This window comes from Pezoporus flaviventris, unplaced genomic scaffold (genome assembly GCF_033815535.1).
Source record: "Pezoporus flaviventris isolate CSIRO_AGI_PZ_B2104156 unplaced genomic scaffold, CSIRO_AGI_Pfla_v1 ptg000002l, whole genome shotgun sequence".
NCBI classification, from domain to species: Eukaryota; Metazoa; Chordata; class Aves; order Psittaciformes; family Psittacidae; genus Pezoporus; species Pezoporus flaviventris.
The window spans coordinates 37,857,661-37,929,749 of NW_026892550.1; the positions used below are offsets into that span (position 1 = coordinate 37,857,661).

The 72,089-nt window shown below is 37.6% G+C and overlaps 1 long non-coding RNA gene across 1 annotated transcript; it reads right to left on the reverse strand.

The window, feature by feature from the left end:
* Window positions 1-15,833: 15,833 nt before the first annotated feature.
* Window positions 15,834-45,133, reverse strand: LOC133275369 (uncharacterized). Its single transcript, XR_009745485.1, has 4 exons — window positions 44,953-45,133; window positions 17,905-18,030; window positions 16,878-17,045; window positions 15,834-16,251 (listed from the first exon to the last, which is right to left on the reverse strand). It is a non-coding gene; the product is annotated as an uncharacterized LOC133275369 (long non-coding RNA).
* Window positions 45,134-72,089: the final 26,956 nt, after the last annotated feature.

A 72,089-nucleotide genomic window follows, 5' to 3' on the forward strand; every position in this document is an offset into this window, starting at 1 on the left:
TCTGAGCTGTGAAATTGTTTTGAAGAAGCGATTCCAGCTCACTTAATAAAATAGTTCAAATAGAAGTTGGCACGTGGGGGGGGGGGAAACTTCTGTAAAACTTCTCTTTCCCAGATTTCTCGAGGAATTCTTGTCAGTTTCCTTGTCTTAAGCAGGGTTTATAATAAACTAGGGAAAGTGATGGCATTTTATTTTTCACAAGCTTTTCCTATTTTTTCTGAACTTTACAGTGGCTTTTGTTTCATATTTGGCAATGATACAATATTACCTCCCCTAAAAAATTAACAGATATGTTCCTTATATATGTAGGATGGTAGCCTTAGGGTACAACAGAAGGTATCTGGACTTAAGGTCCTTCTCTTCTTCGCAGGTAAAAGAGCTGTTGTGAATGCAAAGAGAGAGAGAGTCTTCTTTTTGAAAGAGTTTTGTTTTTCTCGAATCTGTATATCTATTGTGTTCATATTTTCACATACATTAAGGCAAGATCCTAAACATCAAAGTAGCAGTGATCACATTCACATGAAGGCAGAGGAAGCAACAGCAATTCAAAGCCACCGGTGGCTTGAAAGGATGTAAAAGTCTGCAAGATGAATGCAGGGGCATGGTGCTGCAGGTTGGCACTTCTGGACAGAACCAAGTTCACTTGTGGAAAATGACAGTGATATGCAAACCTCTGGGTGCTCAGTCTGCTTTTGCAGTAACAAAGAGAAGTGTGAGTTAATGCAAATCTGTTCTGCAAGACCTAATGGAAACAATTGCAGTTGCATGTTTTTGTCTTCTGGAGAATATTATGGATGATTACCAGTCTTAGGAGAGTGAAGGTCATAGTCACCAGTTCCATAGACTGTCCCAAGACTTCTTATTCTGCCTCAAATCAGCTGAGGACATTCTGGTCCTTTATTTAAACTTGCACAAGAGGACAAATTTTAGAGCTGCAGTGAGGCCTGTGCTGCCTGAGGTATTGCCTTTAAAAGTTTCAGTATTGTGGGTATATGGTTATTCCCAGGTTTAGTCTGTGTTTTACAAGTGAGCGTTTTACATAACCTTTGTGACCAGGAATAGAAGCATGATGACTTCAATGTCAGGAAGATTCTAGAGTGAATTTAGTATGAGTTAACCCCCATGAGTGGTTTTGGAGTAGGATTGGCCCTGTACTCTAGAAAGCACGGAGTTGTTTCAAGTCTACCATTTACTAGCACAGACTGATTGTCTACTGGGTTTGTACCTCTTGAAGTATTCTTTTTTTCAGTGTAAACACAATCTTTATAGTATGACTTAAAAGCAGTGGCACCATATGTTTTTCATGTTTATCTTCTTAATTTCTAGATTTGGCCCTTGGCTTTATCGCAACATGAACACTGGCTAGTGACTAGAGGGCGATAACACTATATGGTGAAAGCAGATTACACCAAGGTTTGAGCATTTCGATGCTCTGCAGTTCTGAAACGTCACAGAGCCACGAAGCGTGACTATATATTCTTCTTAGGTAGTGTTGCATTTGAGGTTTAAATTTCAATTATAAACCCATGAATGAAAGATAAATTATATCTGACACTAAGTTACTGTTGAAGATGATGGTACCTTCCTTTGAAAACCTAAAGTCAGTTTTCCTGTATAGTTTCATTTGATGGCTATTTTAATTAGTTTCTTAAAGTTAATTCCAAAGAATGCCCTACCATCACTTTCAAGATATGAAACTAATAATTCCTAATCCTGATTATTGCTGTTTGATAGTCACAGAATCAGCTAGGTTGTAAAAGACCTTGAAGATGATTAAGTCCAACCTAATCAACCTGTAAACTTAGCATTTAGTCCCACATGAGGCAGGAGATGAAAAACAAATGTCAGAATTTCCCACCTACTCACTGATGATGAAGTATATTCAAATTATGAAGATAATTTGAATTAGTATTTAGAAGAAATATCACATGCTTTGGTGTTCTAGGGGTATTTTGACTGAGAGGAAATAGTAATTTTTGGTTTGGAAACGCTAACAGTTGTTTCTGGCCTGAGGAAAAAATTAGCCTCTCTGTCCCTGAGAAGAGTAGCTGATTAGATCTCAGATAAAAAATGCAGTGTGTGTTTAGTAATCTTCTGGAAAAGAAAACATATTGGATTCTAAATGTCTGTGTAAAATAACATATACTAGTTTGTATAAAGTAAACCCTTCTGTTTCTTGTAAGTGCAGGCAGCTGTGAGTGTGGGTTTAATTCCCTTCTACCTCCAGGCTGTAACCCCTGAAAATACTGTTATGTGCAAAGCTTTCATGAACAAACCGAATATAAAATGATATCCTGCATAATTAAATGAAAATTTGAAACAGAACAGCAGTTGTTTAATGGAGGTCTGCTATATTTAAAATATAATCAACCTAATTGTTTATTTAATTTTATTTTTTTTGGTTTCCCAGAAATCAGATTTCCTTAGAAACAGTCTTTGAATATTGTCCATGCAAACGTTAATGTCTGCTTCTGCTCTGGTACCTGGAGTTCCTGAAGAATAGTTGTTAGCAACACCACAGCTCAAGGTCATCAGCAGAATGGAAACAGTAGCTGGAAACCAAGAACCAAACCGTGATGACTCATGGTCTTAAAGGCTCAGCACAGGGGTGGTACTGTTAATCAGTTTGTTGGCCATATTTCATTCAAGAAATGAAGTGTTTTTCAGGCTACCAATCAGAATTTTAAGTGCACAATGTACTTTTATGTTTAGTCTGCTTTCTTGCTAGGCCAAAACACAGCTGAGCAAAAAATGTTGAACTATATTGTAATATAATACTTAAATCCAAAGAAAAGACCTGGAGTTATAGTCATGAGTGTTCAACCTTAATTCCTTTTAGCTAATCAAAGTAGCATGGGCAAATCCAGTGATGAAGGTATTCTGCAAACATCTGTGGGACATTGGCTATTGTTCCTATACAACTGCAATATTGAATTCAGAAACTTATATTGAGACTTGTTGTTGATTGAATGGCTGCTGATGCCAATGATGTACATGAGTTTACTAGGCTAATTTGTATGATTTACATAAGATCTACTCAGTGTATTGAGGGGAGTGCTGCATTATTAATATGGAACTTAAAAAATATAATTGAAAAGAAACAGCTGATGTTTCATTCATTAAGGCTATACATTTTAAAAGAAAGCCAACATTTAAAGTGACCATTTAATCACTGTCATGTATCACTAAAAGAACCCTCTATTATGTGTGCTCAAACAAATGAGCTCTAAATGAGAATTTTCCTAAGTAGAGCAGAAGAAGGTATTAAGACCTCAGTTGGCTGATATGCAATTTCTTAAAAATATTGTACTGTTCCTCATAGTGATGTTAAGATATAGCTGCAATTTTCAGCACTCTAGGCATGTTATTTTGTGGTAGCTCCTTTTTGTCATCTATGAAGAATTGTACCTCTAAGATGATATGGTACATGAGCTCCAGCTATTACTAGGGGAGTGTTAAATGGAGATAATCTGCTGAATGTAGTAAACTACCCTCCTGAATGGAAAAGTGAAACAAAAAAAAAAAAGGGTGGATACAAAAAAGTGAACAATCAAAGAAGGAAGAACTACACAGTCCCAAACCACTAATTTTCAACCTTCTAAATACCCTCTAGTGTGTACAAGAAGTAGTTTTGAAGAAAAGGTGACAAAGTTACAGTAATAAAGGGTAAGAACCAGTCATCTAGAAAACCATAACCTTTTAATCTTTTCTGTGGTGACACCTCTGTCAATACAAGAGCAAAGTGGTAGCATGGTGACAGAAGGAAGAAGTTTGAAATCTTTTCTGAATGGCAAAAATGCATGCATTCCTAATGCCCGGTCTTCACTGCTGCATTTTTAGAAGACTTAAAAGTCAGGCCTCTAATCCTTGCTCATGTAATTCTCTGCAGGGAATTTGTGGAGTACTTTTTTCTGTAAAGGACAGCATTTTCAAGGAAGAGAGTCATCAACTTTCCTCTTTATCTGGGTCACTGAGGAATTGTCTGCTGCCTTGTATCGTGTCTGCATTGCTCCATGCCCTTTGGGAATGTTGAGAAAAGGAGCTGTATTCCCATTCCGCTGTTATGGTATTTTATTCCTACCTTTTTGAAGGGGCTTTAAAAATAAATCCTGAAAATGATGTCAGCAAGACTTGTGGTTACTAAAACTTTGGACTTTCTTCCCTGCCTGAAAGAGACCATGCTGAGTGGGTAGATTGGTTTGTTTTTCAAAGACAGTGAATGAAGATAAAGGTAATCTCATCTCTGAATATTTTTATAGATATTTAGTATTACTGGTACTTAATTTTTTTTTTATCACAGGGAGATTTATTAGCAGTTTCTTGTTGCCAGGACAACAGAAGTAGTCTGTGAAATACAGTTTGGGAGGCTGGTTACCCTTTGTCTTTTTAGTTTCATGTAAGAGAGAATGAAATGCGTATCCACTTGGAACATGCATTATTCTAACTACACAGGACTTTTATCTTATACACTGAATTACTAAAGCTCTTGGCCTGTATGATTTCTTTTAAACTGGAAACTTAAATTGTGTGCATTCTGGTTACTAGTTCGTAGTAGGATCAGTTTCTAGGAGATAAATATTTTGCCTATCTCAAAAGACAATTTTGAAAGTTGTCACCTACTCTCCTTATTCTATTATGTTATGTTTGTTGGAAATAGCTTTTTCACTCCCTGATGATTGCTTGTCACATAAACTATAGCAGGAGATTTGGATGAAAATGGTAGAGTGAGAAAAGCTGCATTTAAATAGGTTTTTGTACCATTCTGTAAAACTAGCCTACCACCTCTTCCTGATTTATAGTAAGGCTGGTTCAGTATAAACTGATTTGAAGAAGTTTTGAAAGTCTCCGAATTTTAAGTTTTTTCTGATGAATGTGTACGTGATGTGTTTCGAGCTGTAATCCAGCTCCCATTGAAGTCTATGGCAATGCTGCCATCAATTCCTATGGTGCAGAAGTGGACTTATAATGAGCTATTTAACATTTCACTTATCTAAATTGTCACAGCTTGAAAGATGTAATAAAAGACTGGTGGGGTTTTGGAGTGACTGAAGGGCCTGTAAATGTAATCAAAGAGACCAAATTGTGTGTGAGAAGCTGTTTCATCTCAATCTCTTTCATCTATGGAAACCTGATAGAATTTGTTTACTAGACTCTGGCATACAAAAATGCATAGTCAAATGCAGTGTTTAGAACAAGTCCTCAGCGCAAAACCTGACAGATGGGTAGTTTTACAGTTAAGCAGCTTTAATTCCGTAGTTTTAAGTTCTTTACGTTCTGTAACAAAACTTGCGATGAGAAAGTATTGTTTGTAACCCATACTTAACGTTTTCTTATCTGTGCAATAAGAACTTGTATCTTTCTTGGAGAGTATCTGAAAATACATACTTTAATATTTGTGGAGTGTTTTAATACAGTGATAAATAAGATAAAACATGAAAGCTACGTATGTTATCTGGTGTGTTTAATGTAAAAATGTGTTTCCTATCTCTAATCTTAATGTGTTATTCAGAATTACAAAGAATTACATAAGAACTGGTCTCAGATGGAAGAGGTTGATTTATTTATTTAATTTCCCCAGGAGTTTCAGCTTCAGAAATTCGATTTGACTAAATACATCTCAAGAGATACTAGTTCAGAAGAACAAATAATCAGATTTTCTTATTAACTCCCCCAACTCCTCCTCTCACCCCCCCAAAAACCAATCCAGCCCCCTCCCCGAAACAACAAACCAACCTGACAAAATATGAAACAAACTGTATTGGTTACTCTAAGTACATTTGCCAGTACAGTAAATGAAGTATGCAACAAGTGTGGCTTTTGAAAAGACTTACTTACAGAGGCCTTAATAATAAAATTCCCAATATGTATATTGTATACATTACCACAGACTCTCAGCAAGTGACCTGCAGAAAGGTGGGAGGAGTTGCAGTGTATGTGATACAGAACTCATCTTGGAATTGCCAGAAGTTGTAAGCAAAAAAGTAGCTGTGAGTTCCCTTGAATTTTGGGGTTCTGAAAACCAGTTCAGAACCAGTACAATAATAATAATAATCAAAGCTTGACTGGATCACAGCATGTCTCTTCAGCCCCAGTGAATTTAACTGTGGAAGACTTACAGTTTTATAGGCTGGCACTGCTACAGAATGTCATTGTTTTATTATTAATAATGAATGAGAAGCCAAAGAATGAATCATCCAGAATATTACTCAGCATTGTCAGGCTTTGCCATATCTTCGTTTCTGTTATTTAGTGTGGATGTGTTGAGCCCAGTTGCCGGTGTTGAGTGAAAACATCTGTCGTGTTTGTAAAATAATGGATAACTCATCCCTCTCCCCATTTTCTTTTTCTTTGTCCTGAGATATCAGCCTGCTTTTCTGGTATCTGAAACATCTGAGAGGATGTTTCCCTTTACTTAGACATTGTGTTGCACAGTTATTCTAGCACCATTTCTCTTGCAGATAGGCTACCTCTCCTCCCACCATCTCAGTCACTGGTAAATTAAAATCTTGTTTGACAGAATTTGATTCTTAAACTAGAATTGGCTTGTGTAGAAAATATTTGCTAGGAAGACTCTGCCATGGAAAAACTAAAATTTTAACAGTGCCAGTATGGTTGTCATTTTTTCTTTAGCGTTGATGATTTAGTTGCAAAATGAACAGGCACAGGGAATAAGATGTTTTTTAAATACAAATCGTACATTTCTGCCTGTTGTAATAGGTACTGAATAAGATCTGTTTCTTCACCTTATCATGTGGCATAAGTTCTTAAATTCCTGTATCCAAGCAAACTGAAAAAGAGGAAAATTTTCCTGAATGCCAAATCTTGCCATTTTCCAGCAGCCCTAATAAAGGCTAATTTTAGTTACAGTGGAGAAAACTTCTGAAAAATCCTGAATGCAGTTTTCTATTACTTGGTTTCTTCATATGTGAAAGAACAGCCAATGCTTTTGGAGACGATTTGGATTAAACTATTTATTAGATTGATGTAGGAAATCACCTAGAAAAGCAGTAACTTCATCTTTTAAGTGTTCATGAAGCTACACAGGGAAGTAATTAATAAGATAAATGACTGATAAATTGTAAGATCATAGGAGAGTGTAAATTAGAATCTGATAACATACTGTATGAGAGGTAATGGAAGGAAACTATTCTTAATCAGGTTGAAAAGTTTGAACATTGTAGTGATTTATGTACGAAACTGATAGAAGGCAAGCAAGAGGAACCATGGGTTTTAAATGTAGCACAGTAAGCTGATGGAAAATTGACATTGATTCCTTAAAGGGCTGGAATCCCTAAGGTTGTCCTTAAGGTAATGCTTTCCTGATTTCTTGCCACTGGGTGAAATGAATGCCAAGAACCCAAACGACCAAACCCCAAAAGGGGGAGACTGTTGACATCATCAATGTATTCTGACCTTGTGTTCTTAATGGCACTATCCAGATGCATCTGGGCATAGAGTATGACTCGCAAAGTTTCTTACAAGTAGTCTTTTTTTACAGTTGGAGTTATACAGCAGTTCTTAGTATGGTGGGTGAAATTTAGTCTGAATTGGAGTGACTGCAATGCTGTTTTAACAGGAATGGCTGGGCTGAAGCCTGAGCAGTTGGGTTTAACCTTAAGGTTTGGAAAACTCATATATATACTCCTATGGACACTTTATTTTGGATAATAACAAAGCCACGAATGACTAAGAAAAATGGTTCTAGATATCTCTGGAAGAAAAAAAAATGCTGAGTTTTGTATTTGCTTATGTGCCTGTGTTGAAGTAGGCAAATGCAACACTGAAAACATAATGAGTTAAATTACACTTCTTTGCAATGTTCAAATTCATACATGCATGTAAATTTACATATGTACGCTTGAATGATTCTCCCAGCCCCTGGACACTTGTATGTGCATTTATACACATATTTCCCAGCTCCTGGTTGCATGGTAATGCTACTCAAAATATCTGCTAATATATCATCAATCTTAGAGATGTAGCCTGTCACTGACTCTCATGAGTTACTGAATTTGTTTTACCAGACCAAAATCATGTGAGTGTTCTGCTGAGAGAAAAATCAAGTGCATCTTAAAACTTGCATTTCCAGTTGCTAATCAAAACTGTAGTCTTTCTAAATCCCCTTGAAGTGAATACATTTTTTATTTTCCCACAGACTTACTTTGGGTCTGACCTGTAACGATTCTACAGCATGGCGTGATAGACCAGTGTGTGCAAACAGGGGGAAGGAAGGTGATATACCCTTCCTCTGACTAATGGAATGTTGACCTTTGGAAATAATATGTAATGTTAATAAGCTGGTGCAAGACAACAAGTGGTAAAAAAGAAATAAATATTTATTGTTTTTGCAGAGTAAAAGTATGCTCAGTGTCACTTCATAAGTTTGCAAGTGAGCTGTATTTTGTGCTAATGCTGTTTAAAAAAAACCCAAAGCAACAAGCATATTGTCATGGTGTGAGAAAATTGATTCGTTACAGCAGTTTCCAGTTTAAGACATGCTTTCCCAAGCTGAGGCTTGCGGTATTTGCAGGCTGACTTCTAGCCATCCTGCTTTTAAGAATGATTTGACTTTTAAATTTTGTCTAATGACTAATACTTAAATGTACTGTATCCTTTTGATTTTTAATAAGAAATGATCGCTGCTGTTGAGCTACATATAGTAGTATCAGTAAACCTGATTACATAAAAAGAAGCTGAAAACCTAATCTTGCAAAAATTTTAAGTGCACATGCATTGGTATATTGTGTGTATATATATGTTTTATACATGATATATATAACTGTTCATATGTGTTATATTTTAATGCTGTCAGTATTTTCCTACTGTTTATTTTTGTATACAACAAAGTTTGTCCCTAGTTTTCAACAACTATGCTAACTAAAACTGGTTACCTATTAAAAGTGATCTTAAAAATTTGAAGTCATATTTCCTTGTAATAAATGTTCCACATTTGATATAGTGGGGTGGAAGGAAATGTATGTCTCTAGAAGTTTGGTGGGGTTTTTTATTTGCCTTTTTTTTTGTTTGTTTGTGGTTGTGTGTTTCTGGCTGATCAATTGCTACTTTGGAATAAAAGAAAACCCCAAAACCCCAGTTTTTATTTTTGAACATGATATTATACGACATGGCGTGAAATATCCCTTTGGCCAATTTGAGCCAGCTATCCTGGCTCTGTCCCCTCCTAACTTCTTGCCTGCCAAGTACCCCTAGCATACTTGCTGACAGGAGCTGAATAAGGAACCGAGAAGGCCTTGAGTTGTGCAAGCATTGCTCAGCAATAGCAGTAAGCAGTAGCTTACCAATGCTGGTTTAGTAACACATATGAAACACAGTACCACTTTGGCTCCTATGAAGAAAATTAACTCCATCCCAGTCAGACCCAGTAGAGCTTTCTCCTATCTGTACCCACCATGGACATGTATGCTGGTGATTTCTTCTTAGCAGCATTTCCTTAATAATTATTTCCTCTTGAATTGTTTTCCTATTCACAGATTTGGTTTGGATGATGTCTTTACCACTGAAAGATTTTGTCTTGTATAAAATTAGTTCAGAGATAGACTGACCAGAATAATGGTCCATCTGAATGTATATAGAAAAAAAAAAGCTTTAACACACTTATTGGTGTTTTCATTAACTCTGCATGCTTCCGGTCTTTGCTGTCTTCATTGACCTTGACACCCTTCTTGGTTGTCTGCACTGAAGCCTTGTTTTGTTTTGTTTTGTTTTCCTTAGTTTGATGTAGTACATTTAAATTCAAGTAGTATGACTCAGTAATTCATATTACTTTGTTTATTATGCATTACCTTGTGTCTGTCAAATCTGTATTTCATCTCCTGTCTTTTCCTTCTTGCCTACATTTTCATATAGAACTCATTACTTGTTGAAAGTGGATGCATAAATGATACGAAAACAGATGACATAACTTTGTTTTTTAAATGTGAGAATATTCACCCTATTTGGAGAATAATTAGCAAACTAATTAAGGCCTCTTCTACTTTGGTAGACTAATAGCGTAATGAATTTCTGTAGATTCTATTGTATGGCTTCCTTGGGCAACTTGTAGGTCATACAGTGCCTGTATTTTATATTCTTGTAAGCACACATTAAAATAAGCCAATTTTATACTGAGAACAGTGTTTCTTAGAAAGTCTTTACCTGCATTTTTTAAACATAATTGTCCTATGTAGAACTGGTGGAGTGATGACATAAAAATCTGTTTGCAGATAGGTCCTGGTTGTCTGTGTATGGCTGCTGTCATAGGTGTCTGGGTAATTGTATTGAAAAAGCAGTACGTTGGCTTCCCCTCTGTCAGGCAGACTCTGACTTGGTCTTGCCTGGGTTGGGAACTGAAGGGCAATGCTGCAGCTTTATGCTAGGAAGCTAGGAATTGGAATAAAACCTGGGCTTTTGCTCAAGAATGTGGGAGACATGGTATATCCAGAACATAGAAAAGTCTGAATTTATTGATACGCTGTATGTATGGGAGTTTTCCACTGCTGATTGTTGCTTACAGAGCCTGCTGAATTACAATCCCAGATTTAGTTAAACAGTAGCTAGAAGAATTGTGAAAGTATTATGAATTTGTATTTGCCCATCCTTTAAATGCCTTTATTTAGGATAGTGCCTTAATGCACCTATGCAGAACCAATCAATGTAGTAAAAGACTTCAACTTTACCTTTGAAAGCTCCTCCTTCTGAAGGCTTTGCTGTATGCTTGTAAGGTGTGCTCTACATATGCAATAGCCTATTAAAGTTTCTGTGATTGGGCTTTCTCCTGCAATTCTGCTTAGGCTGATAAAAGTCCATAGTTGTTTCAGTGCTGGTATACTACAGCTATCTGTATATTTGAAAAATCTTGACATTGATTTTTCCGTAGGTTCATCATTTGTCTGGAGGAAAAGCATTCCACTTTTACTGCAATTGCTCATAGCATCCCTCCCCAATAAATTGTTTTCCTTTCTTCACCTACATTTGCTTATTACTGATATATCAGCTCCTGATTAAGGAAAAAATTCTGTATATCCCAGCTAAAATTTAAGCCTGTACTGAAAGCCAGAAGATCTTGAAGCGTGTGTTTAGAGCTAACTCTGAACTTTCCTGATTCAGCAAGTTCTTAAATAATATTCTTATGTTACTGGTCAGAGTCACTTTCTTTTTATATAAGCACTCCGTCATTTTCAGTTACAAAGTTTGCTGATACAAAAGGACTATATATGAACAACTCTGCTTTTGGTGCTTTTGATATTCCAGATTTTCTGCTGTAGCATATTGTGCTCTGTCATAGCAGCAGCCTCTAAAAAACAACACACATCTCTAATTGCAGTATTTTCTGTTTTCAGTTATTCACAGTATCTTCATCCCCAAATCTCTCTCTGCTTTTGATCTGTAACTGTCACACAAAGGTGAAATAAGCACTTACAATTAAGCAGCAGTCACTATTACGAAACACTCTCGATTTTAAATTGCCTGAGTGCAGAGTAATGTATGACAACAATTTTGTGCTGATGTTGGAAAGGAAGATCCTGTTGGCTTCCACAGCATTTTCTTGGACGTAAATTCAGCTATTATGAGGATATAGAGAGACCTGGGATGGTTTATGTTTGCATTGCTTTCCATTTTGGTGATTTACAGCATACTAACCTCATGCATACATTAGGGAAGTGATGTTCCATTTCTAGTTTAAAAAAAATGCCAGGGATTATGTAAAATGGAGGGACTGAGATAAGATGGTCACAAAGTCAGTGGAAGATGTTCTGTTGTATGGGGAGTGGGTATGGTTAGTGGCTGGATGGTGCTAATTAGCAAGACTGAATTTGTTGTGTGGTTAAGACATTGCTATTTCAAGACTGTTTAGCAGATCAGGGCTTCCTTTCTCACCTTCAGTGGGATAGAAGTGGTCATGTGCAGCTGTGGCCAAGTTGTACAAGGTGGGAACATCACGCTTCCATGGCCAGAGATAATGCAGAGCATGGCAAAAGTCCCTTTAATGTTGTTTCTCACATGCTGCTCCAAGCCCTGTATTGCTGGGAAAATTCACACCTGAGATGCTGCAGACCAGATGTGGCCCATAAAGTATTTTCTGTAGTATTACAGATAGATTTTCTGTCAAGCCTCCCACATGTAGAAGACAGTATATTGATACAAATACTATTGTGAATTTAATTGTAAATGATGTAGCAGGCTTGCTTCTCACAGTTATTCACTCTGATGACCCCTGGCTATCACTACAACTTCTGGAGGAAAAAACCACCACTAGAATCCTGTGAATGACACCTCTGAAGATCACAGAATAAAAAAGCAGATGATTTCTGAAACATAAAACAGAGTTTGATGCAGAATATTGTCTGAGGCCTTTTTCAGACTGCCTATAAACCCAACTGGAATGCACGTCTGTTTAACTGATGTGGTTGAAGTTGTCTCTTAACATTAGTCACTGACAGTCTGTACTGATTGTAGGGTGTGTTCAGAGTGCATATTTTTGCACATGCATAATATTGTTTCCCTCATATACGAGAAAATGGAACAGCAATTTAAGCTATTATTTAGCAATAAGTGTGCTAGAAAGATGAATGCAAACCAATTACAAATACCATTCTTAGGTTGGTTCTTGTTTGAAGGCTTTGCCAGCTCTGTAATTACTCACAGACTAATCAATTATACAAATTTTCTTTCCACAAATAGAGCAAACTGCTAACCTGATTTCCTGATTATTGTCCTTTTACGTTTTTGTAAAGCTTTTAGATTAATTAATTCCTAGATGAGCATAATTTTACAAGCACAGAGGATGCTTTCTGGAAAGCAGTCATTAATCATTGTAATGTATAACCTCAATAATATCTTGTGTCTAAAAATTATGCTTTTCTATTAATAATTTAACATTAACTTGCGCTATGCCCTCCATTTAAGAAGTTACCCTTCTTCCTTGCTTGTTTGTAAAAGGCAAGTAATATACTTACAAACTTCCTTCAAAAGCTGTTGAAAATCAGAAATAGATGATGGAAAGTTAAAGGTATCATCTCTGATTATTTAGCTGTGGGTGAGATAGTGGTAGAATGAAAATGTTCTTCCTTTGTCAGCGTCAGTACCTATGGATCATGTTGTGCGGGTCACCAGACTCCAATTTTTAGTGACAGATCACTTGTATTAGTGGTTTTTGCACGTCTCCCAGGTCTTCAAATGAGTTTGACATTCTAACCCATTTCAGTCATCAGCCTGCAAACCTGTTATTTAGCTTTCATGTAATGGATGCAAATACTGGATTGTTCTGGAAATAAAAGGAATACATAAGTTTTTATTAAACTTACATAGAGGTATGGGTATGTATGTATGACTCTGTATTGTCCGTCTGTCTTGTCTTGGTAGGTAATCTACTTGGAGGTTATTTCTGACTGTGTGTGACCTTGAGAGTCTCTTGAGATATCTTCTCTCAGCTCCCTTAATTTTTAATAGAGATACTGATACCTGGCTGCCTTACATTATGTATAAGTTGCATCTTCCTTTGCAATGTATTTTAAGACTTCTGGGTGAATAAGTTTAATTGAAGAGAAAAACAAGTAACCTACTTTCCATCCTGCTTTGAATCCTCTGGACTTCAGATAAAGCTAAAATATAATAGAGTAATACAGAACTAGAAGCACAGACGGCTAGCTTGTGCTATACAGCCAGATATGTTGTGTTAGCTTTAAAGTCACCAAAGAATCTTGCATGTGTTCCCAGCTGTAGAGAGAATAGAGAATTTTTCTGTCATTTAAATTTTATTTTTTTTTAAATTTATTAAAGAATTTGGGTTCTCAAAAATAATTGGAAAAAGCTTTATTTCAACAAAGTGAGATTTTTGCAAAAGAAAAATCTAAGAAGTTTTTGTGAAATATCTCCATGTGGCATGTCTTGGTATTCATTCAAAGTGAATGTGTGGAATTTTGATCGCTTTATTCTGCAAAGGCTGAGCTATTTAACTGGAGTGAGAGAAGCTTGCATTTGAGCTCTGCAGCCTTGATCATTGTGCCAAGATGTTCCCTGTAGTCAAATGTACCTCTAGATTAGGTACAGTGGAAATGGTTGATTTCTGAAAGGTTTTAATGGAAAACAGTTGATGTCTGCAGAAAAAAGTAGCTTTTTTAAGTTTGTATTGCACACCTTGGTAATTAAGAGGTTCCATAAATGAAAGCTTGCTACCTGAAACATATTTTATTCTCATAAAACATCCAGGTGTCTCAAAAGTGGTATTAGTTGTGAATATTCTTGTTATCTTTGATGGAAGAAGCTCCCCTCAGTAGATTTCCTCTCATATGAAACTTAGCAACCTTGAACTCACACACATATTACTGTTTGACCTTTCAAGAGGAGAATATTATGATGTTTGAACACAAGGTGTTTCATGAAAGTGACATCAAGAAGCATGAAGCATTACTGCCATTAAAATGAGGCAATATGATGTCACTTTCAGAACTGGGATTTTAGGTTTTGAATGAGCTCTCTTAGTATTTCACTAGAATAGTTAAATTTTGTTTAATAGATTAAAGAAAAATGTTTACTATGGACACAAACTCAGTTCATCTCGCATTTTTATTGTAATGCACTTGTGAACATGTAACTAAACTGAGAAGACCAATTCAAGTGTTTAAAACAATAAAAACAGCTACCCAGACTTTTTGATCAAGTGACAGAACTATCTTCATGCTAGTGAACAAACTTGTTTCAGAAAAGTGAAAATACCTAACATGATGATTAATCTGGGTAGGATAAGAAAAGATATCTTGAGTGCTTGCAACTTCAGGGTAGAAACTACTCTGCAGTACTATTGGGTGGATGCTGGTGTGAGAAAGAAAACAAGCTTTGTTTGTTTGTATTTATTACTGTCCTAATGTGATGGTATTATATTGCACTCCTGAAATTAGGCTTTTTTTTTTTTTTTTTCCCCCAATGATTGAAAAATCCTCAATGGAATTAATTTAGAGCTGTTCTTTTAGGCAGCAAATTTGTTAGGACAGAAGAAAACTGACTGAAGTTTATGCAAGGGGCTCTTCCTGAACTAGGCCTTACATGTGTGCCACAGTGGTCTGTGCTATGTAATCCCTCCTTAGGTTCACTAATACAGATTCAGTACTAATCAGCCTTAATTCTAAACCGTACTTTAATCTTTACAGCTTTATAAAAATATGCATGAGACTTGTGAATGTTTTCCAAGCTACAGTGAGTCTGAATCATGGAGATCTACATGCTCTACTTTGCTTCTTGATCCAGATTGTTGCACGTAATAAAATAATACCTATTCTATTTTACAGATTATGTTTTCACTGAAGTATGTAGTCAGGGAATAGCTCCAGAGAGTTGCAAGTATTTTTGGCTTTTCAGCATTTTGGCTCCTTTTTTGCTTTGAAGATACCAGGTCGTTTTGGAGGAGGCAGTAAAGGGGAGTGAAAGAGAAATAAGTTACCAGAGAAACCATAGACTTAAAACCAACCTGCTGCTTCCCTCTTTTATTATGTTTTTCTTGCAAAATACAGTATTTGGGAAGCTGTACGAGTAGAAACATAAAGTATGAATCCTCTCTCCCTGTCAATTCATTCTTACAATTCTCTTGGCTTGTAGTAGTCTTTCCTCTTAGTTAATAGTATTTATGTTGCTAATAGCACAGGTTGCCATTTTATCATGGTCATGGCTATACTCCCTTATTTCTGCAATGTAGATATTCATTCTTTTTAGAATTAGTTATTGTTTGGGTGGATTTATTGTTCATGTCAATGTGCTTACATATAGGTTTCTGGACTGTACAGCATTGGTGTTATGTAATGTAACTTTCGTTGTCATATTTGACGGGACTTTCATTGTTTATGTTATTTCATAGGTTAGGCAGGGCTAAAATATTATGGAGGCAGTTAAAAGAAAGATGTGCTATTCAATCACTTTAGTAAGTGGAAGAAGAAAAGATTTGGTACAATGCTTCTAAACTGAAACTAAACCTTTAAGAAAGCTGAAAAAAAGAGAGGATGTGCATGTGATGTTAGAGGAGATGCATTTATGAAAGTGATTGGTACAGTCTTTACCAGTAAGCATTCTTTTCTTTTATCCCTTTGAGACAGTAAAAAAAGGAGGTCTACTTTTCCAGTTCTCTGGAGGCGAATTTGCTTCCTGAATTTACTGGAGCTGCAGTTGCTGGATACTTCCAAGGCACTCAGGTAGTTATCGCAGTATCCCTGTATGCTTGTGCTGTGCTTCACTTCTGCTTTCCCCTGCATCTGCTCCTTGTTGCTGTGAACAAGAGGTTGCAGGGTTAGATAGGCCTTTCAGTAAGGCAGTCCTTAGGAAGTAATTTCAAACTGCTTTGAGGCTCAGTGTTTTTTAAAATTAAGTTAGGTGCTTGGCTGACTGAAGGGAGACAAAAGCACCTCAACTTGGAAGTCTTGTGTTGAGGATTTTCAAAACTTCTTGTGATTAATGGCTTTTAAATATAATTCAGGAAGCCTTAGCATGAAAAGGCAATGTGAAATAGAAACAAAAGATTTTTAATTAATTAGAAATGCTTTTGGAACTGGCAGATAACTTTCCCCTGGGGGCCTCTAAAATATGCATAAACTGCTAGTGTTCACAGAATAAAATCTCACAACAAATCAACGAGTTGTCTCTTTAGACTCAGTGCAGCACAAAAGAGAGCTCTGAAGGAGTCAGCTTGCTGCCAAAGTAATTTTCCAACACTCTTTCCTCATGTCTTTTCATTTCATTAGTTCACTAGCTTACAAACATAATTTGTTCTTTCTATGTTTTCTTGCTATGAAAAGGGATAAAAGACTGGAAGCATTGTGGTAAATTCCTGAGGGCTCTCGTTTCAAGAATGAGTTTGGGGTTTTTTTCTCTGTCTGAAAACACATCTCCCTCACCTGACTCCTGTGATAAAAGCTTTCCACTTCTGTGCTGTCCTCAGCATTTATTGGGGAATCTGTTGTGGACCTGCATTTCTTGAAATCCCAGCATTGCGGTTTACAGATTTAACCCATGCTCTGGGTGAGGAGTGACTCAAAACTTCATGCAGTTCAGGCTAATCTGAACTGTACATTTAAAGAAAGAAAGCAAAGACTTATCCCCCACATCTACAGTAGGTAACCTATAAAGAATATTGCTTAAAACCACAGAAGCAAAATAACCCAAAACCCAAAAAAGCCCTAACCACGTATTCAGGATAAATCAGAAAAGTCTGCTGCTCTGGGTGCTTTGTGACAGAGCTGCAGGTAGGGTTTCTTTATATTGCATACCATATGTTACATCTGTGAAAAATAACATATGGATAGGCCTGTGACCTTTCACAGACTGAAAGCAACAGTGGCTTGGTATTTTTTGAGAAGCTGGTGCTGTCAGATGAAGAGCAACATGAAGAGCAAGTGGTGCTATAGAGCATGTTGGTTTCCTACCCATCCCTGCACCAGTCATTCAAAAATGTAGTGGTATTGTACTGTCATCTGGTGTGTTCATTGCTGCTTTATGTTGGGAGTACATTTATAATGTTCTGAAAGGGTTAATGTATATTAGTTAAGCATAAGTAATTTGAGCAGTAATAACAGTGTTGTGGCATTTCTCCTGGGCTACATGTATTGCTGAGAAACCCAGGCAGAATGCCAGGCTAATGTAGCTATGCAGATCTTCTGAAATTTGGATCTTTCTGCAGGATTGCACTTTGTTCTGCAATGAAACCTTTTTACAGATTAAATAATTGTGTTTCTGGGTTTACAATATGCACACAGAGGAGTCATCTGATAACTACAAGAAACAAATAGGACTAATTTTATACTGAATAAGCATCTAAGGCATATCAATTTTATCTCATGTTCTATCATGATATTTGGATTGTCCTTTTACAAAAATACCTCTGGTTGCAAACAACCTATTGACATAATAGATTATGCTACAAACTGTTGTGTTTGAACTTTCAAAGATTAAGGCTTCATTTAACTTCTATAAGCTGTTTACAAATGCTGCTTCAAAATAAGGTGTGGGAAAACATGACAAGTTGTTCTGTCTGTTGGTTCTGTCCGCTTTCTGTCTGTCATAGAATCATAGAATAGTTAGGGTTGGAAAGGACCTTAAGATCATCAAGTTCCAACCCCCCTGCCATGGGCAGGGACACCTCACACTAAACAATATCACCCAAGGCCTTGTCCAAAGAAAAGTACAAGTGAATTCAAATGAGTATATAATATCTGTATTTATTGTATTAGTGTTTATAATTTATAATTTAGATTTTTATATATTATGTAAAAGGAAGGCACATGCTTAAGGCCACATTCAGGGTTAAAACATGCTGATTTATGACTAAACTATAGTTTGTTTCTTCATACACTTTTAATGAGGTAAAAAACCCAAAATATGTTCACAAGTACTCTTTCAGGAATAGATACATACTAGTAGGTCTCCAACTAAATATGTTGCATTATGGCTGTAAATACTATACTTTGCATGAAATAAATCTTTGTAAGAGTTTTATTAATTTTTTTTTTAAAAGGGATTTCTACTTAAAACCAAGCAGCTCATGTACATCAGACGAGCTTATTATCTCTAGTACTTAGCTGTGAATACTTGGCATGCAGACTTTAGCATCATCAGGTGGAAAAGACTGGAATTTGTTCAATAGGATGACATTTATTTAGAAACTATATGATGGCTGCCTCTGTGGGGTTACAGGAAGAAAATGATGGTTGTACGATCAATGTAGAAGCAGAAAGTTGTGGGGAAGTTCAGCAAATAACAGTTGAATGCTTTGGATGGAGCACAAAATCGGGTGACAGTTCTGAAGGATGAAAATACTTGGCAGGAGGAAAGATGCTTTCATTGGATCAGCAGTCTGGGAGATAATGATCGGCAAAAAATGTGTACAACCTCTGACTTTGGCATGAGGAAAACAGTTTGTTTCTCCCCCTCCCCCTTTTTTTTCTGAAGAGGAGAATGAAAAATGTGATAATCTCTTTCTCTCTGCTTCTTTGTTGTGCAAGTTATGACATTTGACAAAAGGCAAATTACTATCAGTATTTTTGTGTACAAATTCAACATCTACTTACTTGCCAAATGTATGGATGTTTTTGGAAATGCTCACCTTTTTGGTTTTGACAAATGCTTTTGCTGCAGTGATTCGTGCCAGAAGATGCTTCCCCAAACAATAAGCCCTTTAAAAAATTGTCTTAAAGAAATACTTTGGAAAACATAAGGTCATGCAATGAATCCCTGTGTACCATAACCAGACCACTCTTTCTGTTAAGAAAATACGATTTTATTTCATTAGTGTTAAAATGTAAAATGTCAAAACTTAAGAGATAACCTTTTTAACTGAAGTTCTCCTGGATTATAGTCTTTTCAAATTCATTTGCTATCAGTTTATTGAAAGCAAGTATGAAAATAATTTATTACTACCTTTTAAGGTTCTTTTTTCTGAGCTAAATTTTCTGACATAAGTAATTTATTAGATTAATGTCAAAATTTGCAGTTTCACTTCACCCAAGGGGTGTTTCTTTATCTGGGCATTGTTACTTTTGCCTTTCTTCATCAATGATACACAGCTGTGTGTGTCATCATGCCTATCATACTCTGAACTGGAAACATAATTCCTTCCTAATAATGCACCTGCTATGAAGCACATCCTTAATGATGACATATTCATTTTTCAGAAGATGGTCCTAAAAGTTATGCAAAGTTTATAGAAAGTTTGCAGGCTGGATTGCCCTCATCACTGCTTGATTGAAAATGGTGTCTGATAACTCTTCACGCACGAACTCATCTGTGTACCCCTCTACAGAATCAGCATCCTTTTGATTGAAGATCTGGCTGTGTATCAACTATGCAATTCAAAAGAGTAGGAAGGAGCATGCTTTTCTTGTTGCAGATCTTGATTATACCATTAAAAATCAAACTATTGCTCTTCCCCTTGTTTTTCTAGAGAGTAGAATTCAGATTGAGTAGATCCAGATCTTGTGAATTCAGACAGTTTTTTATAATAAAGCGCAGGCTGTTCAAATGTACCTTGGTGGAAATAAAGACGAACTGAGTATACCATATAGGCACATGTGATATACTGTAACTAAGATACATTTTTTCCATTTATGCTCTAGTGCTGTAACTGCACTAATGGAACATTGTCATTAAAGAAATACAAATTGGATTGTCAGCTAAATTTGGTTCACTGGTACAATTCTCAAAATTTAAATTTTCTTATTTTTTTTTTTTTTCCTGCTTTTCCAGATGGTTTCTTGAGAGAACAGTTCTGGTTTAGGAAATGAACTCCACATGCTTCAGAGCATTCAGACTCTCCTTCTCCCCCCCTGCCCCCCAAGTTGCTTTGAAAGTGAAATTTTCACTGAGGTGCAAAAGTCACCTAAATCCCCCTGACAAATAGACAAATACACCTCATGCTCTGGTTAGCATGGAGAAATTCACAAAGCATGCCACTGAAATAAGTTAAAGCTTTATAGCTGACTAAAAGGATTCAGGATAAGACCTTCAAGTGTAATAAGTTCATAAAGGCCTGTAAAGTAAAGATGAAGTGTTTAAGCTGATCTTTTAGCAGCTGGGATAATGAAGGATTAGCAAATACTTTTGAACATGCCTGAAAGCTGATTGGACTTTTATCATTCTAGTCTATGATCATTTGATTTACAATAATGTAATATACCATCACGGCAACTTTTCTGCTGATGCCAAGTACAAAACAACTCTTGGAGAACAAAAAGGGATATAAATGGTATCTGACTTTTTTTGCAAGTCTACAGGAACTTCCAGACATTTTCTAGGGCAGATCTAATACAGTTGGATAAGGGCTAAGCAGTCATTTAGTTTTCTATAACTGCTTGTGTACCTGGTACAAGATTATCGTACACTTTCAGAAGCTTGTTCAAGACCAAGTTGGACGAGGCCTTTGGTGATATGATTTAGCGTAAGGTGTCCCTGCCCATGGCAGGGGGGTTGGAACTAGATGATCTTAAGGTCCTTTCCAACCCTAACTATTCTATGATTCTATTTAGGGTGTTTCTATTCAATGCAGTGTTATTCCAGTATATCATCTGAGGACAAATAGCCCTACTATTTCATAATCTGCTCTACATCTGTTAAGAAATCTTTTGACAGTTAAGATCACGGCTGTTCAACATCATCAGGTTTTCTGTCAGGGTAGATCAGGCTGTGTAATCGGCCATAAAGTCACCATTGTAAACTTCTTACAACTCCAGTGACTTCTGCATTAATATTCCCAAACTGCAGTCATAGTCCTTAGTCTCTGTTTATGGGTCACAGCGATGGAAATACCCTGTTACTGGAATGCTCTGGTTTCCCTTTAAGGTGATTCTCTTTGAGGTAGTCACTCATTCCTTTGAGGTAGTTCTGATGCATGATTTTTGTATGCCCAGAAAATTGAGCCACACTTACTGAAATGAGAAAAAGTACATTTAATAAACCAACTTTGAATTTTAAATGCTGTTCTTACTAAACCAAATCATCTTACCACTCCTGATTTTTCTCTTCAGCATGTTGGATTCAGAATACTTAATCCTATAGGGTAGACAGTCCTTTTTTCTTTGGTTCCTTTCTAAAGGTGATCAAAGGAGCATCATTGCTACTGATTATCTTAATATTAAACAGCTGTTTGATTAGTAGTTTTTTCTCTTTTTTTAGAAAAATATTTCAACCTCTATCCGTAAAGTGTAATTTCGTTGTTATTTTTAATTACAACCCTCCTTCTTTCTTAAAATAAATAGGACTCAGTGTTGCTTACTGTGCAACTGACATCATGTAAAGTAACAAGGGCTCCTTTTGAAATTTTGTTTTAGAGATTCACTCTTCAAAGGATTATTTTTTTTTTTCTAGTTTCAAGCCCAGCCTTATTTATAATTAATTCATAGCCATATGGTCATCACCTTTGCCTTTTTCTTTAAAGAGCTCTTCTAAGAATTTGGTGGTTTACTACCATCGCTAACCAGAAATAAATACCAGCCCTTCCACCTCCATCCTGGCAGTTGTTGATTCATGTTAATGGAATGTAGATAACTGGACCCGTACCAGGGCATGTTTGGGAAGATACCTCAGTAATATAGCAACATCAATACTTGTTTATCTGTACCAGAAATGTGAATGATTTTTAATAAATGCCTCATTTATAGTGTATGATCTTTCTCCTTCTGCTTCTCAAACCCATCGTTTTCCATCAAATAATATAGATATGAAACCCTTTCACTTTGCACTGTTGAATTGTTTTCCATTTCTGTCTCTAATTTCCGTCTTGTCCATTCCCATAATTTATTTCAGTCATCTGTTCATTGATGCTCTCTCTCTGTTCAGATTTTTAATTAATACTGGGCAATAAGGTTAAACAAAAAATCTGCTTCTACACACTATGGGAGAAGACAGCAGATGGACAGGAAAAAGAAATACATTTCAAAGAGGACATCTCTTCCACTACTTGTCCCCTGTAGATTCATATGGAAGAAGCAGACTTCACTGATGGAGCTGATAAAGCGTTACCCAGTTTGCTGATGAGACAAGGTGAAGTGAAAGCTCTGCTGCATTCACCATTATCATGATGAATAAATAAATTTTATTAATGATTATTTGTAGTATTTAAATTAGTATTTATTTAGTATTTAAGTTATTTTACAAGCTGAAGAAAACTGTATAAGCACATGCTGAAATAATTCTTCCTTTACACTAGAACCTTAGTCTTTCAGTGTTTCATGCATTTTACTAGCTTTAGATTAATCCCATTGAAGTTACCCATGTGCTTAAGTTTGCTTTTGACCTGTAACTAGCAAACAGTTATGTTTCTGAAGTCTTAGATATTCTTGTGGGATAAAACCTTGCTGGCACTTCCTTGGATTCCAAGGAAGTCTGAAAGCCCCAAGAAGCCTTGCCCATGCCTCTTCATGCATGCTGAACTATATCATCTTGTCCTTTTAACCTCCTGTTCCTCAGAGAGAGAAAGAGGAAGTGTAGCATGTCCCCTGCAGTGCAACAACTCAGCTCTGCTGAAGGCTGATAAGAGGAAATACTCTCTCCTCTAAGAATCTAGAGTTGCAATAAGACAGCAGTAACAGAAACCATTGTCTTAATCTGGCTTTTGGCAAAATAGTTTATTTTAATGTTGCATACTCAGTATGTATGACTGTAGTGAGAGATACTGTTTATCTCAAGATATGTGTATTCAGCTTTCCTACCACATTTCTGAGAGTCTGAATATAAAAATAATGTTGGTTTTGGTTTTTTTTTCTTTTTATTTACTTGCTGTTGGTAGATAAAATAGCAGAGGTTGGTAAGAATGCATAAATTAAAGCACATGAGCACACAATGCAATGGGTGGAAGGAAGTTACTATGGAAACTTCAACTTGAAGTATTTGTTAATGTTAATATTCCATGCTTATTCTTGCATTAACAAGTGTGTAATGAAATAATTGTTTGAAATACAAGGTAAGAAAAGTGTCTTTAAAACCAGGGAGTTATTACCAAATAGCAGTAATAATAATAAGCAAACCATACGGTTTTACCACATAAGCCATCTACATCACTGTCTTTGTGTATCATTGGCCCAAACCCACAGAAAATTTGTGATAATTCGTTATTTTTCTGACAAAGATGGGATGTGAGCTTAATATAGATGAAAATATCAACAAAGATACTAGGTATCCAGTTTTCTGAGCTGTTAGAAGTATAAGATACAAAATGGGTGACAGAAGACAGACATTATTTATTTTAAAGAAATCAGCATGCCCCCTAAAATCGATGGCAAGACAGGTTATGCTAATGTAGCCTTCCTGCTACAGTGCCAGATGGTAAAAGCAGTGTACTAAGCTCAGTGCTGTGATTTTAACAAGCACAGAGAGACTCACAGTCAATCAAGAGTCAGCAAATGACCTGATGTGCTACTGAAAGAACATTCATAATTTTGTATTGTTTCACAGTAAATGCAAATTACAATTGTTCAGATCTCAACCCTTCAAGAATGTCTTCTTTGTGCCCATTCTTCTATCAGAGCAGTGAATCAGAAACAGTTACTATTTCTGAGTCATTTCTTGGGATTCTGCGCGAGAGCACTTGAATATTTCAGTAGAGAAAAAAGTAAAGGAGAAATATTTGCTGGTAGTTAGAAAAATGCACTGGAGTTCAAGAAATTTGCTTCTTATTCCTAGTCTGCTTCTGTCTGACTTGCAGCTTGCAACTGTTTGGTGCCCCCAATACATGGAGGGATGTCTCTTCCTCTTTTTAATTTGCAGGCCATGCATTAGGTACAGGGCCAGTGTTAACAGAGTTGCTGGATCAGGGAGTCAGCCAGACATCCACACTGGCTTTTGATCACTGGTCTGTAAAGCAATACATCCAAGGAATAGATGAAGATCGTGATTAAAAGAATATAATTCAGATTTTGGTGTGTAGGTTAGGAGATGCTAAATGGGGAGGTGTAACAAGCTGTGGAGCAGAATGCTCTGACAGCAAAAGGATAGATCTTTGCACTTAAAGGGAGATGGAGATTAGCTGTCAGGAAAGCAATAATACCAGAGTTTAAAGGAGGAATCAAAAGTGAGAAGAACAAACAGTACTTTACAAAGATCCTTGACAGTAAAACTGATAAGAAGCTGTCAACAGAAACAAAAAAAATTGCAAATATTCCTAGTCATCAGGTTAATGCATGTACTTTTTGCCAAGCTCAGCACTGCAGGGAAAGGTGTGCTCAGCATTCAGCTACACTTGGGGTAAAACTGGACAAATGAATGTGCATGTTAACAAGATGGGATGCGTTTTTAAGCACACAGAAATTTGAGGCACTGAAAAAATTAGTAGTGTTTTTCTCAAGGAAACATGCAAATGAAAATAGAGCAGTGATAAGTATTTTATATTTGTTGATTTAATTATTTGTTTGTTAGAATCTCATATTTTATAATTGGTGTTATATATGGTCTCTTTGTGCTGTTGAGCAGAGTGAGTATCTTTTGTCCACTAAGAGCGTTTTATATCTGTCTCTTTAGTTATGTTTAAGCTGTGTATTTCTTTAAGAAATATGAAGTACATTTGTAGAACTTAAAAACATACTGCTTTGAGAAAAATCCCTCTATAGTACGAGAAAAGTAATACAATCCCAAATCCTGGGGAGAGGCAACCAAACAAAGAGTTTATGATACCCCATGTTAATTGTTCCAAAATATGATATCTGTATAACTTGTAATACTTGAGTTACTTTGAGTCTTATAACTGTAACAAAAAAATTTCTCATTCTTTATTCATCATGAATATATTTCCAAACTGTATTAGACAGAAGGGAAAAACTGAGTCACAGTAGAGCAGAAATATTTACGCTGGCCACATTGTCAACAGGGGTAACCATAAAATAAAAGTAATGATTGTGCAGTTTTGCTTGTGTGTTCTGAAGTGCAATAATTGGGTCGTTCTTCTGCTATGCATCTCTGGTGTTTGCCTGTATTTCAAAGCAGCAATTACTTAGCCAAATAGCCATTTGGGATCATTTTCAAAAGTCACAGTAATATTACTGCCGAATTTGGAGGAAAAGAAAACATTCTTTGCATCAAAAATTACCATGTGTTTAAATAGTCAAAACATTAGAATGATCCAGGATGGAGCAGCTTGATCAAGTAATATGGTGGCAAATGGATAGTACTATTTTATCTTTGCTGGACTACCTCTTCAGTGGTTTTGCAGAAGCTGGTGAGTTTTTTTTAATAATATGCTTTGATATCTAGTGTTTATAAAATGATTATGACTATATAATATTCTGCTCAGAAGAACAAATAATCTCCAATGGAATTGATTCTGCTAAGCAGAAATTGCAGGTGTTACTTTGCATTACAATAGAATCAGTGAAGACATCCTCTCCATTATGTCTGTCCATAATGCTACTGCAATTACTATCAGCATCATTACTAGAGTTCTTTAAATTATGTGATTAGTAGTTATGGAGGCTATTAAAATAACTATTGATTCTATTGATTATTCTTAAAAGATTTAAACGTAAGTGCAGCAGATGTAATTGCAGTTTTGTTTTATCTGGTGTTTCCTGTTCCTCTTTCTTTTACTAAAATGTATTTTATTTTCCTCCTCATTTTCTTCTTCAGTTGTGAGGCTGTGCAAAAAAGCAAAGACTTTTTAGAGAGAAATACAGTCTTTAAGATGCTGGAATGTTTTGTCAAAACCAGTATTCTAATTGGATTCTCCCTCCCTCTCCTTTTCAATGCTTGCCTCCCATCTCTGCCGCTGACAGCAAAATTGCTCATCTGGATACCATATTCCTTTTTATTATGGCCTTCTTTGCTTTACTTTCAGTTCTGCCCTTTTTCTTTCTTCTTAAAGTTGTGCCTCCAGTTCTCCCCCTCCCCCCTTCCCCTTTTTACATTAGAGAGTTTCTGAAGCTTTGTTTTTCCCAGCAAAACCTGCTCTGAAGCCATCCCGCAGTAACAGCTCTACAGCCCTCTATTGTGTACAGGCAGAGGGGCTTGTCCTCTTTTCCATCTTGGTTAGGTCTCTGATGGCTTCCTATATAATACTAGGTTGTTCTCTCATTACTTTGCACTCACCTTGACGAAGAACTGAAAGAGGCTTTGCTTTACAGCTCTCTGATAGTGCCACATAATGCCGAATCAAGAAAAGAATGCCTAATAAGTGGATCTGCAATAAGTTTTCATTATGAGCCTTTGTTTCATGCAAGATGAGCACAAACTACTTAATTTTCAAATACAGCAAGCACTATTTGTGAAAGTAGTAGTAGTTTTATATTTCATTTTCTCAGCAATTGCTTTGGTCCTTTTCTTTCTTGCCATATTCATGCTATAATAAAACTATATTAACCATTTGATGATACTTGCTTTCTCTGATAACCTTTGAAATGCAGGAATTTTTAAATCTAGCATATATATATATGATGTAAAGAAGGCGGCTTTTCTCTTTAGCTTTCTAAAGAAACATCTCCTGTGAAAAGCAATACTGTCACTGCTTTTATTGTCAACTCTTTGCTCTACATGCAAAATTCCTTCTCAAATCCACTGTGGATCTTGGGGCAACCTGTTTTCAGATTTATAGCATGTCCTTAACAGCATCCCAGTTCAATGAGTGCAGTTCACATCCCTCCACAGGAACAACTGAAAGCCCACAATTTTCACATCAGTCCATCCTACTTTTAACTAAGGTGCATCTTTTTCTTGTTCATCTCAATGGAAGATAGGTACTCAGTATTGATGCAAGTATTAATGGTAATGTAAACAACAAATAACAAAACCTTTCTCTGTTACTGAGCCAGTACTTGAATGTTTTCTATCTGATTGTGCAACATGAAATCATTAGCTTTCTTCACCACAAAAATAAATTGGAACCTCTAAAGATTATGGGACATTCTGCAAACTTTCAAGTACTTAGGCAAGGTTAAGTCTCTAAAGCAACATATTAAATCTTCAATAATGTGTTCAGAAAATCTACAGAATTCTGTTCCCAATTCTCTATTAAGTTGTCCTAATTCTCTATTAAGGGTAGGCTGCTATGTAGTACTTAGGTATCAAAGATACTTCGTCCACGGTATCATATTATATCCTATCTTTATATTTTGTTTTATCTTCTATTTTATTTTCTTTACTTTTTGACGTGCAATGGTGTTTTTCTGTAGTCTTTTTTTTTTTTTTGGGTGTTTGTGTTCCCACCAAAACTGAAAGCTCAAGACGTGTGATATTAAGAGGGAGTTTTACAGCCAAAAAGGAAAAGGTCTTATGAAGTGTGGGGTCACCTCGTGAAATAATGGTGATCATTCACTGAAATGGGGGGAGACTCTTGTGAACATATTTATCTTTGTGATAATGGGAAGTGAAGTCTGAACTTTGATCTGGTGTGCAAGATGGCTTGTCCCTAATACTAAGAGGACAAAGATTAAATGAGTGTTACATAATTTATCCTCATATTTCTAACCAGGTAGGCTGGACTGAGGGCAGCTGTGGCACTGAATTAAAATATTCATGTTGGGAATAGATACGGGAGGAAAAGGATTGTAATTGTGCTTGACTGACATCTGGAAGTCTCTGAAGCTGTAAGAAACTTGGACTCCTCTGTCCAAAATCTGCATCCTCCTTGTGCCTCTTAAGGACATAATAGGGACAGCTTTGAAAAATAATGGGTATGGGATGGACTTCTTGTGAAATCTGGTGATGGGAATTGTTTGATGACATGTTACTTTTACGAACGTAAGTTAGTAATGAATGCATTTGTGACTGACTACTTAATATTACTACAAAACCTGATACAATGGGATTGTTGTCCATGATTAGGGCTCAGAGAATATGCAGAAATAATGAGACAATAATTAACTTTTCAATAGGAGGAGATGATAAAAAAATAACATGGTAATTTCTAACAGAAAAAAAATATATACTTTAAAAGTTTGGGAATGGCTATTTATATTCAATTGAGCTTTAAAAAACCAAAATCTGCTAAATGTGGTCTTACATTTTAGTTTTTGCTTTAATATGTTTTAGTCTTAAAGCATGTTAAACATTATTAGACTTGTTCTTGGAACAAGCATCGTTTTCTGAATATGGGGTCTGTAATGCATTTGCAAGCCTGTATTAACGCTATTCAGTCTCGTTATATTACAAATAATAAATATTAGGTCCTGTTAGCAAAGAACATTTATATTCTCCAGTATTTTTAGCCCTGTCATTATAGCAGTTTTCTGTTGCACCAGAATACCAGAATGTGCAAATGTAAAAAAAAAAAATACAGTTAATGAAAAGTGAAATGCCAGAAGGAATTTTATTATCCGATTCGGAGGAAGCATAAAAATAAACAAACACATAAGGCCCTACCCTTCTACCTTTAGCAGAGAGAACAGCAGACTGTCTAAAAAATGTCAATCAGTTCCATGAACTGCTCTCTGCAATTAAAAGCTGCCATGCAAAAAGAGCAGTGTTTAGGCACAAACGCTTGTATCTAGGGATAAGCGTGCGTTATTGTTTTATTTATAATGGTGATTGTCTTCAGAATATTAATCCGTGAAAGGGGGCTCAAAAGCCTCTATGGCTAATACCAGCTTCTGCAAACACACTTTACAGTGTATTTCAGAAAAACATTAGGAAAAATGATTATTTATCTGGAGTCTTGAGAATCATTCTGCTACTGAGTATACAGTGCTCTACCTAGTCAAGAGATCAGAAGGGGCTAGCAGAGAATGAGTATCCTCTTCTCTAGGAAATTTTATGTTTAAAACACTATACAGAGAATAAAGGATGTGACAAAAATGATTTTTCAGAACCGGCTTCCTGTTTTTATGGCATTATGCTAACTACTTTAGGTATAATATATAATGTTGCGGCCATATTGTGGCTGAGATCAAAATAGTTGTAGGCACAGATGAAGTGTCCAACTATTTTTCACATGTATTCATTTCTGAATATTTGTAACAATGAACATCATTTCATCATGAGGGTTAAGCCCTGACATAGGTTGTCCAAGAGATTGTGGAATATCTGTCTCTGAGGATTTTCAGTAGTTGACCTGGTAAGATCTTGTGCAAACTGTTAAACTGCTGAGTTGCTCAGTTTGTGGTCTCCAGAACCTAAGCTTTCATATGATTTTCCGTGAAGCAGAAGTGGAGTTTTGGAGCTGTGTACACATTCACAGTTTCGGTATACGTAGGTAATGCTGGAGCTCAGGGAGAAGCATATATTTGTAGTACCCATACCTGCTTCTCTTCAAGACCCTTCAGATCACTGAGTCCAACTGTAAAGTTAACATTATGAAGTCCATCACTAAGCTACATCCCCAAGTGCCACATCTTATGTGTCTTTTAAATACCTCCAGGGATTTAATTAAACTAAAATTCCCTGGGCAGCCTGCTCTGGTTCTTTGTAACCCTTTCAGTGAAGTATTTTTTTCCTAATATTCAATCTAAACCTCCCTTGGCACAACTTGAGGCCATTTCCTCCCATCCAAATACTTGTTACTTGGGAGTAGGGACCAGCACCCACCTTGCTATTACCTTCTTTCAGGTAGTTGTAGAGAGCAATAGAGTGTCCCCTGAGCTTCCTTTCCCAGGTTAAACAACCCCATTTCCATCAACCGCTCTTCGTAAGTCTTGTTCTCCAGACCCTAAACACTGTGTACCACTTTTCTTTCATTTACTTCAATACAAAGCCTAAAGGACAGGAGGAGAAGGAGGAGTGAGTGATATGTAGGAGCATTAATGATATGTAAAGTTAATGATTTCCTTTTTTTTTTTTTTTAACAACTACTTGTCTGTTCACAACTTCACAATACAGGCAATTCTAAGCAGTGTCTCTGCTTTAGTTTGCCCAAATGTGTTTTTTCAAGTGTGCATTGAATATGGTTTCATTATGCCTGCATGATGGCATAATATCTGGAACAATTACATAACTCTAGCAGGTTGTTTTGTGTATGGGATTGAGATACGTCTTGAAAAAGGCAGAGGCAGCTTGAGCTGTGGTAATTTACAGATCAAATATATCCATCCCAGGGATTTTGTATTGTATTCTCAGCATGGAGATCACTATGCTGTTGAACTTTTCAGCTCTTAACACTAACAGCAGTTAAACTATTTTAGCATAAGTGGAAGGAAGAGAGCTATCATGATGCCCTTTGAAGGGATGCACATGAGGAAGAGGCTAGACCACTCTCAGGGAGGATCTGATCACAGAACTTTTCTGCAACTGTTTCACGCATGCCTGTGTGTAGCATCAAGTCCGAGGGTTGCAGTTAGAAAGCATAACCCGAGCGTAGAGCCTTGGCAGCTCCATTGGCCCCTACTGCCTTGAAATGAATCCTGAAAATGAGGCTAGTGATGAGTCCTTTAGTTCTTCCTGGCCTAAATGAATGGATTAATGTGGCACTTATGTTATCAGAACATGAAACTTTCATGTGCTTTGCTATAACCAGCTAATTTGATTACCATGGCAAGCAAGGAAAATTAAGCTTCAGACACTTCACTGAAGCTTCACGAAATGGACAGAGAAACATTTGTCGCTAGTTTGGTTGTGGCCAAAATTAAAAAAGCAAACAATAACCCTTATCCATTGACTGCACAGCTTTGGAGGGGAAGACCTTCTCTGGAAACAAAACAGAGGCATAAAATCCATCCCAAATGATGAAGGGCCTCTCTAAAAAGAAAAAGATTCTTCCTTCCTGTGCTAAGAAGCAGGCTGAGATGATGAATAAAAACAAATGTAAATAAAAAGAGAGGAAGTCCGACCACACCACCCAAGTCTTGGAAGGCAGACACAGGGACTGTGAGAATGAAGACCTTGGGCACACTGTAGGAGAGGATCTGGTTCGAGAATATCTTAAGAACCTGAACACGCACAAGTCCATGGGACCTGATGAGATCCATCGGGGGGTCCTGAAGGAGCTGGCGAATGAAGTTGCTGAGCCACTGTCCATCATATTTGAAAAACCATGGCAGTCAGGTGAAATTCCCGATGACTGGAAAAAGGGAAATATAACCCCCATTTTCAAAAAGGGGAAAATGGATAACCCGGGGAATCACAGACCAGTCAGTCTCACCTCTGTGCCTGGCAAAATCTTGGAGCAGATTCTCCTGGAAGGCATGCTAAGGCACATGAAAATCAACAAGGTGCTTGGTGACAGCCAGCATGGCTTCACTAAGGGGAAATCCTGCCTGACCAATTTGGTGGCCTTCTATGATGGGGCTGTGGAACTGATGGACAGGGGTAGAGCAGTTGATGTCATCCACCTGGACTTGTGCAAAGCGTTTGACACTGTCCCACATGACATCCTTGTCTCTAAATTGGAGAGACATCAATTTGATAGGTGGACCACTGGGTGGATAAAGAACTGGCTGGATGGCCGCATGCAAAGAGTTGTGGTCAATGGTTCAGTGTCTGGCTGGAGACCAGTAACGAGTGGTGTCCCTCAGGGATCAGTGTTGGGACTGGTCTTGTTCAACATCTTTGTCGGTGACATGGACAGTGGGATTGAGTGCGCCCTCAGCAAGTTTGCCGATGACACCAAGCTATGTGATAGCTGTGTGTATTGGTTGATATGCTGGAGGGAAGGAATGCCATCCAGAGGGACCTCGACATGCTTGTGAGGTGGGCTGATGCCAACTTTATGAAGTTTAAGCATGCCCAGTGCAAGGTCCTACACCTGGGTCGGAGCAATCCCAGGCACAGCTACAGGTTGGGCAGAGAAGAGATTCAGAGCAGCCCTGCAGAGGAGGTGTGCGCTCACGGCCCAGAGAGCCAACCGTATTCTGGGCTGCATCCAAAGGAGCGTGACCAGCAGGTCGAAGGAGGTGATCCTGCCCCTCTACTCTGCTCTTGTGAGACCTCACCTGGAGTATTGTGTGCAGTTCTGGTGTCCTCAACATAAAAAGGACATGGAACAAGTCCAGAGGAGGCCCACGAGGATGATGAGGGGACTGGAGCACCTCCCGTATGAAGATGGGCTGAGAAAGTTGGGGCTGTTCATCCTGGAGAAGAGAAGGCTGCGTGGAGACCTCATAGCAGCCTTCCAGTATCTGAAGGGGGCCTATAAAGATGCTGGAGAGGGACTCTTCATCAGGGTCTGTAGTGACAGGACAAGGGGTAATGGGTTAAAACTTAAACAGGGGAAGTTTAGATTGGATATAAGGAAGAAGTTATTTACTGTACGGGTAGTGAGGCACAGGAATGGGTCGCCCGGGGAAGTTGTGAATGCTCCATCCCTGATGGTGTTCAAGGCCAGGCTGGGCAGAGCCTTGGGGTACATGTTTTAGTGTGAGGTGTCCCTGCCCATGGCAGGGGGGTTGGAACTAGATGATCTTAAGATCCTTTCCCACCCTAACTACTCTATTATTCTATTCTATTCTGTGGTTCTCTTCTATAAAGACTGTAATTTCAGGAAATTTTTAGTTCCACAATATAACTAAATCAGGCAGGTATATATATACCTGTTTAAAATTATAACTGCTCAAAAAGTAGGTTTTTAACTATTAATTATGGACTATATTATGCCACTTCAGGTGTGCAATTTTACTGCAGTGGTTGAATCCCTGAGACCCTGTTTAGTCATTGAGTGACCCATTAGCCAAGGATCATGCACATTAGAAGAAAACGCATTTAGCCTGTATTGACATCTCTAATTACCTCATCATCTGCTGTCTAACACCAGATTCCTGCTGCTAGTATGCAGCATAAATCAAATTTGAGATCTTTGAAATGCCACAGCTGGGTTTAGCTTAAACCACAACGCATGCCCAAATGCCAGTTAACACTCAAACTTGGTTGAGACGTGGTTTGGACTGCATCAGACTTGTACTTAACAAGTCTCTGTCATTTTGTTCACAAACCTGTTAATTATGTAGTCAGTTAAGAAAGAGGAAGTCATGCCATTCCCCCACTGGCTTTTTTCTTATAAAATTAAAATCTCAAATCCAGATTTCTGACATCTAGTACTATTGATGTTTGGGCTATAATCTGTATGTGTGTAGAGAGTAAATTGCACAAGACTTATAAGTCTGAACAGAATTACTCCACTGAAATGTTTTCCATAAAGCATCAGACACTGCATTCTATCAAGAGATGACATTTAGTGAGGGGAAAGAACAAACATTTGTTGCAAATACTTGTAAGCAATTTTCCATCCTCAGTAATGGCTCAAAGATGACTAGCAGTCTGATTTCTCTCCCAATACTCTGTACCAATATATGCCTTTGAGATGAGTTCACTCACCTTACTTAAAGGCTATCATAGCGTTTCCAAAAACTTTTTTAAAGGTAGGTCTTCTAGAAAGCAACATCAGTTTCAGCAACCTGGTCTTTATCAGATGTTATAGTCTTGTGTATACTTCTCCTGTACACCATTTCTAGTAGTCTTTTATTCGCAGCAGAGAAATACTTGAAGAAAGGTAGTGTCGACTTTCATAATATGACAATTTCTCTCTTTCACTGCAGACATGGGTAAGCAGTGGAGCTTTAATGTGTCTTGGTGTTCGAGTTATCACTAAAATTGATGAATTTTGACCCAGACCTATTGATTTATTGAAACTCATTGGTGCCCTCCTGCTGTTAGAAGGGAAGCTAGCTCTGTTTGTTTGTTTGAGATTCATGAGAGATTCTTTTATTAGTCATCATATAAATTGGCCTAGAAGATAGTGATTTGAAGAAAAAATGATCCTCTGTGGTAACAATACAAGCTAGATTGGCCAGGGTAAGCAATGTTTACTCTTTTAATAGTATCAGGATAAAAAGAATCCTGTTCTGTATCTATAGCTGAAGAGGGGATGAAGAGATGAGGTCCAATGTGGAGGCTGTCGGATGGTAAGGGTAGCAAGTTTGTCACCACTGCATCAGGAGGTGTCTCTCCACACATTTCCATATGGGTGAGCTTTATATGAAGGCCAGACCTTTGGTCCTAGGAAGATAACTCCTAGCTCTTGGCACAATACATAAACTGAGTGGACAAAAAGGTTGTGTTTTCACCCCTTTTTGGCATTATCCAATAATCCAATGTTATCCAATAAACTTGCCTTGGATTCAATTTAGGTCTGGTAGGATTATAGTACTATGCCTCTGTGCTGAAGAATGTGGCAGTTTGCCATTTTAATCTATGCTGGGTGTCTAAGCAATTCATGCCTAGTCATCTGAGCAACTTTTCACTGTATCTGAGTTAGGGAATAAGAAAAAAGCAATATATGTGGGAAAGGCAAGCTGAACAGAAATTTCAGCTTTTGAATAACCTGTTCCTTCTTTCATTGCTTATTTTCCCATCTGAGTTTTACAACTTTACTTACTCTAGTGTAACAAAACTTGTATTTATTTATTCTTTATGTGAACTCCAGCAAAACATTGGCGATTCGGCTCTTGGAGAGACAAATCTAGTGCTATGTTTATGTGTTTTCTTTCAACATCTCGGCACGTATCTCTTCCATCTATTCAAGGACTGCTTTGTTTACAATGTTATTTGTTGTTTTAGATAAGTACTTGGCTTCTGAAGTTAGCTTTTGTAGTGTTTGTTGCCTGTGAACTGACAAAGGCAGAAGTGCATTTTATCCTTTTGACTACTTGGTCTTTGTACTTTGAATGCACTTGAGAGACGGAGTCTCCAAGAAAGGACCAAAATAGCGTGAATAGCCGACACCTGGGAATGTACTCATTAGGCACTTACATTGCACTTCCCATGCCTTCGTATTAACAGTTCTTTTCTCTCACTTAAAAAAAAAAATAAATGAAAGGTCAAAAACTATCCCAGCAACAGACACCTTCCTCTTTTATTCTGAAGTATGGGCATGACAGAAAGGAGGAGTCTGAAGGATCTTATAAAACTTTACCAGGAAAGTTGGATGCAACATTCTAACATAAAAATACAAGCAATTTTAATAAAGGATTGATCTTTCTGAAAATATGTTTTTTCTGTCTTCTGTTTACCTCTAGGACTGTTACAGCACCTTGTCATCTTCATACTTTTATAAAAGCTTAAGCCTAAGTCTAGATGAAGTTGGTGTTTTGTTGCAGAAAGTCATAGATCTCCTTGTTTCCATGTAGGTTCAAGGTAATAATGACTAACCACATATCTATATGAACAGTGAAGCATTTTGGCCTTCTTGCTGATGGGACAATCATTCTCCCAAAATTGTGCCCTCTCCCAATAATTTCTGCATTTAATGTGTAGTTAAAGCAGGTTTTTATTACTACTTACTTTCTTGCCTAGACACTGAAGCTGGCCCTAAATAACCAAATTGTGGGAAAATTACATTATCCCACTTTCAGAGCTACGGAAACTAAAGAAAGTGGTCACAGAACAAATTAAGGTCATAGCCATTTTAAGCTAATTCAAAGATCATGTTTAACTCAGCAAGCAGTTTCTTTGCAAGTGTTCCTTCTCAGTTTGTTCTTCATGCATTTTTCATACGAAGTCATGGCCTTCAAAGAGCTGGTAATTGTACATAACAGCCAGGGTTTTTTAAGTCAACTTGCAAACTGCTTGATCCTTTTTGTGCTAGCCATACTGTAGGTGATCTGTAGCTACACAGCTTGGAGTGTATAGTGCCTGAGACAGGAGGTTGCAGAAGGCAGGAGTTCCCATTCTTTGCATTACAGAAGGTGCTAATGTACACCCTCCCACCCCGTGAATATGAGATACATGCTGGTTCACTCATTAAGATACATGCTGGTCCCTTAATTAAGACTGTCTGTCTGTGGTAATATTTCAGAGCAAGGTGCTGACGCAGTTGATGGTCATAGGCCCAGATTCAAGCTTGTGCAGCAAGTTGAACAGTAATACTGCCGGAAGGTTTTTTCATTTCAGAGGATTCATTTATGTTGGGCCAAGAGAGACTGAAAACAATGGCCTAAGTATGTTTGTTCATTTTGTACTCAGGTAAATTGAAAACATGATCTTATTTCTGAGAGTCTTTTTTGGTGGAATGATGGGCTGTAGATCCTACTTGAAAACCCATTCGTTAAAGGGGGACTTTTTAACTTAAAGAGGGAGTACATCTGCTTTTATGTGATTTTAATGCGATGCATTAAGAAAAGCAGTTTCACAGGTGGTTGAGAAGTAATGAACATTTGGCTACTGCAAAAAGTCACATTAATAGAAGTTTGCTTAGAAGCATGTCCAAAAGTAAGCAGGACAAACATCAGTGCTGAGCGTACTTCTCTGCCATACCATAGCACATGATGAGGCCATAGATGTATTTCGTAATGTCTTGTTTGATATTGATGCTATTTATTTTACAGCCTACTCTTTTACGGTACTTAATATCAAATCGCACATCAATATACAGCAGCAAAATCTGAAAGTGACATAATAAAATAGAAGCAGCTGTGAGATGCATCACAAAGATGACACAAAATGATGCGAAACAAATAACATTTTAGAGTAGAATTGCCCCATTTGCTAGAGATATTTACTAGAAATACTTTTTCTGCATCGATTATTCACAGCCCATATTCTTCTTAGCATAAAATGGTACTATATAGCATAATATGTTTTCAAAGCCAGAAACCTTCTGGTGCTGGACTGTTCTTGGAAGATTTTCCTTTGTGTGATTTATTTTAAGCAAGAAAGGAGATAAAATCCTGTTGTTAACCACTTGAAAGAATTACACGGTGGAATAGTCAAGGTTCTTTCAGATTTTCTTTTTTCCTATTCAGATGGGGGAAAACTGACTAAGATTCTTCCATTATTGCAAAGAAAACCTCTGTGACCCCTTTCCCACCCTCCTTCACCCCTTGAAAAAAACAAACAAACAAACAAACAAAGGACCCAAATAAATATTCAGAACAGAGAAAGGAAAGAAGGATTTTAGGCAGAACAGAGAAAGGAAAGAAGGATTTTAGGCAGAACAGAAATTCAACACTTTGACAATTGTACCTGTGAAAGGGTGTTGAGTGAGACATAAAGCTTTGACTAGCATATAGTAGTCTGTATGAAATGTGGTATTTTACTTAACCAGCAGAGAGATGATTGTCAGTCCTGACAGTATTTATGAGTAGAACTCACACACATTTTTTTCTCTGGTTATGCCTCCATAAAACTTTATTAATCTGTGGAAATTTCTCGTGGCATTGCTGCAATAAATTTTTTAAATAGTCATTCAAATGAAGCAATTATCTATGAGCATTTCTAGTACGTCTTGAAACATCAAAAAGGTTTTTCATTGAGGATAAGAAGAATTTATAAAATATAAAAAGTTTAGAATTATTTTTCTGGTCAGAGTATGTAAGGTTTCTGAGTTATTGAAAGCTTGCTTTATAATTTCCTTTAAATCACCTGATTTATGTTTTGTTTTGTAAGAAATCTGCAATTACTGTAGCCCCCACACTCTTGTTTACTAAAATACTTTTCAACTGGTAACAGTAAGAGGTTTCTGGATGCAAGAACCATGATAGAAAAATCTTCCGTTTGCTTTAGAAAAAAAACACCCACACTTTTTGGAATAACATATTAGCGTATTTTGAATATGCTGTATGACTGGAGATGAATTTATAGCATGTTACACTCCAAGGGTTTCATTCAGTCTCATGCCGGGGTTTTATGGCTGTAGATCTCACTTGGTTGTGTCTGTGGTGGCTGCTTCTGCCTGAAGATGCATGTATTTTTGTCAGCTTTTTCTACCGTATTTAGCTTTTGCATGTTAAGCGGGTCTAGTAGCTGTAACAAAGGAAGAAATTATACCTCATTTAGAGCATCATTATACCTCATGAAGTGCCGGTGAGTTTTCTTCACTATGTAGATGCTTTTCACTTAAAGCTAGGCTTCCTGCTATGGTGTTATCTTTCTCCAACTGTGGAAATAAGACAGTGCATATACAAAGAGATGAAGTTCCTTAAGGAGCTAAAAAACATAGTCCCTCCTATTCATACTTCTAATTCTCCTTTTAATTTCCTCACAAGCAAAATTATATCTTCGCTGAGGAAAACACAGTTGAGGTATCAGAAAACAACCTAAATTTGAGAAATTAAAAAGACATGGCAAGCTCATTTTCCTAAAATCCATGTCCATACATTTCTGGTATTAATATGATTCCTTTTAATTGTCAGGAGATAAATCTCACAAAACAACATTGTCCTGTGACATAGAAACACTTTCAAAGTGTTATATTTTTATATAGCAGTATATAAAGTGCTTTCTATAATATTATTTGCTAAAGATGCCTTACTAGCTCTTAATACCCAGTTTCACAGACTATCAAACTGTTGCTTTATTCAGTTTATAACACTTGATTTGTTGATTTGTTTACTACAGCTTATAGAAAAACAACAGCAAAAATAACAAGAAAATAAAGATGAATTGCTGAATATTAGAGAAATGTGTTGTTCTGCCTCTGGCAATAGCTGCCAAGCTGGAGAGCTGTCCCATCCCCTCAATTAGGTTGAGGCTGTATTGATGCCTGATTACCACTAATCAAGCACTGAAAAAGTTTCACATAGGTTGGAGCTTCAGGCTACAAATGAAGGAAAACATGCATGGTTCACTATGCCTTAACAATCCTGTGGACAGATATCATTAACTTCTTACATTATCAATTCATGTTAGACAATCTCCTGAAGAGCTGCTGCTTAGTATTTGTATGTGCCCCATTATATCCTTGCAAATTAAATCACATGCACAGATAGTAAGTGCTGAGTAAATAAATAAAAGAACATTACTGTTTAACTGTCTGTTTTTCACTTACATTTCTACTTGCATGTGAGTCTTCTCAGCCAATGAATGCGAAATCTATAGGATATCCCTCATTATATATGCCTTTAAATATGATAAGAAATTAATTTATTTGCAAGCAAAGTCATTCAACAGCAAATTATTGATTCTTCATCATCTCTATGAAAAAACTTCAATGCTCAAATAAAAATTCATGTCAAATTCTCTGTAACACAACTTCTGGGAAAGAAACACTCTATGTATTGCACTGAAGCTGTTATTTATTTGCACACCAAGTCAGTTCATGATGTTCTCTTGCAGCCTCGCATATGTTTTGAACAGGAAACACAAAAACATTGAAATAAGCTCAGTGGGACACTGTGTGTCTCAAAGAAGATGATCAAGCACTGAAAGCAAACCTCTACTGCATTTCCCAAGACAAAGAGAAGGAGCTAGCTTAGAATGACTCCTCTCATCCTTTCCAGAAGCCATATAGGAGGTTTAAAAATTGATATGGCAGATCAACAAAGAGGTGTAAGGCATTTATGGAATCCTGGTCTCTGCAGAAGTGCTCTTCTGCAGTCACCAGCAGAGCATCCTCTCTATTTGATACCTGGGAAAGATAGTCAGAGTGGTGGTAAGTCTCCTCTACAACTTGTGTCCTTAAGTGTAGGATAACCTCTGAACTTTGCAGATGGCCTCAGTCCTATTCTGCGTTGCTATTCATCAGCTTGAATATAAAGCTGAAACGGGAAACCGTGGGAAGATTTAGATCACAGCTTGTAGTCAAGAATAGTTTGGTGAGACCAACTGTTGGGAATTTAAGTATCTTTAAAAACTGGAGTGTCTTGTGCTGTGGGATGGTACAAAAATGCTGAATATGAGTGTATGCTGTCACTGCTTTAGTGCATGTTAGATATAATCTGTCATACCTTGGTACATAATTAAACAAAAAGGAATGTTTAAAGCAGATAGAACTGTATCTCTTGACTGTACTTGTATCAGTGAAAAAAATCTGTAGCCTGTGAAATGTTTTGGAGAAGCCCTTTTAATTGACTAATATGATCAATTTATTTGTGAGTATCTGTAATCAGTATTGTTTCCTAGAAGCCTCTAATGTAGAGTGCAGTGTGCCTAGTATCTTTTGCCTTCAAGTCACATTATTTTGCTTATTAATACAGAGCCTACTTGTGTCAGATTTCATGTTGTTGCATTGCTATACTTGGCTGCTCAAGCAACAGTGCATAATCAGAAAGTTTTACTCCAGCAAAGGTTTCTGACAAAGCAGGAGCAGAACGTAGGAGATGGTGAATGCCTTCAAATACATCTTACCTGAAAGAAAGTGGCAGCCCTTTTGCACCTGATCCTAGCGCTTGCTGATTGGGTTTGGTACTAGTGGAACTACTATTTGCAGCAACTATGGATATATTCAGTATATACTCACTGTGCTTTTCTGCTTCTCTGGATGCCCAGCTGTGATATTTAGAAGTAATCTCTGACCAGTTGCCAGATACCATATAGATTGCTTCCTGGAGATCAATATCCTAAGCTGGGGGGACTGCACTATTGGTTCAGCACTTCTGCGTGAGTGCAGTTAGTTACATAGGTGATCCCTGTGTTTAGATACTCTTTCATCCTTGATCTGACTAAAAGCGTCTCTGCTAGGGATTATCCTTCCTCTTTACTGACTAATTTGACAACAGACTTTATCCATGTCTTTTGAGATAAAGGTTAGAGGCACAGGGCTGCCTGTTGGCATTCCGAGTTCTGTAGTGTTGGCTTTTTGTTTTTTGTTTTGTTTGGATTTTTTCTTGGTGTTTTGTTTTTTTTTTTTTTGTTTAAAGTCCTTATAATGTAAATTCCATTATGAAGGATACAAAGGAAGCCCCCACTGCAAGTATTCTAATCAAAGGAGGGCTCCCCTAGTGCTACTGAGGACACAAAATTGTGATGAGCTCTGTTCTGTTCTAAATTACTAATTGACTTTTTCTAAAGAACACCTACTAGGAATCCTGAAGTTTTAGGGCAAATGCTAAACAGCAGCTGTTTTGTAATTGTGCTTTGCAGTCTGCACTCCTCGCAAATATCTCTTTTGAATAATAAGCTGGAGACACTTTCAGTTAAAAGCAGTGCAGATCAGAGGAAACTATGTTAATGTAAGAGGATAGGTCTTAAGCTCAGAAAAGCCATGAAATTTATGGATGAGTTTTAATAATTCTCCCTCTAAGGTTCTTTTATATATAGGTATTACCATGGCTTGTTTTATGGCATGAGAGGCTGACATGCTGTTGTAAGCCTTCCATGGTGAATATCTGCTTATCAGTACACAGAGAAAGAAGTAATTACAGCATTAATACTGAGTTTTATGTTATTATTAAATCACCACTTGGATAGAAGCATAACTTTCATTTAAAAAACTGTTTATCACTAGTGAATCAGCATTGATGATCATTTTGATAATTCAAGAAATTTACCGGTAACAAAACTTTCTTCTGGCCAGAATCAGGCCCTTTGCCAAAATCTTAAGTGGACAACAGTTGCTGTGTATAGACAAGTACACATACCTGCTTCTTTGCCTGCATTTAGTATCTTTCATTTTATTTAGCTAATTCAGTGGCTTGTGTGGACCGGTGTCGAAATGAGTATGTATTGCTTACCCCAGAGCACACACTTCATATATAATTGATATGAAAAATTTTATATTATTGCAGAATAGATGTATGGTGTTATTCTTTGGTGTTAATACTGGTTAGGTGTTTAAAAAACATAAAGACGTAAAAAGAGTCAAAACACTGGTAGGAGGAATACTTATAAACAAGAGATAGGAGAGTAGAAATAGGTTACAATTTTGAAGATGTTCTCTCTGAATAAGTTATTTAACACTTTAAATAGGTGGCCTGGTTTTCAGCTCTGTCAAGCTGATTTAGAAATCATATTATAGGTTTAGGAACGTAATTGAAAGCTTCATTAACATTTTTGTATAGCTCTGTCCTGGGTTCAGCAGTAGCAGTCATGTTTTTTCCTTTGTGTTAACTGGTGCAGTGCTGTGTTTTGACTTCTAGTTTGAGAACAGTGTTGGTGAAGCCGATGTTTTCGGTTGTTGCTAAGTGATGTTTACCCTGACCAAGGAGTCTGTGAGGCTCATGCTCTGCCAGGGAGGAGGGGAAGCTGTGAGGAAGCAGAGACGGGGCGCCTGACCCGGGCTAGCCGGGGAGGTATTCCATACCACAGCACGTCATGCCCGGGGTGGGGGGTAACTGGGAGTTACCCGGAAGGACAGGAGCTTCCGGGTGGAACTCGTTTTCTTGGCCAGTGGTATCGTATTCTCTTCCCTTGTTATTTTCCCTTATCATTGTTTTAGCTGATAGTAGCGGTGGTGATTTGTTGCTGGACTGTTCTTGTCTCAACCCGTAGGAGTTGCACTCTCTCGATCCTCCTCCCCGTTCCTCCGGGAGCGGGGAAGGGGAGAGCCCCGGTGCAGGGGGGGGGGGAGACGGACACGGACCTTGATTGTTGTCAGCTCGGCACCACTCACTGGAAGTGAGTGAACGAGTTACCTGACTGGGTTTAAACCGCGACAGTTCTTTTTGGCGCCCAACGGGGCACGAGGGGTTGAGATAAGAACAGATCTGACTGGTTTGATAGTCACTCGTCACAATGCTGATTTATTGGCTCTCAAGGTTTTTCCTCTTGATCTCACAGTTTCAGTATACCATATCTTACGTCCATCCGGTATTGGCTGTATTAGTGTTTTTCAAGTGTGGGGCTTGGGCTAAGGTTTTTATCCCATTGTACTTTATGGTAATGACTTGTAATACAATAGAATCATTGATCATGAAACTGATCTGGTTTATGTTCCCAGTGTGGTCACCACCTTTCTACTTTGGGAGGTATATGATGGAGGTGCTTAGCAATTACACATCTTTTTTCTCCTTCTCAGGTGCTCAACCTGTGAAGGAGACATCCTTTTACCCTCCTAGTCGTCCCCCCAGACCATTTACATTTGAGAGTTTTGAATTTTTTGAATGGCCTTTTAATGCTGTTGAGACTTGTTTACTGATGGTGATGGGAATCACCATGCCAACACGCATACAGAGTGTGTTTTGCCCACTACTGATTTCAAGAGTTAAGCAGATTCAGGTTTGGGTCTTGTCTGGGGTCAAAAGACGATGTAGGAGGACCGAGAGATTTTCCCAGAGGCTGGACAGCCATGAGTGGCAGGGTGTGTGGGATAGTATGGGCAAGTATCTAGGTCAGTGGGCCCCTCCAGTACTTTGGAATTTCACTACCGAACAACTGCAAAATCCAGAAGAATTAGTAAAACACTTAAATGAGGTGTGTGGTCATTCTGGCCATACCAGAGATGGACAAATCACGGCAACGTGCTGGGGCTTGGCCTATGCTTACAGGGCCTTGTTCAACACTATCCAGCACCTTCAAAAGGAAAAGAATATCGGCGGATTTGAGGGGCAAGCTCCAGAACACCTGCAATACATTGATGACATTATTGTGTGGGGCGATACAGCGGAAGAAGTCTTTGAGAAAGGGAGGAAAATAATCCAAATCCTGCTGAAAGCCGGTTTTGCCATAAAACGGAGTAAGGTCAAGGGACCTGCACAGGAGATTCCATTTTTGGGAATAAAATGGCAAGATGGACGTAGACAGATCCCCACAGATGTGATCAACAAGATAACAGCAATGTCTCCACCAACTAATAAGAAAGAAACGCAAGCTTTCTTGGGTGCAGTGGGGTTCTGGAGAATGCACATCCCAAATTACAGTTTGATTGTAAGCCCTCTCTATCATGTGACCCGGAAGAAGAATGATTTTAAATGGGGCCCTGAGCAGCAACAAGCCTTTGAGCAAATTAAACGTGAGATAGTTCATGCAGTAGCCCTTGGACCGGTCCGGACCGGGACAGATGTAAAAAATGTGCTGTACACTGCAGCTGGGGAGAACGGTCCTACCTGGAGCCTCTGGCAGAAAGCTCCAGGGAAGACTCGAGGTCGACCCCTCGGCTTTTGGAGTCGGGGATACAAAGGATCTGAGGCCAGCTATACCCCAACTGAGAAAGAGATACTGGCAGCGTATGAAGGGGTTCGAGCTGCTTCGGAAGTGATTGGCACTGAAGCACAGCTCCTCCTGGCACCCCGGCTGCCCGTGCTGGGCTGGATGTTCAAAGGCAGGGTCTCCTCTACACATCATGCAACTGATGCTACATGGAGTAAATGGGCTGCACTAATTACACAACGAACTCGAATAGGAAATCCCAGTCGTCCAGGCATTCTAGAAGTCATCATGGACTGGCCAGAGGGCAAAGATTTCGGAATGTCACCAGAGGAGGAGGTGGTGCGTGCTGAAGAGGCCCCACCATATAATAAACTGTCAGAAAGTGAAAAGCAGTATGCCTTGTTTACTGATGGCTCTTGTCAGCTCGGCACCACTCACTGGAAGTGAGCGAACGAGTTACCTGACTGGGTTTAAACCACGACAAGCTCCAAAAAATATTGTTGGGGAAGAAAAAGGTGGTTGCAGGGGCAATCACTCCTGAGTATTATGTTTTGATCTTTATGGGATTTTGAGCCGCATGGATCAGCTGTGACATCCTGGGTCAAATTTAATCCACAAATATGCTATACCAGAAATCTGGGTTTAGGTTTCAAAGTGCAAAAGCAAAAGACTTAACAAAAGAAAATCTTGATGCCATTATTAATGCGTGGGCAAAACCTACACTTGCCCTGAGATGGATGGTTCCAGCAGTGACTAGCAGTTGGGAAAGTTACAGAGACCGAACCTCATTGTCTGTAGACAGCCTGAATTCACCATGCCTGCAAGCCTATTCTGCACTTGCCTCGGACAGCAACAGGATGATTTGCAAAGGAGACTATTCTGTCTTGTTCTCTCAGTGGTCTGTCCTGTGGTTTGGCTGCAAAGGCGGACAGGATCGAGTAGTTAAGCCAGACATGCAGGGCAGATAAATCGGCTTCTGCATGCAGGGCACTCCCCGTGGTGCATCAGCTACTGCATCATCCTGGACCTAAATGGTGAAGAATGCTTCAGGAGATATGTCTCACAGGCAGCTGGCCAGCTTAGCATTGGGACTACTCTTACACTGCCATCTAATTATAACTGGAAACTGTCTCCATTGAACCATGTCTGACTGGGGGTTCAGAGAATGCAGCATGATAAATTGCTGCTAGGTTAAAGGTCTGGCATCTTTAACATTTATCCACCTTGGTGTGAACAACTATAAAAATCACAAGGCAGTGAGGGCTCTGGTTTCAAAGGGGACTGCCTGCATGAACAAGGTATGCAGGGCCTGCCTCTGTGTGAACTTTTTGAGCAAGGAGGCATTTTATATTAAATTTTCTTTTCCATCATCTGATTTTCTTGCCTTGGGAATTCAGTTGTGAACTGACCCCAGTCCATCATGCTATACATAAATTACTAACAGAACTTTGAAGTTCTTTCCACATTTAAAGAGGGAGTTCAAAAGTATATCCTGAAGCGATTCAGGAGAGATATGTTTCAAAAATTAAAGGAAAAAGCAGGCAAGAGATTAAATATCCAACTGAGTCCTGTATGAAGGAGGACAATATTGACAGTGACTATCAATCATGTCAAAATGTGCTACTAGGCAAGACAGCCTCTCTGCACAGTTATATATACGTGTTTATTTGTAGATACAGATGTGCACTTTCAGGTTTATGCAGACAGGTATATAAACAAGCCTGTGTGTGTTTGTTTTATGGAAACATTAGTAGAACTTTCTAGCTTGTAAGTATGTGAAACTTGCTAGATAGCTATTTGCCCTGTAGGTAATGGCTTTCAGTTATGCCATCCTTACAGTGCTCCCCCATCAGGTTTTACATAAACAAGTCATTGAACATTTTGTAACAATTTCTAAAATGTAAATTATTTACATATAGAACTCTTACTGCTTAGGTGGGTGACTCCAGTAGCTTATAAATACTTTAATAACAGAAATAAATAATTCATGCAGATTTCTTTTTAAATCTGTTGCTATGAAATCCTTTAATATTCTGAGTGAACATGTTCTAGGGATTGTTGGCATTTCTTGAATGTATGTAGGATTATTTATTGCGGTGTCTAGTTGAAAACTACTTGCATGGGGAGAGCCCCCCAAACTAAACAAAAACATTTCATGACAAATAAGTTCTCATTTCAGTGATTTACTTGGGCTCAGATTTAAGATTGTGGCCTATTCTGAACCACACTCAGCTCATTAAAGGTTCAGCACAAGCTTAGGTACTGCTGAATGCAGGAGGAGTTAATATGTGCTCAAGTGCTTTTCTGAACAAAATGCCAGGCTTCTACAGCCTCTAAAACTCCTCCCTGAATGCAGGTTTTATGCTGCAGACAGAACAAGCTGCAAGTGCTACTGCAGACTGTTTAGCTGGAAGCTACTTGCACCTGATGTGGCACGCTCCTTGTTCAGGGAGTTTAAAGGAGGAGGGAGTGTGTGGAATTGCTATCAGGTTTCCCTCTTTCCAGCTTTTCTTACTTGCAAAGCCCTGCATTCTCATGGAGAGAGAAACCATCAGATGTCAGCATGTCTAACAGAGAAGAACCTGCTGCACTTCTTATCATCTGTGCAGGCCAGAATGAATAGGCTGTCCTTGCACAGTTCTGAGTTTGCTAAATTGCTTAGAAAGATCTGGACATGCCTTACTTCTGTGATAGTTACTAGCCTTTTGCTGTATTCTTCAAGCATTTACAGTAAGTCCAGAGGGATCCAAGCTGGATTTGCAGTACTAAGCGGGAATTTAACTTAACAATTGGAAACCTAGCTGTTGACCTTTTGTTGGTGAATACTATTTTTTCAGGCTGAATGTTTCCTATGTTTCCTTAGTAGCCATATTCTATATGGAGTTTTTGCCCTTCTTTTGTCTCTTTTATGCCTCCCCCAGCCTTTTCCCAATTTTCTCTTTTATACTTACATCCTCTTCTAACTACTCCATTACACCCTTCGCTTTCCAACACTAGAAGATGACTTGCAAAATTTAAGATAGACTATGCATACATCAAGTATATACAGTTAATAAAAATCAACCCAAACCAAAAAAAAGCAAACAAAACCATCACCCTCCCTGAAAAAAAGCCCCAAACCTACCTCCTTGTGTTACTTATCCCAGCCCTAATTCTTTTGGTTTATTTATTTATTTACCCTACTCATTTATTTTCCTATGAGTAAACCCTGCCAACAGAGTATTTGGCTAAATGTGATTCTTATTCTGAAACAGAGTGAAAGATAGATTTCTTTTTCTTTAAAGAAAGCAATTGGACTAAAATTCCTCCAAAACCAATGTTGGAAATACAAAGTCAAAGTAGTCTAGTAACAGTTAATCTGTTTCCATCTCCTCAGACTTCTAAAATGACACAATAAGCAAATAATCTGTCCACTCTAATGCCTTGGGACATGTTGGCACACAGATAATTAGGAAGTTATTTTCCAAGAGAATGTCACTGTGGTTTATGTAGCCTGAATATGCTAGACAGAAGGACTGCCAGTGATTCAGCTAAAGATGTGAGCCAATGATGTGCTTGTTGAGAGGGTTCATCATCATTATGAACTCAACAACAGATCTGTTGCGATGTTAGGACAATTAGGGTGATGATATGCTCCTTCACAAATGTGCAGAATCATTATGAAAAGGGAAATTGATGAAAGCATTAAAGTGAATGTAAACTTGAACTGGATTTTTTAAATTAAAGAGGAATTTCCCATGAAGAATTGCGGGACTGGTCTGTTACATTATACATCAATCAAATATTTACAGAATCTTTTTTTTATAATGAATATGTTAACTACTCTTACACATTATTTAAGTATTGCTGATTATTTACTTACTTTTTACCTCAGATTACTCAATATGCATCCGAGGAAAAGATCATGAGCATCTGAAGGCACAATAGGCTTTCATTAGGGTGAAGATGGTTTTATGGTAGTTTCCTATCTGACTGTCTTTTCATTTAGAGGCTATATTGTAAATAAGAATGAAAAACAAATGGAAATAACTCTAATATACTAAATAAATAAAGTGCCTCTATTTGAAACTGGAATCTTCCATAGACACTTTGTGTGGAATGTTTTAAAATTTGTCAGATTAATTCCTGTCTTGTTTCATACTGCTGGTAGAATATAAGGCTCTGCACTTCTCTCCTACACTTGTTCTCTGCTTTGGACCATGAGCTCACTGCATCCAGAGTAGTATTTGATACAGAGGTGCCACTGCTTACAGCAATATGTAATCAATCCTTTCTCACAAGGTTGCGCTTGAGTTTCTGTTAAGCTGCAAGGAAACCATTGTCTTTGAATTTTTGCGGTGGAGTCAAAGGTAAAATGAGAAGGTAAAAAGTGTGCTTGGTTTGTAACAAAAGAAATGTGTAATTTAATGACATAACAGGAAGTGATTAGGTTGGAAGGGTTAAATGTCACTGTTCCTTGGAAGGGGAGTAGCAGGGAGTGTTGGCATTGTCAGCATAATGACATGGCCAAGTAGGGAGGGAAGCGTGGAAGGAAGGATGCCAGGAAACCTTGCAAACCTGGTCTAATTCCACCTAAAATGCTTACTAAGGGTTTATGGAGTTAGCATTTAACCAGTATGATAATGTAAAGAAATAGAAAATCTAGCTTTTTTCCTTCCATTTTTTTTTATTTTTGGAAAGGTTAATTTTAATAGTGCATGTATTTAAATTGCTCCAACTTTTCTGGACTCGCAGTGCTATATTTAGTCCATTGAGAGTATTACTTTTGGTATTTTATTTGACTTACATGCAGGCCAGAAGAGACCTCAGGATGCTCTTATTGTTCTGTGATATTTTGAGAGATTGTCATTGGATTTCAATGTGTACGGGTGCGATCAATTATTTCCCTTTGACACTGCTATTATTACATACATATTCTTCAGTTCATGTGTGCTAAATTTGTTATTGATCTTTAGAGCAGTATAAACAGTGTGCATTTATTTAAATGTATATACATGCACAAGGAGGTAATTAATTTACTTGCTATTGATTTGGTTTTGATTCTGGCACACTGTTCAACATTACATTTTGTTATTTATACAGTAATGTTCTGATGGAAGTTGTAAACCCAGAACTTTAGTAAGCTTAGTTTTGCTGTTGTAGTAAATACATTTGTAAGGCAGATGCTCTGAGTGGTGCTCTCTGCACCTATTTTTATACAGGGGAATGTAAAATATAACTTTTTTTGAAAGTACAACGCATAAAACTGCTGAATTTACCTCAGCATTCTTGACATCAGCGTAAAGACTCTGTGACAGATCAGGATTCAGAATGATGAGGTATCAATCGGCTAAGTTTAATCAGTGAGGAGCCCCAATGGTACTATTCAGATATTTAAAATTACATGCTTACTATTGTACTGATGTGTATGGCTCCTCTACCAGGAATATCCAGTCAAACCAAGACAAATTCCTGCAAATTCAAAAGCCAGACTGCTCAAATTAGCCATTTGTATATGCTGACCTCTGAGAGGTTTGAGTTACAGATGCTGCTAAACTATGGAGGCGATCAAGATTCACTATGTGTTTGTGCTGTCTCATAGACCATACATACATGTGTATTTACTTTTGGACATGCATTGAAATGAATTGCTTATTCATGAGCCAAGTTCTGCATGAGCAAAAGAGAACCTTTCTGCCCTATTCCTCCTGACAGCCTGTTTTGTGTCAGGAGAGATAGTCATGCATGCTGTGTATAAGGACTGTGCTTACAGCTTATCATTTTATATTACAGCACCACATAAAACCAGGAAGAAAGGTTCATTCTGAATAATTTTCATTTATCAGATTGTCAGGGTTTTATCCCAGCTGGCAACCAAGTGTCATGCAGATGATCGCTCGCTCCCTGCCCCACAGTGGGATGGGGGGGAGAGTCAGAAGTAAACCCCACAGATCAAGAACAGTATAATAACTGAAATTATGTAAAACATAACAATAACAGTAATAATAATATAGTGAAATAAAACAAAGAGATAGGAATAAACAATAAACACAAGTGATGTGCAATAAAATTGTCATCACCTGCCAACCGATACCCAGCCTGACCTGAGCAGCAATAGGTTCCTTTTTGGTGACTCCCCCCAGTTTATATACTGGGCATGACATGCTGTGGTATGGAATACCTCTTTGGCTAGTTTGGGTTAGGTGTCTTGTCTCTGCTTCCTCCCTTCTTCTCATGCACTTCCTCACTGAGACTGAAAAGTCCTTGATTGGAGTAATCATTACTTAACAACTAAAACCATCAGTGTGTTATCAGCATTGTTCTCAAAGTCAAAACATGGCACTGTACCAGCTACTAGGAAGAAAATTAACTCTATCACAGCTGAAACCTTTTTCCTTCTATTTTTCTGCTAGTATTTTTACATGTGTATTTCAGTGAAGATGAGTTTTGAATGAAACTCAAGGTGTAACATCATCGTTTTCAGTGGGTGTTGACAGAAATGGCAATCTGATTCATAAACACAGAAGAAAGATCAGTTTTCATACAGACTTGTTTATAGTGTACAAAATTAATTACTGTGCAGGGCTATTAAAATGCAGTAGTTTACTCTTAAACTACGGGTGTATTTTCAGCAGCTCTTTTACGACATGGGGGATATATTGTGCCATGTTTATACAGCAGTATGCATAATGGCTGTGATTTCTCTTGCTATGATTGTCTACATTCCTTTTATGTTTGCATGTTTATTACATGTTTATTGCATGTGATTACCTGAACATCTGCTTGTACCCCCCTAAAACTAGAATTTTGTTAAATGTAGTGGTGCTCTTCATTCTAATATGGATTGCCAAGCATTGTGTAAAGGGAATATTGTTTCCCTTATCTTTATGCCCATTTTGCAAAGATACTTGAAGTAGGAAGGGAAGCATCTCTCTGAAGTTCTGGTTTTAAACTCTGAAAATAGGTCATTGGCTTCTGAATCACTTATGCTCTTTGGAAACATTGTTCCAATGTCCAATATTTGTTTTTTACTTGAATTAATAATTTCAAACCAGAAGGTAAATAAAATGAATAATTGTATAAATTTTGTGGATGAGAAATGTATGTAATCATGACATACAGCAGTGATTATTTAATGTTAAAATATTTAAAGTGCAATTTGTGACAATATATTAAATTCTATCACATTTGCAATTCATTTTTAGTTACAAAGTATTGTGAAGAAAAATAGCATTTTTGTTTCATTTTCATGTCTGTTACAAAAAAGGAAAAAACTCTCTGTAATAAGTGGCACATTGTAATGAATTCTTCTTATATTCAGGAGAATTTTTCTGTCTTTGATAAAGTAGTATATAATTGAATAGATACTCTTCTGTGAATTAGCAGTAAATTAGCAGCGGGCTAAGAGGGGGCAGTGCTTGACAGATGCATTCAGCTGCCTTCTGGTTATGGGTATGGGTCCGGCTTTGCCCTTGTCTGCATGCAGAATGCCAGTGTTGGTGAGAGAGATGATTCCTCCCTCCACTGCTGGTAGTTTTGGTAATATGACCTGGGTACAAAAGCTGAAACATGCATCTTCAGGCCATTTGAAACTCATGATTGCTAGGAGCTAAGGCCAAAACCATGGCTTGCACTGAACAACGAAAGGATATTTGAAACTTTAAATGGACTTTTGACCTCTACAGGACCCTAAAGGCATCTTATGACAGATAGTAAGAATGAGCAAATTAATCTGTTGTACTGTTAATAGCATAGCTAAAGAAAAAAACTTACAAGGAAACTGTGGGAGAAGAAAATCTACTTGAATAATGTGAAGGATGTGTGAAAAATTGGATGGGCTCTGACTTCCTCCATTAGTACTAGACTCTTAAAGAAAAAAAAATAGGGGTAGAGAAAAATGGTGAGACCTGTGATGGTATGCACCAGTTGGACTATTCTGATACAGATATTTGACTCTGTCATTGTGAAATAGCGTTGGTAATTCCAAGTATATGTGTCTTTCCTGATACAAAATAGGAATAATCAGTTCTGTTGCTCTGAGGATGTATTTTCTCATACTAGGAAACCATTTGTTGTCACTTTTTTTTTTTCAGTATGTAACATTTTGAGAGGCAGAGGCACATGCAAAGTATGTTTATCAAGAGAGCTGTAATTTTTTGCCTAAATTTTGCATAAAATATATTTGTGTGTCACACACACAAAAAAATTTATACATTTATATTCATATAGGCAAAAATGTTTGAATCTGAAAAAAGTTAGCAAATCATTTAATTAAGAATCAGAAAGTATATTATTTGACAAAATGCTGCAAGAAATGGTAACTGGCCAAATTTCCTTAAGTTTATACATGATCTGTAATCTATGTTTAGTCAGAATTCCTCAGAAAGTACTGGGAACTCTGACAAACCAGGACTGTGGGGAGAAATTCTGGCAATTTTGAACTTAATAGTAGCAACATATTTGCTAGAATGGCAAAAAAATTTCATCACAGAATGCAAACCAAAGGTAGGAAAAACACGTGCAGTTAAACTGCTTACTCAGTTTTTATATAAATTGAAGTATATATTTATATATGAGAGAATGGAAACATACGACAAAATTGTCGCCACCTGGATGAACAATTTCACTTCTGACTCTGCATGTGTGTCTTGAAAAAGCATTTAAGTCTGCAGTTGGTCCTTCACCTTTTGAGCATTCTCACAGATGATTCTTTGAAAGAACAGCTTAAGTAAAGACTGTAATGAACTGTAGATTTATAGTTCATGAGTTATGCTTAGTGTCCATCCTTCCACTGAAAATGAATTTCTCGCTGCTGGAGGTTTCAGCTAAGTTCCGGTTACTCACAGAGTAGCTAGCAAGCTTCGGCACAGCTTGGTGAGGGTTGTGAGAACACCGACTATGTATTTCTGTGAATCCATCATCAATTCCATTCATGAAGGCCTGGTGATTGCATAGTATGGGAAGAGGATTCTTTCACTGCAGTGACACAGATACAAGTGTAATCATAATTTGCAAAACCTGCTGTCTTTGGAAGATGGTGACCATCTGATTAAAATGAAGCCCTGATGTAAAGCACAGGCCATAATCTCTCTGGCTATTCACTCAAAGGGAAGGTGTGACCTGGAGGGCACTTGCTATTTATATAGCAAAAACATTTTAAACAAAAATACTGACCTTTCTACATTTTGAAGATTTAAAAGATTAATGACGCTTGGTGGTGAATATGATGTACTCTTTGCCTGTTGATGTAATCTTTCCTTATTGTTGGGGGCTCTGTCCTATTAACTGATATCAAAAAAGAGTTATTTGTTCCCCAGGTGAAAAAAAATCCATGTGTCCACTTGTGTCAAATGATTACAGCTTCACTGCTGCTTCTAAGTATGTTTTGTCACCTAAGTAACAGGCCTGGGAAGCCTAATTATTTTTCAGTAGCAGTTAAATGATTTAATGATTTACAGACCTGGAGTTTTCCATGATGGATCAGCTATTCAGACTATTCCTGCTTGTCCCATATAACACTTCAGATCTTTGATTTGGTTGAGATACATACCAAAAAAAAAAAAGGAAAAAAGATAATTTGAAAAGGCTACTAGACCCTTTCAGCAAGCAAAACAGCACGCTTCCTTCATGCTGACTGCTCAAGCCGGCTGTTTCTCACAACACATTCAGTCGCGGAATCCATCCATACTCAGACACTGTCTCTCACCAAAAGACACTCTTATACCTTGCCATCTGCTGTGTGCTGCCTGTTCCTGCAATAAAATGGCTCCCTCAGTTTTGTCAGATTTGACAGTTACTTCTGTTGAGATTGGTGATGGAGTATGCTTCGGAAAGGTGTTCCTTTTCCCACTTCTTCCTTTGGATTGATTGTGTCTTACTTTCATTTCATATGTCGTCCTAAGTGACTCTGATGGATCTTCTAAACAATGAAGACTGATGAACAGAAAAGGTTGTGCCTGAACTTTGTCATTAAGTAACAGTGTAGAAAGGGTTTGCTTTGAATTTCCTACATTCTATTGAACTTTTGGTAGAGCTGCTTATCTTCACTAGAAAACCACACCTATTAACTGGACACTGTATATATTTTCAGAAATATGTCGCAATGATGGTGGAGGAAGAGTGAGTGAAACACCAAGAGATAACTATCTGCAAAGATCATAAATAGCAGGGGTGTATTGTATGTGAACAAAATGCACTTTCATGAGGTTCAAGGAAATGACAACTTTGTCATATACATATTTCACTCAGATCTATCAGCTAAGACACATAAATACTAAGCTGACAGTTCATACTTCTCCTTTCCCAATCAAATGTGAACTTACAAATATGAATCCTGTATTTGTTCCAGTAGAATAGCAAAAGGAGATATGTTAGCACAAATTAGCAACTTCAGTGACTTCTGAAATATTTTTGACGTGTTTCTTTGTCACTGCAATGCTAATTTTATGTTCAGTCTTCGTCTCATTTCCCACATCATCATTGTTTGCATTTTGAGAGCTAAGTCTCTAAGCAAGTGTCAGTGACACACAGATGATTTCCAGTTCCATGTGTACCAGCTGCAGCACATCTTCAATGAACACCATGGATAGAGGAGGCTTAGATACACCAAAGATAATGCCAGTGCATCTGTGCATAATCTGGATCTTCATGACCCCGTTTTTTTTAATTAGCAATATCTACTAATGTCTCCACCACTCCTATCAACCAGACATTTCAGGTGCCTTGCTCTTTTTTGTGGATGAGGATTCTTCACTGTAAAAATGACCAGAATTCATAGCCAAATTAAAAGGCTGTACTCTCAGATATTAATTCACTAACTGTGAATAGCAAAGTAAGAAGCATCCTAATACAACAGATAACTGTTGAGCTGCTGAAATCCTAGATAGGACATCTAAGTAAAAACATTACAGTACATTCAAAGAAGGCCTGTTAAAGCAGGGAAGCATGCTCTATATCTGTGGTAATTATGGCATCTCTGTAGTGCAGTGGATACGCTGTGTCCAGACTGTCATGCATGCATGATTTTAAATGCGCTGTAATTATTTATAAGAGCTGAGAGGCTGGCTTGGTGTGGTTTGAAAAATAAACTCCCTGATGATTTGAAGATATGGGCCCAGGACTTGCTAGCTGGAGCCCTTCCTAATGATCTGAGAAATAGCTGCAAATCTAAACCAAATATATGAAGCCTGCAGGCTTTCTACAATGGTTTTGGGAGTATATGTTTTCAGAAGCCTTTCTGAACACATCTATAAACTGTGCATGTATGTCTGTACTTTCTGTGTAGGTGGGGTTGTCAATATTATGCTTGACCTTACTGTGCAGTTGCATTTAGCGTATGCAAGTCAATCAAGCCATCAGGAAATCTGCTTTCCTAGACAGGGCCTTCTGACAGAGGATTATTCTATATGAAACTACTTTTACTCCGAGTGTGCAGTTCTTGGGACAGCAAGGGGCATTGTGGTTTCACAGGAAAACAGTAACCATTAGGAATAATAATCTTTTTCCACATGGGCAAAATGTCCTAAGTTTTCTCGTGTGTGTCTGGGAATTTAAATGTAGGTCTTTTTCTGAAGAAGCTCATCTCTGCTCTGTTAGCTGCCTGCCTGACGTAGAAGCACAGCAAGCATTCTGTGAATTACCATTTTCAAGTGTGGATGTTCTAGAAAATGGAGAGAATGCTGCAACGTGTCTTTTCTGTGTTAAATCTGTAGAGGTTCAGATCTTCTATCTAAAGACTTCATACTTGCTTCCCTTAGCTTGCACAATCTATCACAAAACCCCCAAATTTCTATCAGAATTTGCTATCATAAATGTAACAGAAATCTCACAGATCTGTTACTTCAGATGCTGTATTTTAATGTAACTTTGTAGGAACTTGGTGAAGCCTTACTTGTTTGCAGCAACTGATGATTTTATAGAGGTAGTCACTGTTATATGTACTTACATGATTGTGTTTTTTATAGTCTTGTCAAGAAGGCATTTCTAGTAGCATCACAAATTGTTCAGAGGAACCTGCCAGGCTCTCAGTTCATCTAAAGGAATACTTAGAAATATTTGTGTTCATCATTTTGTATTAATTTGGGCATGTAACGCTTGTTTGCGCGATTAACTGTTGTTAAGACTTTGTGTTCTCACAGATTCAAGTTCTTGGTATACTTTTTTTTTGACTGAAGAGAAGGATTGCTCCTATTAGAAGGCAATGTGAATAAACAATAGAATCAAGATTAATGCATTGTCATAATCTGCAGTTATAACAAATGTAAAAAAGCTATAGAGAGTAGGAGCATGAGTGTTTTTTTTTACATCAGAGGGCATACAGTCTTCTCAATGCCTTTTCTGTATAGGCTACTGTCCTTTTGTGGAAACCCTATTGTGTTACTGCTTATTTTTGCCTGTATTGCACTGCCAGGTGATCTCTCTGCTGTTTGGAATGACAGTCCAGTATCGCCACAGGCTAGGGGCTCATTAAGTAGAGAAAAGAGACCTTCTCTGTCCACAAGACCTATGGGCAGTCGTGCTAGGCAAATTCTGTGATGGGAGACTATATAGTTAGCGTTGAGAAAGACTGTGCAGCTGGAGCCCTCAATTCCTGGTCTTGTGGGGTGATAATAACTTTCTGTCAGTTGTAGGCAAAGCTGTCCCATATCAATAAATCTTCTAAAGTAGATTCATATCTGTAAGGGACAGAAATGATGTGCAGCAGTCGCTGTCTTTCTCTGTCACTGTACTTTTCTGTTGGCACCTCTTTAATCTATGATCATTTTAGAAAACGTTTTACCATTTAATATTTCATCTGTTTGGGAACCTTAACAAGTTACCTCAACAGCTAACTTCGTCAAACCTATCTCTAGTACTCATTCTGAATCTTTCATTAGTTTTTAATTCAGAGCATACCAAGGGATCCATTTGGCTAACCCAAGAGAGATTGCCTTCCCTTTGAGAATTAGTGAAGTTACACTAATTCTGTTCTCTGTTTTTGCTGTGGGAAACCTCTTAAAATGGAAGTTCTTTTCCTCACTTTCATTTCAGAGCCTTCTTTTTTTCTTTGAGTTATTCAAGTTAGTGATTATATGATCTTTGTTGTTTTCCCCTACTACAGGCTACTAGGAATGCTTTTACAGTTTAAGGACTATTTTTTTTTTCTTTTTCTGCATGGTATCATTCTTTATTATATCTTATTATGTCCTGGAAAAGCATCTGAAGAAATGCTATGAAGTATTTTAGTGATGTGACAGTTTTGGCCTTATGTCTCATTATCTGAAAGACAGCATCTCCAGCAGCACATATCTCATCCTGCCAAGTCCCAACGTAGAACATAATATGTGAAAGAAACTCAAAATGAGGGGAATGAATCTCTTTTTTGCTTAAAGTGCTATGGATTTTATTCCTTAGGTTAAATGACTGTATTTTAAAATTCCAGTTCTAGGGATAATAAATAACTTTAAGCCACTGTAGTGACAGGACAGTACATCTGCATGAAAAGTGAATCATTTAGAGAATTAAAATGAGTAAGATCACTCTGAATTAAGTGCATGAGCAGACAACCTGAGTTACTGGTTCAATATTGAGATGGTAGAATTCAAGAGCTTCCTTTGTGTTAGTCCTGTAGCCAGAGATGCTAGAAAATGTGATCTCAGAGTAGAAACTTTTTGGGTCTGGCTCTGAAACAGAGATGGCAGAAAGTCTGGTATCCTGCTTTCACCTTCTGAGCTTGAGACCTAGAAGTTGAAGGGTCCAGTGTCAGCTCTGTGACATGCATGAGCTGATGCTGAGGACATGGGGACATGGTGCAGATCTCTGCAGTCAGTCCACCCAGAGATCCTGCTGGGTGTGGGATCCCCAGCCTCAGCTTAGATGGGCAAGGAAAGTCCGTATGCACCTGGCTGTTCTGCTAGTGCCTGAAAGCTGACCCATAATATTGACACCCTGTTGTTAGGACTAATGGTGATAAGAATATGCATTTGATTGAATAGATGCAGACACTGGAAGCTTGCAGAGGTTGTTCTTTTGTTTTCATGGGGGATAGGGGTTTTAAAATTTATGTTAATTAGAATTGATTCAAATTTGGTAGTGAAGTGTAAGTTCAAACTTTTCAAACATCTCTTTGGAGTGTCACTTTTTCCAATGACCTAAATTCTAATTAAAGAGAGCCCTGCTATGTCTTACAATGTCTGGAGAGGTCACAAAAGGAGAGTGGCTGCAGATTATTGATTTCAGGGCCTAAAAACCATTCAGTAACTATTATCTGTAGTTCACAGAACTCATGCTGATTAATTTCCTTATCTGAAAGCCATTCCTTTTCATACTGTAAATGATATCTAATGCTCCCTGAAGGGGTCTGTAGTTTATAGATTTTATAAGTGAAAGAGAAAATGAATGCATTATTTTCTTGCCTTTTTGTGATGCTGTTAAGTTATTCACAGAATGTTCCATTTTAATACAATTTATGCTTTTACTAGCATTTTAACATTTCACTATATAAGAAAAAAAGTGAGCCTTTTATAATTCGTATTGGAAAAAGAAAAAAATGCTTAAACCTTAATCCGCTGAGCCAGTAACTGTTATTTGATCTAAAAGGATGGCAATCATGAACTATAGAAAGGCAAGGGCTAAAACATTCTTTATGGTGTAAATGTTACAGGACATCTCATATTTATCAAAGGGACCATCATTATGCAGAGCCATTACAGTGGATATTCCTGGCACTGTATCAAGCAGTATCTCTGAATTTTATATCAACTCTATGAGCCTGAATGAAGCACCTGTATCTTTTCATTATGGTCCACTTTTCCTCCTACTTAAATCAACTCCCTGTGGAAGACTGTGTTGTTGCATAAACATATACAGCTGCAGCAAATGATTTAATGAAGACCATAAGTGTGGAAATGAGACTATGTAAGGTCTGGCTGGGTTATCATTAAAATGTACATGCTGCTTTGTTTTGCAATATTTTGTAGCATGTTGTGTACCATGCTCTATTCACAGGTTTCACTCATACTGAAGTAATGTTCTAGTGCTGTGGGTACTTTTTAGCTTCTTATTAGTGAAGCGCAAATAAATGTTTACTGTTTATTCAAAAGGATTTTCCCAATATTGCTTTTTGTACTGTTTATTAGCAGGAAGCAGTTACAAAGCTGGCCAAACAGAGCAAGTACAGGTTCCTCGTAAGTTTAGGAATCCCTGATTTTTGTGATGCTGGTTATATTTCAGAAAAGATAAATTCATTACTGTAGAGAAATCACATTCTGATATTGACATTTTCCCGAAAGCCTTATCCTCATGTAGGGGCCTGGGAAATAGTGTCAAAGGCAGGCAAATGAAGAAGGGGATACGTGTCCTTTAAGTCAGTTCCTTTACTGAAATAGCCTTGCAGCACCCTAAAACCTCCAGAAACCTGGTCGAGCAAGGGAAGGTCACAGATAAAGAGCTCTACCTCCACCACCTGAACTTGTGTCAAGCGCTCTACCCAAGTGTTTCATTTCAAGGAAAACCAAGATCTCATTCTAAATTGCAGTTTATTAAACCATGTATCTTACCTAATTCCCTGATTCTTTAGGAACTCATTGATTTACATTTTCTTCATGCAAGAAAAATCATATAAATAAAAAAAAAAATTAAAAAGCCTATGCTATTAAAGGTAAATCCACCTTTATGCAGTACATAACACTCTGTTCAAGTTTTTTAATTGTATAAAGATTTTTGTATTTCAGAACAAAACCCAGTTAATAACTGAGAGAAAGTTAAGGAAACTTTCTTTAGTGATTAAGTATTCTATAGTTACCCAATATATGAGTTGTTCTGATTGTGACCGTAGTTGAAAGCAATCTAGCTGCTGTTACATTGGTCTGGCTTGCAGTTTTAGAGTTGGTCAGATTTCTGAAATGCTTATACATTCAATTTTTAAACTTTCAGTTGTTTGTAACTAGTAAACAAAAGATTTCAAAGAAAATGGTAGATGTTTTTGTCCTTCCATCTTGGACCATATTTTTGATTTGCTGCAGGCAATTATATGTTTCTTACATTTTAACTGTATTATTAAAATACTGGAGATTGTCTAAATTAAAATTGTTAATTCTTTCCTGACATTTAAAAAAAAAAGTTTTAATTTCTAATTCATTTTCCTCAGATGCATTTGTTTATACTCTATGGTATAACCGCATTGTTACGTAGGGATACTGTAAAATATTGACAAATGGGGATTTTCACAGAGATGTAAACAGTTTCTGCTACAGGGCTGAACCTGCAGTTAGCTGTTCCAAATGTTACAAGTTATTCCAGTTACCACTTTTAGTGTCTATGTATTGTTTGGGGAGGGGGAATGGAGGAAAACCTTCAACCTCTACTCTCGACTGTTGGGTAAAAAAAACAGCTTAAATAATTTCAGAAAAAGATACATTTTACACTGTAATACTTTGTACTTTTCAGTGAAATGGATTGCAAACAAGTTCCTTGTAAGGCCACGTATAAACACTGGGTTTGTCTGTAATTATTGACATTATGTTCAGGGAGAGTGACTCAGAAATCACTACCTCACTTCTGCCCACTATTTCCCAAACGACCAGCTGATTTGAAGTCCCTGAGTGTGAATAGTTCAAGAGATTAAGATTATGACACACAAGACCAGGAAAACTTAATATTTGCTCAGTATACTGTAGGATCAGGCTTATCTATGCAAGGAGTCAGATGAAGAATTTGTGAATGTTCATCTAGAAATGAAACTTTTCTGTTTTCCTAAGTGGCACCATTAAAAAATGTACCTTTGTTCTCATGTCAGAGAATTGCTTGTGTTCTAGGGAAGCTAGTCCAGCTACTCAATGTTAAAATAGAAAGAAAGGAGTAGTTATACTACTGTCAGTCTTTCTATTAACTGTTTGATGATACTGTTTAATTTTTCTATCATTATATAAATTATGAAGAGAGAGAGAACTCCTTTGCAGGCAGTGTTTTGCTACTGCAAGCCTGCTGCGTAAACAAACCCTGATGTGAACTGCAGGCTAGATGTACTGTGACATGTCTCTCTTGCCTCAGAGGCGTCATCAAAGGCACAGCAAGGAACTAAGTATTTCTGTATTTCTGTCCTGTGCCCTAGCCTAGGAGCAGTCCTCAAAGCACTCGAGGCTTTCTTGCTTAATAAGCTGAAAAGAGCAACCAACCTTCCACAGCCAAGGCACGTTCAGTTGCGCAGTGTAGTGCAGCTTGTATGCATACCTTTGCACACACATGGCACAAGTGCCCTTGGTGTAGGGTGTAGGGAGGGAAGGAAATCTGCTGCAGTAGAAAGAGGTAACTGCAGCTGTCATCCAGAGCAAAGGGCTGAGCAGGGCTATCAACAGCGCAGGGCTGTGGTGGGAGGTGGTTAATGAAGTGTGACAGGTAAGGGAGGTATGAGATCACAGCACTCGACAGGCAGACTATTTAAAATGATAATGCAGTCAACCCTCATCTCATCTCGGCACTGACACTCCTCACCATTTGCCTGTGCCACTCATTCTGTGCAGATTGTCAGGTGGATATCAAAACAAGCATGGCAGGCAAATAAATACAGGAATCCGAGCAAATATTCTCTCTCCTGCAGAAATCGTAGACAAGTGTGACAGGCAGGAGCTCACTGCTACTGATAATTGTGTTTTTATTCTGTAACCACACTCTGTGGGTTATTTCTTTTCATGCCATGCATTTCAGATTACATATATAGGTCTCTGGTAAGGTCCCCAAGTCATATCAGTGTTTAAAAACATAATTTGAACTCACTGTGTTACATCAGATAGCTCTCTGAATGATTTCTCTGAAGCAATTTTGGGGATAAACCTTTGTGGTTTAATGATGAGAGCGTATTAGCTAGGATTTAATAGATCAGCTATTATTAGACCAGGTAGCTTGAATTGCAGTTTTCATAATTTTTCTGCTTAAACTGACTGTATCTAGGATTAGATGGAAAAACAATCACATAAAGATTGTTTTTCCATCTAATATCACTTAGCTGAAAACAGGTAAGTGATATTAAGGCATGTTCCATGATTGTAGAAATGCCCCTCAATTCAAGAAGCAAATGACTCTCACCTTTTTGTGCAAGTGGCATTTTTGTGAATGAAAAGGAAGCATCTTTCAAAAGAAAGAAACAGCTCTACAGAATATACATTTATCACAGCAATTTAATGGGAAAGAGGAAAGGACATTATAGCTGTTTTGGTATTGTTAGGGATTTTTACCCTTGCTTTCTCGTTCTTCACAAGCTGTCTGAATTTCTAGTCTGAGGGCTATTTCATATGTACTGGTTGGTATTTGGTATGTTTTGAATCACTCTTAAAGAACTTCTGAAAAAATACTGTATTTGATTTCATAATCCCTGATTCTTTTCATTTTTTCTTATGACGTCCTAGACATTTTCACCTTTCCCATGGTTTGATGTGTAAAGAAGGGGCAGACTCCTTAAGTCTGATAGATATTTTATGTGCTGTGCAAGCTTTCCAGACTGTTCATTGAGATAAATACATACTTGCAGATTGACTTAGCCTATGGTTATGACATCACTTATGTAAACAGTTAAAGGAATTTGGGATCTTGTATATTTTTTGTCTTTGAAGTTGTTACTTGAAGTTCAATTATGATTTCTTCTTTTCAGCTCTTTTCGGTTACTTTATCAGCTTCTGTGTTGTTGCAGTTTAGCAATAGTCTGCATGCTGTACACACAGTGTCATCTTTAATGTAAATCACTAAATCCATGCCGAAGATCAGGTGCCTTACAAGGATTTTTGTAGCCACCCTATTCCAAATTTACACTGCTTACCTAACGAATCCTGCAATGCCACTGCACAACCTCTCAGTGTTCTAGAAATAGCTTTCTGATGCACCATATATTTATTTACTGTTAGTTTTTTGTCATTTGAGGTTCTTGAACTTACTAGCCACTTATCAAGAAAAGAAAACATTTAATTAAAGAACTTCCAAATTCAGCACTGCACTGGGGTGACATTTTTAAGGTGAAATCATGTGTACTTTTCACTTCTTGAAGCAAAGCCCATGTACAGTTATTGGACTTACTCCCTATAGCTCTCCTGGTTCCAAATCAGGACATTATGTAAGGAGACACAGGGTAATTGGGCAAGGTTCATCTTGGGCTTATAGGTGCAGCTCTAACTGATGCTAGTTTTTCATTTCTTTCTGCCTCTGTCCTTCACCCTCATCCTACTCTTCCTCAGCTCTGCACTTTTTTCCTCCCACACTCTCCATCTACTTACCCCATATCTCCCAAACAAAGCACAGCCCTTGTGCCCCTTTCCCCATTGCCCTCTGTTCCTCAACTGCATATTCTGCTTCTCCCTCCCACTTCCTGACCTCTACCTTTCAAGAAGGTAAACGTAATTTAGGCTTAATGAGTGATGAATTAGATGTTCTCTGCTGATTTCTACTCTCCCATCTTCAGCCAGATGGCAGGGGGTAGGTGGGGCACCTTAATTTTTGGAGTAATTCTTTGTTTTGACAGAGGCCTGTTGTTTTTTTAATGTGTTTCTGAAAGCACATGTTCCCAGAGGAAAGGATCTAGAAAAATGTCTTTCTCTGGAAAGACTGAGGCTGGCAAGATTAGAATCACCTCTTGGTGCTTGTAGAAGTTCACTCCTTAGCCTCAGCCTGGCTCAAAGTAAGTCATGCACAAGTAGGCTTTATTCCTGCAGTTAAGATGTGCCATTGTGCTTGAGGAATTGAGCTGTCAGCCATAGTCCTTATGCTTTAGACAAACATGTCAAAAAAACCTCCTTTTACCTACCTACTTTTTTCAAAGGAGGGGAAAATGGAATTAGTGTTAAGAATAGATCCTTGAAGCCCATCATCAACTGGGATGGTGGCAAGGGTCAAAAAGTTATTAAGACCCCAAGCTAGTTCCCATTGCCATTCTGACTTTGACTTCAATATGGATTGAATGAGTTCCTTAGAAAATAAAGCAGCTTTGCAGCTGATGGATAAGCTCTATGGCAAGGAGAAAAGATTACTGTAGTATTTTAAAAGAAATGTTTTCTGTCTGCCTTCAGAAGTTGTAATTAACCTGTGTGAGGCCAGAGCTATGCATTATAAGAGTGAGAACTATCTGTGCTGTCTGTAGAAGAGGCAACTACTGTATTTTACAGGCAGTGTAGCATTTAAAAGTATAGATTTTTAAGGCTTTCATTTTAAATGACAGTGGCATGATCTGTAACTGCAATATACTGCTGTAAACCATCTTTACAATACTCTGTATTACCTCTGTGGCTACTTGTTCCTCAGAGGGGTCTGAAAGAATAATTCAGACAAATTTCATTTATTGTTGCTTCACACTTTGCCACGATAATATGCTTAGCTAACAGGTTAACAAGTATGCCCTTCTCACTTTATTGAAAGGGCTTAACAGATCCTAAAAAGCATCTTCCAAAACTTACAGTACTCTCCAGATCTTGCAGTAACAATAATGTTCGCTTTCCCTTGTTGATCCTTTTTTTCTCTTTTCCTTTCCTACTTTATTGTTGCACTCAGTCTTTTCTATAACTCCTGACAGTTATAGAAAGGATGCTGCCTTCAATCCAGTCTCTTCAGCAGTCACGTCATGGGTGTTTGACTTTATGTTATGCATATAATGATGTATTAAACAAGAATATTAGCAGGAATAAATCATTTTAACTTCGCTGGTGCTGAATATCTGAACATGTGGGTAAAAGTTGAAATTACTTCCCGCAGTCTACAGATGGAAACATTGAAATTACAGGGCTCTTAGTTTATACGATATTGAAAGGAGATATAACGGGAAGGTAGGTGTAACAATGATGTAGAAAACTCAATAGGTTTTTTCCTCCTGGTTTTATTAAAAATACTATTTGGAAAACATGTTTTATAAACCATTTTAAGCATGAGAAAGTTAAAAGGTGTCATCCATATTTCTGTATAGTTCTGAAAGAATAATGAAATACATGAGATCTCTGGTTGGGTTAAGTTTTCCTGTGGATTAACTACTCAGTCTTAATAGCAATCAAGGTATAATCTGATATGTAAGAAGCATAGACTGTACTTTTTTATTTGATTATTTATCCTTCTGCTTTTGAAACTTGCTCTCTGAAATTTAGAACTATATTAATGAATTATGTATAAATGTAATGCCAAAATATATATTCCTTCATCTCTTAGGTGTCTTGGGAGTGTGCTGCTAGAGCCAGACATGTAACTCAGTAAATGACACAGGCTTTTTTTCAAACTAATAAGCATTCCAGAAAACAGGGGTTTCTCTGCTTTCTACTTATTTGTATTAATGCAGGTGAGCTACAGTTTGGTTTTGAATTGCAGCCATAGCAAAAAATCCAAGAACAATCTAAATTTGTGTCCAGTTATTTTTTGTCTCAAGAAAAAACCCTAAAATATTCTATTTATGTTAGAAGATTCTGTTTACAAGTTTCAGTCATCCAATTAGAGATGAAAATCCATGTGGTTTAAAGGCCACTTGCACAGCTTAATCAACAAGCATCAAATATCAAGAATGAACAGTAAACAGAGAGAGTTTAATCAAGTCTTTGAGTAAACCATAAATTTCATATTTGCATACGATGAGTGCATCCAGAGATATAATAAATATAAAAGAAAAAATGGGTGTTGTAGTTTTTTTGCATAATCATTCCTATGGTCTCAGTGATTACTTTGCAGACCACTTCAAATTGGTATTCACTGAAAATGAAACCTAAATTATAAACTTGCCCTTTGAATTTTCTGTGTATACCAATTTTCTGATACTACTGCACAGTAACAGCTTTGTCCTTTTTCATGAATTTTTTAGGCTTGATATTTTTCTTTTAAGTAAATCTGTGTAAATGTCACTGATGTGTCTCAGGCCACATAACCTTAACTGCAAGGACCAACAGTGTAGATTTAGGCTTTGGTGCAAGGGTCTCCATAGTGCATCCTCTCATGATTGTGCTTTATTAAGCATCCAGCCATGCCAGGAGTTGCTTCCTTCCAGTGTATGTAGGGCTCATTACTGTGGAAAACAAAGAATCAGAGGTTGTGGTGGTGATGGTCACTGTGGTGGGAAGTGCATGGGCTCTGTCTGCTTGGGGAGTCAAGAAGGTGGGAAGAGCTATAAAGTCCCTGTCAATTCCAGCATTATATTTGACATATCAGGTGCAACTACTCTGCTTGGATAGTTCTGCCTTTCTGTCTGTGCTTCACCCCAGGGGCCTGTTGACATCCTTTTTACACCAGCCTTTTATCCCTGCAAAGGAAGAAACTACTTCAGGGAGGTTTTTTCATTGTACAAAAAAAAAGTTAAAAATCTCAAATATCTTGTGTGACCCTAAATTGACCTGAAGATTAGAAAATTAAGCCTCCTGTGCCTTATTCTTAGTGTCTCTGGGTACCTGTTTTTTACATAGACATGAAGACAGTAAGGGGATTAATTAATTTTAAATAGAGAAGGATTTATTTCAAAGAATGACAGAACTTTGTTCCATTTTGCAAACTGAAGAATTCATTATGAAATGTTATGGTTGGATTCAGAGTTTAAAAATGTGAATAACTTCAAAAATATCTCTATTTTTTATGGTAGTGACTGTTATCAAAGTATGAGGCATGACAAATCCCACACAATAGAAAGGCTTATGACATGTTATATATTGGGCATGATCAACTGAAAGAAATGACTAATGCCATCTCAGAACCATAAGCTGTTATCTTTGGGGATTTTTATCTTGATAAAGTAGAATTACTGAAATATAGTAGGGAAATACAGGGGTGGAAGGGAGAGCCAAGGTAAGAAATTTTAGATCAAGATGCTTGTCGTGGTTTAAGCCCAGCTGGCCACCCAGAAAAAACAGGCAGCCGCTTGCTCACTCCCCTCACCTCCTCCGCCTGCTCCCAGAGGGATGGGGAGGAGGATCAAAAGAATGTAACTCCCACAGGTTGAGATAAGAACAGTCCAGTAACTAAGGTATAACACAAACCACTGCTGCTACAACCAATAATGATAAGGGAAATAACAAGGGAAGAGGATTCAACCGCTCACCACCAATATCACCAACCGATACCCAGGCCGACCTGAGCAGTGATCTAGCCCTTCTGGGTAAGTGTCCCCAGTTCTACATCCTGGCCATGACGTGCTGTGGTATGGAATACCTCTTTGGCTAGTTTGGGTCAGGTGTCCTGTCTGTGCTTCCTCCTGGCTTCCACTCTTCCCTGGCAGAGCATGAGACTCAGAAGGTCCTTGGTCAGAGTAAACACTCTGACCAGCAACTAAAAACATCAGTGTTATCAGCTCTGTTCCCAGGCTGAAAGTCAAAACCGTGCACTGCACCAGCTACCAAGAAGGAGAAAAATGACTGCTACTGCTGAACCCAGGACACCCTCAACCTCTGTCTATAAAATACTATTTGCAAGCACCTGGAAGGTTGCAAAAAAATTAGTACCAATCAACATGGATTTATCAAAACTAGCCAATTTCCTTTTGGCAGATTAACAGGCCTTGCTGTGAAATAGAAATCATTCATCTTGAATGTAGTAAGAGATATCTGTCTCTTTTGACATCTTCATAAATAAGCTGGGGGGAAATAAATTCTAGATGAAACTATTAGAAAGTAAATGTAAAACTCAATGATTAACTGTACTCAAAAGGATCTTATCAGTGATATACTGTTAAAAAAAAAAAAATCCATTCCATTCTGGGAGGGTCATTTTCAGGTCCCTAAGAAAGAAATAAATAACAGAATAAAGAATATGCTTGTCAAGGGTGTAAACACATTAGAGGACAGGATTTGAATTTGAAATATTATTGGAAAATCATAAGGAAAAAATTATGATAATGAATTAATGTAATATGGATAAGTGCAATCTTCTGTTAAGTGTAGCAATCAGCTACCCAAGTTCTTTTTGGAGAACAACTGGTAAGTTTTGTGACGGTAATTCAGCAGCACCATGCCGTTGCAATAAGCAACAGGCATAGCCAAGGGAATGTCTGTGACATAGGAAGTTGTTTTCTTCTCTACCCAGCTTGATGAGATACCAGTAAGAGTGAAACATCCAGTTTGAGGCAGCACACCATAGAGCGTGCAGGGAGAGAAGAGAGAATAAACAATGGGCAGACTTTGTGCAGAGAGTGAAAGAGCTGGAGAGATTTAACCAAGAAAAAAAACACAAACCAAACCAAACATAAAAGAGAATAAGGAGACACAAGGGGAGAGTTCAGAGCATACGGATGACATCTTCAAAACACAAGGAGCAACTGGGCAAACTAGATGGCCCCTTGAAGACGCTGTTAACTCTATTTTGATTATTCTGGACAAGTATCTCTACAGGAGACCTTTGCTCTTTTCGGTTTTTGAGTGCAAGTAGAATTATATGGTTTTGTTTTTAATTGTATGTGCATATGTTTGTATGCTTTCTGAGTTACTCTTCTAAAGTTTTGGAGTTTGGTTTTTGGATTAAGGACCAGTTTACAAGTGCTACTTTCGTCAAAGTAAGTAATGATTTCCATTAACCTTATAGTGTGGGAAAACTACATTTTAAAGTTCTTAAAGAAGAGTGAAATGCATAGCTATTTATCTTCTGTTTTTAATGAAGACTCTGCAGAACTGTAGGATCATGTTCAGTTACACAGTGAATCAGTTATTTTATACATTAATATTATTTGTACATCATAGTCGTTCTGTTTTACAAAACAGCTGGTTTCAAAGTGTTCTTAACTTGCTCAAGTGTGTGGCTTATAGGTGTACAGCAAGAGCTCTGGTTTTCCTAATCTGCGAATTAGAATAATGGCTGCACACTTGAAAGTGGCAATGAAGTTTTTATGATGGGTTAGTTACCTGTGGAGTTGATTGCTAGCTGCAGTGGTGCCATCCTGATCGTGGAGCATCCTGATCATGGAGACTCAGCATCACTGGTGAGAAATGCTCTGAGGAATTTTGAGACACTAGTGTGTATTCTTTATTTGGCACACATCACTGCCTATGTATGAACATCCCGGTCTGGTGGATGAGTATCTAATGTTCTAGCTCAAACCTCAGATGAGTTAGTCCTTTCTGCCTTCCTGTCTCTCTCACTTCCTTTTTCCCTTCTGCCCTCTGTCTTGAAATTTAATTTTGCCTTATGCCTAAAATGTAAGGTTACCAACTAATTCATGCCTTTTTTACCATCTTTTGTAATTTGTGCCTTTTAAGTTATTTAAGGAAGAGTTTAATTCTCCTGCAAGCCTATGATCTTAATGTAAAGTGGTCTACAGACCACAGCAAAGAGCAGCTAACACTGCAACCCTCCTACTGACTGCATGTCTGATCGCCTTGGAGTGCCATTGTACATTGCTTTTGCGTGACCTATGTTTTTGTAAGAATCTAGGATGCAAACATTTAGCCCTCTAGCTTATGTATAATTGCAGTTTCCTCCTCAGTGTATCACGTCTGACTGGATGTTTTGTTTTCTTCGGGTTTTTGCACTGAAAGTCTCCATGGTTCAAAAATGCAATACTTCATCATTTTCTTGAACTTTTGTTGCAATGTTTTTATCTATATTCTTGGAAAGGCCTGGATCATCAGTATTTGTTGGACTCCAGGAAGTCGAGGCAAAAGTAGTAAAATCTAGTCTACCAGGAAGGATCTTTATGAGTGAAACCCAATGTCTATTTTAACTCCCTTTGTAGTAAATGCGTTATAATGCATCATTTTCCGTCTAGTTTGATTATAGTTTCTGTTTAGGCTGTTAAGTGTAATATTTCAGTTGAAAACAATTAGTTCTGCTTGCACAGTGGCTTAGCCTCAGCAATTTGTTTCTGTGTTTAAATGACAGACCTACTACACTGCACTTGATTCAGTGGTGTTTGATTCCACAGAGCGTCATGTTATGGTGGAGATATATGGCAAGGGCTGACACTAAAATGTGGCTTGTTTTCCTCTTCTCTTACAAGGAAGTGTAAACCTTGTAGCTTAGCAGCAGACTGCATGATACTGTTTGGTTCTTGGCTCATATTCACTTGCCATAAAGATCTCTGTTGGAAAGTCGTATTTTAGGCAAACACAATAAACATCAGTGGATCAGAGTGAAGAGGGAATGGGGAAAACTAAAACACAGTGTCTTCTTAGCTGTTAAATATTTGTTTTAACAATCTTATGTCTTCTTATTAACTGATAATTATGTGGAGCTCCTATAGATCTAGGGCTATGTTTTCATGTTTCTGGATGAAACATAAATCTGAATCCAGTTTATTCTGTTACCAGCTTCAGATGGATATTTCAAACAGCAAATGTGTGAATATCTAGCAAATAAAATATCATGGGTTTAATATACCTACATATTTGTCTATCAGAGAATCAGACAAATCAAGTAAATAAATGATCAGTAGACCCTTTTCTTCCTTCTGCCAAAGTTCATTTACTGCCCATAGTCCTTATTATAATTTGTGCAGAAATTTTAATCTAGTGCACTTCTAAGGATACAGCTGTTGGATTTCTTCTGCTTTCCTTTTGCAGATGGTAGGCATCCTTTTTTCTTTTTTTCCTTTTCCCTCTTTTCCCCTTTTCTTTCCCTTTCCTTTTCCTTGTCAATCATTGGCATAAAAACTACTAAAAGCCCTCTTATTTTGTATGTTTTACATACTTTAATTCTCTGTTAGTATTTCCCTAAAAAAGTGACCATTTTTAACCTTTAAGTTAAGGTGCTTAATAAGCATGGATCTCCCAAATCCCTGTAATCTGACTTTTGTCATTTTGCCAAAACCAAAGAATTTGCACTAGGTTGTATTTAAAGACTTGTAGTATAAGATGAGCAGTGTCATTGTATGCATAAAAAGCCATATTTCCCTAAAGCAGTTGAGTAAATGTTTGCATAAGTAATTGCATTTGCAGTTGTTTGTATGTGCCTTTAGTTATCACAGGAGAGTTAACCCTGCTGGAAATCTTGGCCAATGTGATGGTCTTAAGCTCTCATGAGGCAGTCTAACACGAATTTTCATAAGGCTGAGTGATAGAATTCTAAATAATGTTTTATTTTCCAGGTTGGTTTTCAGTGGTTCACTGAAATATTCTCTAGGACTTTTAAAACCATTTATAACAAAAATTAAAAACTAAACTTTGTGAAAAAAATGTTCACGCAGGTTTGGTTTGACAGTTGGACAGAAGTTTTTGCTGGATCTTATTTTATCTGAAACATTTTGACCTTCCATAAAATGTAACTAAGTTTTACCCAATTTCTTCCTTTCGAGCTAACTCTTAGCACTATAATACAATACATCCCAATGCATCCTCTCTGTCTGTTGCCAGCATGATTATATATAAAGCCTGAGCATTAAATTTTGAATTCTTTGATTTTGTTAAGGAGACTGACAGAGTTACGAAGGGAAAAGTTTGTGGGAATACAATTCCTCTTCCCCTTAGAAAAGTAATTTTAAAATAGAAGTTACATTATTTTCTTCTTTTTGCTATTAGTAGATCTCCTGGGTACAGTTACCTTGGAAACATCGTATTCTAAAGGAATAAGACTATATGGAACATTTTCTTGGACCCATTGATAATGTCTGGAAAAATGATGCTGCTGATGGCAGTGGAAAAACATTCAATTTAGCTGAAGCAGAAGTCTGACCTCTAAGATGAAGTTTGGATAAAGGAAAGAAATCTGGGTTTGTAATGATCATAGTTGAGAAGGCTTGATGCTTTCAGACCTCTCCTTTAAAAGACCAACTGGTGGCTTAGTGGAGAGGATTGTATTCCTCATCACTTTATCAAGTGTATAAAGATCCTCTTAATTAGAACACAATTTGAATATAATACATATACTAGAATATAATTGCATAGTTTAGTTGCAAATAAATATGATGCAATATTCAGGTCTAAACTCAGTGCCTAATTATTATTTACAGATGTCATGATTATAACAAAGCTGGAGTAAACACTGTAAATTCAGCCTTTCTGAATTATTAAAATCATGGGAGCATTATGGCTATTAATTACAGTTCCTTCAAGTTTCTGAGAGCTGACATTGGCCCTTGCTTTGTTTTCTGTGAACCC